Raw genomic sequence first — 72,089 nt, 5'->3', positions numbered from 1 at the left:
TTCCCTTATTAATTACTACTAGGGTTTTAGGTTTAATCTGCTGCTATAAGGCTCAATAATAAGCTCTTAAGCGCCTTTACTAAACTTTGTCGTTTCTATAATACTAAGAAGGAGGCTGCTAACGCTTAGCAATATACTTTTAATTCTTGTCTTACTACATCTGCTTAGTTAATCCGTCTTAAGAAAGTTCGTAAAAAGATCTGTTTTAAGGAGTAGAAGCTTATAGAATAAGGTTTATAGAAACTTGGCAATAAAAGAATAGATTCTTTTCTAATAGAAAAGGAAATAACTTTAAGTAATTCGGCAATCGTTCTTCCTATATCCCCCTTAGGTGGTTCGTTTTTTAGTAATTCTTCTTTATTAATACTGCCTAACCTCTTTTCTTCCGATACTCTTATACCTTTCCTATAGCATTCTTTAAATTTTCTAGTAGCTCCTAGGTAGTCTTATTATAGCCTATCTACTTTACTTTATACTATATTTTATTATTAATATCCTTATAACTAATGATCTTTAAAACTTACTATTTATCCTCTTCTTGTCCTCTATACGTGTCTGCTTTATAAACTAATGGCTTAATATTCCCGTATACTAGCTCTAGTATTGCAATATACTATATAGGGTAGATCTTTATTTTAGCTAGTAGGTTTAACTTAAATATAACTAATAAAATTTTCTTTTTAATTTTAAAAGGTCCTAGTCTAATATAATCTAACTTCTTACTTAGTTATTAACTCTTAAAATTTTTATATAATAGCTATACTTTATCTCCCTCCTTAGGATCTGGTCCCTTAGATCTCTTAACATTATAGTACTTTTTTATTCTCTATTATACTACCTTTACTATTTCTATAAGGTTTATATAAAGATTTATTAGTGTCTCTATTCTTTACTTAGCTATACTACTTATTTTCTTCGCTTATTGTAGTAATAGTAATATTCTTAGCTTATATCCATAATTCGCCTTAAATAGTAATATTTCCATTCCTTCTTAGGGTGTTATATTATATGCGAACTATATAACTAGTAACAATAATACCTAATTATTTTGTGTATAATTAATATAGTGTCTTAAATACTGCTTTAGTGTCTAATTTAGTCTTTTTATTTAACTGTTTGTCTGCGGGTAATATATAGTAGAAGTTACTACTTAAACTCCTTATTCTACTAAAAATACCTCCTAAAATACTACTATAAATCTTAGATCTCTATCCAATATAATTTTACTTAGTGCTCCATATCTTATAAATACTTCTTTAATATAAATTCTAGTAATATCTTCTGCTAAGATTTCTTCTATGCATACTATAAAGTATCCCTACTTTATTAGCTTATCTACTATTATTAAGATTATATTATAATCTTATCCGGTAATAGGATCTCTTAACTTTAGCAACTTTATAATAAAGTCCTATAATATAACCTCCTATAGTCTCTCTAGTATTTTAATAGGTTGTAGCCCTCTATATGGCTTATATCTTATTAGTTTATTTCTTTAGCAATCTAGATATTTCTTTATAACTTATCTTGCTAGTCCCTAGATTTTATTAATAATATACTCTTTTTAGAGTCTTAATACTAAGCCTATAGCTCTATTATGTTCTTAAGTTAGTCCCTTATAAAATAACTTAATAAACTATCTCGTAATACTCCTAGGTATATATATTGCTTCTTAGTTTTTATACTACTCTAAGTTTAAATCCTCTGCCTATACTTCTTAGATCTTTTATAACTAGTTACTCTCTAGTAATTTATAAGTCTAACTAATTTCTCTTATTGCTATGATTTTTGGATAATTATATCTAATTAATCTGTTTATGTCCTTTCGCAGTAAAGCCCCTAATAGCTTTTTATTATTTTATAGTTTAGCCTTTTTACTTAGAGTATCTGCTTATACGTTGTTTGTACCTTTAGTATACTAAATCTTAAAATAGTATTCTGTAAATATTTCTGCCTATTTAACTTATCTTTAGTTAAGTTCTTTTATTATTAGGAACCTTATTAAGTTCTTATAATCCGTCTTAACTATAAATAGCTTCTCTATACCTTATAAGAATACTTTCTATTTTTAAAATACTATAACTATACCTAATAACTCCTTATTATAGATATTATAGTTTAGTTCTAGTAGTGTTATCTTTTAACTATAGTATGCTACTAGGTGCTATCCGTCTTTATATTTCTATAGGAAGTATGCCCCTAGTGTAAAGTCTAATATATTTATTTTAACCACTATTTCTAGTTTTAGTTAGTAGATTTTAAGGATTAGGTCTTAGGTAAACAACTCCTTAACCTCTATAAATAGTTTCCTTTACTCTTCTTCCTATACCTAAGGTTTTTCTTTCTTTATTAACCTTATAAATAGCTTAATATCCTTTAACTATTACGCTATAAACCTTTTGCAATAATTATAAAACCCTAGAAATAACCTTAACTATATAACGTTCTTTAGTTCTTACTAATTTACTATAGCCTTAATCTTCTTTAGATCTATACTTAGTTAGCCTAGTTTAATAATAAATCCTATAAATTTTGTTTTCTTAGTAAAGAATTTATATTTCTTAATTACTACTAGTATCTATTCTTCCTATAGTCTCTTTAAGACCTATTTAATATATTTTTTATACTCTTCCTTACTTATTAAGTAGATAATAATATTATTAAGGTATACTATAACGAATTTATCTAAGTATTCTCTTAATACATTGTTAATACGTTTCTAAAATGGTACTAATGTATTTATAAGCCTAAACTGTATTACTAATAGTTTATATAGTCCTTCCTTTGACCTAAAGGCTGCCTTTTATTTATCGCCTTCCTTAATCCTAATTTAATAGTACGCCTATCTTAGATCTATCTTTGTAAAGATTTGCGCATTACTAATCCTATCTTAGATTTTGCTAATTAAGGGTAAAGAATATCTATCCTTTCTAGTAATACTATTTAACTATTTATAGTTAATGCATAGTCTAAGTTTCCCGTTTTTCTTTAGTATAAATAGTACTAGATAACCTATTAATAACTATAATAGTTTAATATATCCCTTTTATAAGTTCTCCTAGATAAACTCCTTTAATACTCTCCCTTCTTTTTTGGTAAGCTTATAGATTAGAAAAAATCTTAAATTTATTTCTAGTTTTAATTCTATTTTATAGTCCTATGCTATATACTCTAACAGCTTCTTATTTTTTAGTAACTATAGTTTCTTGCCGTATTTATAGTATCTCTTTAGTATATAGCTTAGTCCTTTATTTATTTCTTTATAGGTTACTCTTACTTAGTACTATACTATCTTAGCTTATTATTATACTTTACGGTATTAAGTATTTTTAATATTAACCTAACCTATAACCCAATCAATCTTTAGATTATATTTTTATAACTAAGGTATTTTTAACACTACCTTATTATTCCCTAATGGTAATATATTAAAGGATATCTTAATTTATCTTCCCTTAATGGTTATTTAAATAGGTCCTGTTTTAAGATTAATAATACCTCCTCTATAGGCTATTAGATCTCCTAAAATTGTAACTAGTAGATATAGGTGCTCTTTCTGTCTATATAGTAGCCCTATTCTTTTAACTACTACTAATGAAATATGGTTCCTTATTGCTCCACTATCTACTAATACTTTAAACTACTGGTCTTGCTATTTAACTTATAAATTTAGGTATTATCTTTAAATTCCTTTAAGGGTTTAAGGCTCTACTACTAGCTCCCTCTAGTCCTATAGGCCTCTACTTTTCCTAACTATTAGCTACTAGATCTTTATATACTTAGCTTACTCTTTAGCTAATACTTTATTCGTTTCTTATCCTTAATATACTATAGATACATATTTTCTAGATATTTCTACTACTGTTATCCGTTTAAGTATTTTTCCGTAAGGAATCTTCCTAGTTAAAATATTAAGTCTCCTAACTTCTAGACTTCCGCTAGATGCTAGCTATATATATACTTAGCATTTCTATACTATTGCTTATCTAGCGCCCAATATATCCTTATAGGGTATTTCCAGTTCTTTTCTTTTGGATTTTTATGCATCTTGTATATGTCGTCTATATATATAATCTATAATAGCGTATAGTATGCTAGGTGCTTTAGGTTAACTCTTAACTTATTTTTATCCTTAAGTTTAAACCTCTATCGTGTTAATTTAAATGTTATAACTTTGTTTGCAGGTACTAAAATACGCCTTTTACTTCTTTAGTCCTCTAATTATTCCTTTAAATCCTTTAATATTATAATTAAGGCTCCCTTAATATGATTTATTGCTTTTTCTATAATTAGATAATCTTAGATAACTTTCTTATCTAACTATATATAGAAATCTTCCTATTTATTATTATACCTTTGTCTATACTACCTTTAGTATAGCTGTTAAAGTATATACGGTCTATCTATAAGGAAGTATCTTTTTATTACTATATTATAACAGCCTTTAGTATACTATTCCTTAAACCTAGTTAAAATCCCTAGATCCTTTTTATTTTTCAGTTTAATAAGCCACTTAGCTTTTAGCGTACCTACTCTTAGCCTATTAGTGATTCTTTATACTAGTGCTCTATCTCGTGTATGACTTATAATGCTAGATTTTATATTTAGTTTCTGTTCTTACTATATAAGGATTTTTGCCCTAAACTTGTCTATAGTTTCTTATTATTTATGTCTTATAATTAGATCCTTAAAGTTCTCTTACTTTTTAATCTTTAGGCTAAACGCTATATTCCCCTAGTAAGTCTTCTAGGTTTATATATCTGTCTCCTAATCTAACAACTATTTATATTACAGATTCTCTAATTTGTAGTAAAGCCTCTTACCTTTTACTTGCGGGTGTTTTTATTTATACTCTAAATTCTTAGTCCCTTAAATTCTTTAATCCTAAGCTTACTTCTTTCTTAAGCTATACTCTAGCCTTAGTTTAATTAGGCTTTGCTAGTATTCTTATCTTATCTTAAAAGTCTTAAATCTCACTTATCTTGTCTTAAGAGTCTTATGCCTTTAGGAAACTTTATCCTAAGCTTATTTATATATTACTAAACTAAGCTGCTGCTCTACTCTATTGGTTATTATCCGTTATAGGTCCTTAAGCGTGCCTTATCTCGTCTTAAGAATCTTAGTTATCTCTTATCTTATCTTAAGAATCTTAAGCCTTTAGCCTTTTACCTTTATTAAGTAGTAAGCTAGCACTAGCAGTCGTCTACTTGCTTAATCGTCTATAAATATTACTCCTTCCATCTTATAAAGCGATGGATGCTATATTTAATAGTATTATAATACCTGTTACTAAACCTTGCTTTATAGCGGTTTTAGTCTCTACTTCTATTACGTTATTAAGGTTTAGATACTCCTAGTTAGTTCCTTTTTTTCCCTTATTACTATTAATTAATAAATACTCTAACTCTATTATTATTATTACTAATCTTTATCCGTATATTGCTGTAATATCTTAATTTAGCTTATAGAGTTAATCTTATTCTTTATTTAACTTTATAGTTCCCTTAAGTCCTTTTAACTCTAGCTCCTATAGCTAATAGCTTACGCCATACTTAGTATCTTTATAAATTTGGTATATATTATTGTAATAAAACGCAAAACTTTAGATTAAACATTTCTTTATTCCTCGTAGTACACTATTATCCCTCTTTACGTATATATTATATACTGTTAGTCTAGTTCCTTTTACTATATAGTAACTCTAACTACTTTTATAATCTCTGGTGAAATAACCCTATTTTTTATAATTTATATAAGCTTTATCTTTAAACCATTATTTCTGCTATAAAGTTTGCTTAAATATCTTCTACTATTAAGATTCTTGGTTTAGCCTATACTCCTTAGTCCTATAATTACTTAATCCTTAACTTCTAGGTTTTTGTAGTTATTTTCCCTATCTCTTATAGGTTTCTTTAGTACTACTAAGGTCTATTAGCTTTACGCCATACTATAGTTTCTAATTTAGCTTTAGTTATTCCGTACTCTATATCTTATATAACTATAGAACTCTATGCTAGCCTATCTTAGCCTATTCCCTTTAGAAGATCCTATTATTAATTTTAATCGCTTAATTTATTAATTCTTTAAGGGTGTCCGCATCTTCTATTAGAATAATTATATTCTAGACTTTAGCCTTAAGTCCCTATTTATACTGTGCTATAAGCGCCCTATTATTCCACTTAACTTATATAGCTAGCGTTTAGAATTGCGTTATATACTTAATTACTAAGGTTCGTTATACTAGGTCCTAAAGCTTTCTTTTCGCTATTATTATTGCTTCCGGATCTCTAAACATTTATATAAGTTATTCTGCAAATCCTTTTTAGCTTAAGAACATAAACCGTACTTCTTAGTTTATAGTTGTTATTTTATTTACTTGTATCTCTATAAGGTAAAACTTAAACTATTTAAATACTCTTCCTAATAAGAACAATCCTGCGTACGCTACTTAATTTATAGGTGTTAGTAGCTTCGCTCCTTCTTATAAAACCTTAAAGTATATTTGCGTAAAGAATTCTTTAAACTTTAATCTCTTTCCTAAGAATTATTTAATTAATAGTAGCTTAATCTTCGCTGCTCCTATCCCGTTAATCCTATTTTTAAGTATCCTATTATTTTCCGTTAACCGGTTAACTATTTTTTATAACTACCCTACTATTATGGATTGCTGTAAGTTAGTGTCTGCTATACTAGTGTTGTTACCTAATCTTAAAGTAGTTGCCGCCGTTAATGGCGTTGTGGTGGCTGCTTTTAGTGGCATATTGTTTAACTTATTAGACTATAACTAGGTAGTAATTATATAACGGAACCTTATAGTAAGAACTACGGTAGGTCCTGTTAATAGGCTAGGTGTATAGAAATAGATAAGTTAACAACGTAATAATAACTGGTAGAGTAGTTGCCTAATAGATTAACTCTAATTATATTCTGAGAATTACTATAAGGAAGAAACTATCTAGGTAGGGACTAAGGGTCCTTAAATATATAACCGTACTCCTAAGAAAGTTGTTACTCTATCTGCTCTGTTTGCTCTGTTTGCTCTATTTGCTCTATAGTAGATTTTATAGATTATGCAGATTACATAGATTACATTACGTAACTCTGCTTACTATTCCTCGTTATATGGTTCTACGGGTTCTATCCTAGACCGTGCTTATATTAACCAACTAGCTTCTTCCAACTCCTCTTTAAGTAGTCGTAACATCGTATTTAAAGCGTCCGTAACACTTAAAGGTGCCATTAGACGTCCCCAGTGGTTTAACTAAAGAGGTAGAGTATTTTAGCTTCTTTGGAAAGGAAATAGTTATTGTTAATACGGAGCTTTCCTTATACTTAAATCCTCTAATTCTTAAAAGTAGGGTCTATCCCGTCGGACAATAGTAGGGGGTTAGGGAGCTTAATGGACTTTAATTGCTTTGTTATTATATCCGTACTCCCTAGTATATTATATTTAGTGGAGTAAACAGGTCGGCTAGGGCTTTAAGAAGGGGAAGCTGGGCTATTTTATAGGGCCGTAAGGCTTTTTAGGATCTCTTATAGGGTCTCTTATATATTTCTTGCTTTAAGACGATCGGCTTCTTAGTTAGCTGCGAGGGCGCGAATCTGCTCGCGTACGTCTATAACGTTATTATTGTCTTCGATTTCTAATCCTAATTGGATCTTAGGTTCCTTTTAGGTAAAGGTAGCTCTCTTAGATAAGCTTGCTTTAGGTGCTATTATTAGCTTCCTAAGGTTCATTGGTATTATACGCTTTAGTTTTAATTCTAGGGGTATAGGTCTAGTCCTGTCTGGCTTATAAGGTGGGATATTATCTAGGCCTTTTCAGGCAATGTAGAGTTGTTTTAGTGTCTAAGTATAGCGCATTAATGCGTTATTGCAGACGAAGTTTCTTTAGGGTAGGATATTATTAAGGCCTTCCTAGGCAAGGTAGGGTGAGCTTAGTATAATATTACGGCTTATATAAATGCCTCTAAACCGAAGCTTGTAGAATACTATATTACAAAGATACTAAGCTAAAGAGAAGGAAAAGGGGTTGCTAGGACCGATGTAAACAAATATATAGGGTAAGCCGCTAAGGCGCTAGCTTTGGGCGGGCCAATTACAGGTTAGCAGAATATGGCAGAATTTGGTAGGTAACGTGCAATAGCGCCGTTACACTAATTAAAGCTCCCTAATACGGTTAAAATCCACTCTATATTCTATATATCAGTCCTCTGCCCTACTACCCCTATATTAAACGCCCTACCTAAATAGATATAGGACCCTCCCTTACTAGTTAAAGTGGATAGTAAGAATAAGTACTTTATTAAAAGAATTAATAATATTAAGTATAATAAACAAAAACGCTAATATATATACCTTATAAAATAGAGAGGCTTTATTAAGCCCTTATAGGAACCCGTTAACTCTATAGGATTTATATAAGCTGCAAAAAACTTTTATAAACTTTACTTAGAACTACCATAGCCCTATTTTATAAAAGCTCGAGTTTAAAGGGGGCTTACTATTATAGGATAACCCCGTAACACCTTATATACGTCTACTTATTTCCACTAACTATAAGATAGCAATCTAATAGCAATCTACCGCAATTTAACGGCAATCTACCGCATTCTACTATATTCTACTAAGTTTTACTAAATTCTGCTAAATTTTACTAGGTGTTAGTGACTTAGTTAATTAAGGCATGAGCATAATAAGAGGGACGCGTAAGCCTATATAATTGGATTGTTTATAAACGAGGGTCTAAAGCTAGGGAAAGGAAAGGAGAAGAAGAATAGCGCCGCTTAATGTTTTATAAGATCTTTATGTTACATAACCACAATATGCAGCAATTTGTAGCAACTTGCTAGTACGGAGGACTGCGAAGTTCTGCTAAGTTCTGCTAGTGCTGTAATACTAGGACTACTATCTAAATCCTATTCTACTCTGTGTATATATTAACTAAGTAACTAAGTCTATAATATATACCCTTTCTTCCTGTTTTCCTACCTTCTTTTCTTATATAACGTTTTAACCCTATTATATAGTTTATATACATAGCTTAATAATATCTACTTCGCTATATATTATCGTCGCTTATGCTTAACCGCCTAGAGGTATTTTTATAAAAGGAAGCCGATAAGCTACCGGAATACCAACTATACGATTATAAGATTATACTTAAAGAAGAAAAGCAGCCTAGATTTAGACCCCTATATAGAATATTTTAAAATAAACTTTAAGTATTATAGAAGTATTTAGACAAGAACCTAAGCAAAGGATTTATTAGAGCAAGCTCTTTACTTATAGCCGTATTAGTAATCTTTCTTAAAAAACTAAGCGGCGGACTACGCTTTTACGTAGACTACTAATAAATAAGCTTTTAACGCTGTTACCGTTAAGAACTAATATCCGATCCCGCTAATATAAAAGACGCTAAACTAATTAAGCAAGGCTCGCTTCTATATAAAGCTTAATATTATCTCCGCATTTAACCACCTCTATATTATAAAAGGAGATAAATAGCTTACTATATTTTATACCCAATATAGACTATTTAAGTACTTAGTAATACCCTTTAGCCTTATAAATACTCCGAGCTCGTTTTAACATTATATAAATAACACCCTACGTCCTTACCTAGATATCTTCTATACTACTTATATTAACAATATTCTAATATATAGTAATAACCTAACTAAATACCGGAAATACGTTAATCTTATTCTATAAGCCCTATATAGAGCTAGTCTATAATTAGATATAAATAAATACAAGTTTTATAAGATAGAAGTCCTATACCTTAGGCTTCTTATTTCTATAGATAGTATATAAATAGACCTAAGAAAGTTAAAGTAATTGTAAACTAGTAAGAACCTAAGAGCGTTAAGGATATAAGAGCCTTTATAGGATTTGCTAATTTCTACAATAGTTTATTAACTTCTCCGCCCTAGTTTTATCCCTTATAGCTCTAACCTAAAAGGATAAAGCCTTTATCTTTAATAAGGAATGTAAAAAGGCCTTTACTTATTTAAAGGTTATATTTACTACTGCGCCTATACTCTAACACTTCAACTTAAACTACATAAGTATTGTAGAAGCTAACTTATCTAACTATATTACTAAAGGTATTCTGTCTTAATATAATAAAGATGGAGTATTATACCCTATAGCATACTGCCTAAAACGACTAAGCTTAGCTAAATATAACTATAAGATCTATAATAAGGAGTTACTAGCTATTATTGGATGTTCTAAACAATAGTGATCCAAACTAGAAGGCGCTGGATTTCTAATTAAGGTCCTTAGCAACTATAAGAATCTATAATACTTTATAACTATAAAATAGCTTTATTATTATTAGACCCACTATTTAGAATATCTATCCCGTTTTTAATTCTTAATTATATACCGCCTAGGCGTTTAAGGTTAGAAGCTTAATACTCTAACCTAATACTTATAAGACGCGCTAGCACTAGAAAAAGCGTGCTCTTACTAAAACTAAACCCTACTTTATCCTAAACTATTTAACCCTTTTATTAAAGACCTTATAGTATACATCCTTAAAATAACTAATTAATTAATTAAATAGATTATAATTAATAAATACCTAAAGGACAAGTTTATCTAAGAGACGCTTAAGCTAATCCATAATAGTATTAGACGCTCTAAGAAGATCTCTCTAAGTATATATAAAGCTTATAGAAACCGCTTATATTACTAAAACTATCTAGTTATCCCTAATTACAATAAGCTTAAGCTTAAGCTCCTTAAACACATATATAACTTACTAGTAGCCGGCTACCTAGGCTAGGGAAAAACCCTAGAGCTACTCTAACGGGAGTATTACTAGCTAAATATATATAACTTAACACTATAATACGCCTTTAGCTATTATATCTGCTAATAAGCTAAAGCTTTATATAAGATATATAATGGTTTACTAAAGCCACTACCTGTTCTAGACTAAAGATAAAAGAATATCTTAATTAACTTTGTTGTTAACCTCCTCGTAAGTAAAGACTATATAAACATTATAGTAGTTATAGACCAACTATCTAAGATAAGGCACTTAATTGCCTGCCCTAATATATTAACGCCTACTGTTACCTAACTATTTCTAGATTATATATAAAAACTCCATAGACTGTAACGAAGCCTTATAGCAAGAACTACGGTGGACTTATTAATGGGCTAGGTGTGTAGGTAATGCAGGAAGTTAATAACGTAAATAATAACTAGTGAAGTGGTTGCCTAATAGATTAACTCTAATTATATTCTAAGAATTACTACAAGGAAGGAACTATCTAGGTAGTAACTGTAAGGGCGCGAAGAGACTTTGGGGAAGATTTGAAGGAACGATATAAATTCTATCTAAATCTAAGGGTATATAGCTCTCGCTAAGAACAAGACGTTGCGTAAAGAAGAGAAGGGAATAATAGAAGAATCATATAATTAAATAGTTAGGGGCTTAGTGGTTAATACGTGCGCATATACGCACGCGGTCTTTAATGGACTTTAGTAGAATTTAATTAATCTAGTAGAATTTGGCAGAAGTTAATTAAGCTGGCAGAATTCGGCAGAATTTAGTCAAAGCGTTAGAATTTATCTGTTAAGTGTTTTACTAAGACATTCCTACTATAACTGGGCTAGTCCCGTTATAGTACCCCCCCTTTTAGCTAAAGGTCCAAATAATTTAAATAATTTAATTTTAGTTAAGACTTATAACTTATCGCGTGTTATATTTTTCGCGTTAGGTAATAGTATAGGGTTTTACTAGTTCTAATCGTTAAGTCGGCCAATTAGGATTTTCTAGTAGGTCTTAGTAAGGTAAATTTAACTAATTAGATAACTTTGACCGCTGGTTAAAGTTCCTTAATATCTTGCGTGTTACGTAATTGTATTATAAACGTTATAACGTATTTTAAGTTCTTTTTAATTTCGAGCTTTCTGCTATTATATTTTATATATTTGTGTTAAGTAGTAGTTATTTGCCTTTATATCGTGTCCATTTAGCTAGAGTAGGCCGCAAAGGATAGTCTTTATGGAATTCTTTTACTAGGGAAGGCGCGTTAGTCTTAATCTGGTTATAGGTTTCCTAAGTTTATATTTTATATCCTTCCTATTTAATAAGAAGTTCGAATCGTTTAGATTGTGTTTTTTATTGTATATTATTAATTAAGTTAATAAAGTAAGAACCGTTACCGTTATTAATAATTATAGGAGGTGGCGGTAGTACTTCGCGAGTTATAGGTTTACTTTTTAAGGGTTGTAGCAAGTTTACGTAAAACGTTAAGTATATTTTTATCTTAGTTAGCAGTTTAAGCTTATAAGCGTACGGGCTTAATTTTTTTTAATTTGGTATAGGCCCGTAAACTTCTAGTCTAGTTTCTTTAAGGGTCGTTAAGTCTTTAGGTTTTGTATATTTAGGTAAACTATATTACCTTTTTTAAAGTCCCACATGGGAGCTTATCCTTTATTTGTATACCATTCTTATACTATTTAAGCATACGCTAATTTACTTTGTAATAGTTCCGTTAACTACTTTATTTAATTAGCGAAGTTATATACATTAATTAGTTAAATCCTCTTAATCGTAGGTCCTATTATGTTAATTTTGGGTTATAGTTTAAATCTAAGTTAAGGGTTTTATCCGTAGGTTGCGTAGAACGGTATTACGCCTATTAATTTGTTTTTTGTATTATTTGTAGTAAACTTAGCTAAAGGTAGCCACTTTTCCCAGTTGTCTTGTAGGTAGGAGTAGTATATTTATAGGTATTATTCTATAATCGCGTTCGCAATTTTAGTTTAACCGTCTGTCTCCGGATAAAATGTAGTTAAGAGTTATATTTATATACTTAATTGTTTATATAGGGCTTGCCAGAAGTCTAAAACGAACTAGCTTCCGCGGTTGGATATTATTAAATTAGGAAGTCTGTATAGCTTAAAGACGTGCTTAATAAAACATTCGGCTACTAATATTATATTAATTAAGTCTATAGGAATTATGTATCGCATTTTTATAAGACGGTTAATAACTACTATAATATTTGTAAACCTATTACTGTTAGGTAGGTTAACTATAAAGTTAATTAAGATATCTTGCTATCTTTATATTGGAATTGGCAACGGTTAAAGTACTTCTTACTTCTTTATATAAAAGGTCTTCCCACGTACGCACATTCTGTATGCTTAAACGTATTTTTATATATAGTTGTGTATTATAGGCCAGTAATATGCTTATTGGATAATTTTATAGGTCTTTATACGGCTAGGGTGCCCTACTATAGGGGAATTGTGTATAAATTTGAGTATTTTAAATTGTAAGGGTTTGGAATTCGGGTTTACTATCTTCTGTTAATAGTATAACCGATTATTATAGATTTCGTATTTAGCGAGTGTAATATCCTTATATTACCATTTCCCTGTTTAAATTGCTTTTATTATATCTACTATCTAGGGGTCGTTCTTATATTTGTGCTCTATTAATTTATTAATTTTTATATCCCACTTATTAATTTCTAATTTATTTCTATTAAGCTCCGCGTTTAGAAATATAGGGTGTAGTTTCTTAAAGCGTTTATGGGGTAGTAGAGTTTGTAATTAATTTATAATTCGTTTGTTAGAGGCGTTTATAGGTAAGTCCTATAATTATTATGTTAATAAGTTAGGCTTTTAATTAAGTTTACTAGGTTAGTACGTGATCTTAAAGTTAAATTATAAGAGGTATTCGGCCTAATAAATTTGGCGCTATGTTAATTGCTTTATAGTTATAAAGTACTGTAGGTTTTTATAGTCCGTTAATACGCGTATTAGAAATAATAATCCTTTAAGTTCTAGATGCCATTATTTAAAGTATCTAATAATTATAAGCAGTTCCTTATTATATATCTTATAGTTTAATTTAGTAGGGGTAAGTTTCTAAAAGAGAAAGGCTACTAGGCGCAGCTCGCCGTTCTTATTATATTGCGATAATACTTCTCCTAGTGTATAATTAGACGAGTCTGTTTTAATAATATATTTAAGGTTCGGATTAAAGTAGGCGAGAATTAAAGCAGTTGTAAAATAATATTTTAGGTCGTTAAAAGCTTGTTCGTATTTAGTAGTTTATTTAAATCTTATATTCTTTCTTATTAAGTTTACTAATAGCTAAACAATTTTTAAGAAGTAATTAATAAATTAATGGTAGAAATTTATAAATTCTAGAAATCCTTGGATGTTTTATATACTACTAGAACTTTCCTAGTTTATAATTATAGTGATTTTCTTAGGGTCCATTTTAATTCCGTTGCGGGATATAATTAGGCCTAAGTATATAACTTTGGACGTATGGAACTTGCATTTCTTAATGTTGTATTATAACCCCGCGTCTTATAGGCGTTTAAGGATTATTTAGACGTGCTTCTAATGCTTAAAAAGCGAAAATAAATAGATTAAGATATTATTAATATACGTGGTAATAAATATATTAAGGAATTTGTAAAGCGTATTGTTAACGTATTACTAAAACATACTAAGACCATTCTTTATACTAAATGGCATTACTAGGTATTTAAAAAGTCCCTATTATATATGGAAAGCTATATACTTTTTATCTCCTTTATAAATACGGATTTAATTAAAGGTAGTAACTACGTTAAGCTTTATAAAGTATTGTGCTTTTACCAAGCGGTTAAGCGTTTCTTAAAGCAGAGGAATTGGATATTGGTTTTAAATTGTAATTGTATTTAGGGCTTAATAATTAATATAAAACTTTAAGCCTCCTTTAGGTTTCTTAATAAATAGTAATTAACTAGGGCGAATAAATCCTTTCTCTAGGTGCTCTTTAAGGTATTATTGCATTACTAATAGCTCTTCTTGTGACATACCGTATAACGGGCCGAACTTTAGTGTTATACTAGGTTTAAGTTCTATCTTAAAATCGTACTTATCTTAATATAGGGGTAGTTAATCTGCGAATTGTTTCTTAAACATATTAATTAGATTGTAATATTCTTTAGGTATAAGAGGTTGGGGGTTAGTATATTGCTTTAGTTTTAACGCTTTCTTAATATCTTCTAGTGTTATAGTAAAGATCTTATAGTCTTGTTTTCTTACTAATAAATAAAAGGGTGCGGCTTGTATTATACGAATTTTAAAGGGTTTTGATATATCATCTTCACATTCTTTACCGCGATTAGTAGCTGTAACTTTATTATGCTAGTTTGGGGTTTATAGCAAGGGTAATTTATATTATGTTAAATTTAAATAGTTATGTGTATATTTGTAGGGCAAGTGGTGTTTTAAATAATAACTTCGGCAGTAGGTTATATGGAATTTTAGTATTTCTTTAACCCAGCTAATTAAAGGGTTGTGTTATTTCAGCTATTTGTGTCTAAGTATTACCTTATAATACTTTAAGGGTATTATAAATAGGGAAACGTATTTAAGGTGTTCGCCTATTTATATTTTTATAAGAGCGTAGTGCGTTAGTTTACTATATATTAAAGGCTTGCTATTAAAGCCTTATAGGCCTTAGAGCTTATCAAGTTTCTTTAAATTTAAACGTTAAGTTTTTGCGTAGTTTGTATTAATAAAGCCTATACTAGTAGCTCTGCTATCTATAAGGATTTATACTTCTTTCTATTTTTTAAGTATTTAAATTTCGCCGAGTATATTAAGGGAGTTGTGTTGTGTATTAGCGCTAAAAGAGCCTAGATACTTATGCTCTTCTACTTTTTATCCTAAGGCGTAACTTGGCCCTAGGACGACTTATTTTCTAAGTTAACTAAAGGTAAGATACTTTATAGCGACTAAGTATAATTTATGGAATAAGTATAATTTGTAAAATAAGTGTAACTTAAGGACCGAGAGAAGCTATAGCGGACCTTTTTAAAAGGGTAAGTTTGGTAATCCCTTTAAATATATCCTTTTTTTCTATATCTAAAATATTCTTTATTTATAGCTTATGTTCTTTATTTGTTAGTTCCTAAGGGTATATAGGATTAAGTGGCGTTAAGGTCTATAGGGTTGTATATAGGGCTTTTAGGTCTTGGAGACGGATCGCGCTTTAGGGTATATACTAGTTTTGTAAAGTTTTAAACGCGAGATATAGTTGGCTTTAGAGAATAAGTCTATTTATTATATTAAAGGTCCTTATTAATTCGTTAACACATTATAGTAAATTTAGGTAAGTCCTTTAGCAGTTCTTTGCCTACTAACTATGCTCTAATTTTATCTAAAATAGCTTAACGGAGAGCAGTAACTTTAGCGGCTTTATTCTAATCTAGTTTACTAATAAGGCCTAAAAATTCTGAAAAGAAGCTGGTAAAGTCTTAGTTCCGTTATTATAGGTTTTTAAGTTTAGTAATAGCTATATATTCGCGGCTGGTGTTATTATATATTTATTTTAGTAGAGAGATAAAGATTTTAAAATTAATAAAGGTGCCGTTGCGGAAGAATGGGTCTATAGTTTATATAGCGTTTTTACTTAAACGAGACATTCCATAGCTAATCTTGCTAGCTTTGGTAGGGTATTAGTTATAGTTTATTAAAAGTTTAAGACGGAGCTTAGTTATAAAGGGATGTAGGTTATTTTAATTTCTATTAAATATTAAAGGGTTAGGGAGCTTTTTAGATTTTATAGTAGGTACTAGGTTTGTTATAGGTACGGGTTAAGCTGCCGTTATTAGTTTAGGGTTTGTATTTAACGGGTTAGGTTTATATATAGTTATTTTAATTTTATTTACAGGTATTGCTATTGGGGTCTCTAATATAAGTGCTTTAAGGTTATAGAGTTCTTTGTAGATTGCTCCCATTAATTATTAGTACTAAGCTTCTAATATCGCTCGCTATTAGGCCAAAGTATTTATAAAGGACTATTATATTATAGTTAACTATTCCCTAACTAGGGCTATAATGCTTATAGTTAACGCGGAAGGTTTAAGTTCATTTACTATTTTAATAGTAGTTGTTTTAACGTAACGTAATATAAGGGCGCGAAGAGACTTTAGGGAAGATTTAAAGGAACGATATAAATTCTATCTAAATCTAAGAGTATATAGCTCTTGCTAAGAACAAAACGTTGCGTAAAGAAGAGAAGGGAATAACAGGAGAATTATATAATTAAATAGTTAGGGGCTTGGTGGTCGATGCGTGCGTATATACGCACGCGGTCTTTAACAGACTTTAGTAGAATTTAATTAATCTAGCAGAATTTGGCAGAAGTTAATTAAGCTGGCAGAATTCGGCAGAATTTAGTTAAAGCGTCGGAATTTATCTATTAAGTATTTTACTAAGACATTCCTGCTGTAACTGGGCTAGTCCCATTATAGTAACTAAGGGTCCTTAAATATATAACCGTACTCCTATAAAATCCTTCTTATATATAAGGTACGTAAGGTACATAAGGTATATAAGGCGTTCCTTATAAATCTTATAAAGCTTATAGAGCTTATTATATAACCTCGGTTACTATTTCTTATTATATAGTTCTACCAGCTCTATCCTAAACTGTGCTTATATTAACTAACTAGCTTCTTCTAACTCCTCTCCTAGTAGTCGTAATATTGTACTTAAAGCGTCCGTAACACTATTTCCCTTCTCTTTATCTTCGTCCTTAAAGATACCTAGTATCTCCAGGTTGTTTACTAGAGGTATAATATCTATCTAATTAATTTAGTTAATATTGTTACTTATTATACCTAAGGCTCCTTTTTCTTCCTTAGCTAAGCGTTAGTCTCGTACTATAGCCGTTATACTATTGCTAGATGAGATTATACCTTCCTATTCCCATTACGCAAAAGAGGGATTAGTATATATTATAATTACGTTACCCGTTAACCAACAACCGTCCTTCTATGCTAAATATACGCGAGCAAATATGCGGTCCTCCTATAATATTTATTCCATTTCTAATGCTAAGTATATATATCCTATTACTCCTAATAGTCTCTAAGTTCCCTAAGTAATTTATCTTAGGGTCTTATATTTAATCTGCTACTATAAAGCTTAATAATAAACTATTAGAGGCGCTAGCCAAGATTTACTAACTCTAGTATAATAATAAGCTTTATTTAGCTCGCATCTGTAATAAGAAGCGTTATACCCTTAAGGCTTATTAAAACGCTTATACTCGTCTTCTTTGTCTTAAAAAAGTTCGTAAGAAGGTCTATTTTAAGGAGTAGAAACTTATAAAATAAGGCTTATAGGAACTTAGCGATAAAAGAATGGATTTCTCTCTATTAGGGAAGGAAATAATTCTAAGTAGTTTAGCAATTGTTCCTCCTAGGTCCCCTTTAGGTAGTTTATTTTTTAGTAATCCTTCTTTATTAATACTACCTAACCTTTTCTCTTCTAATACTCCTATACCTTTCCTATAGCGTTCTTTAAATTTTCTAGTGGTTCCTAGGTAGTCTTATTATAGCCTATCCACTTAACCTCGTACTATGTTTTATTATTAACGTCCTTATAACTAATAATCTTTAAAACTTACTATTTATCCTCCTCTTATCCTCTATACGTGTCTGCTTTATAAACTAATAGCTTAATATTCCCGTATACTGGCTCTAGTATCGCAATATACTATATAGGGTAGATCTTTATTTTGGCTAATAGGTTTAACTTAAATATAACCAGTAAAATCTTCTTTATAATTTTAAAAGGTCCTAGTCTAACGTAGTTTAACTTTTTACTTAGTTATTAACTCTTAAAATTTTTATATAGTAGCTATACTTTATCTCCCTCCTTAAAATCTAGTCCCTTAGATCTCTTAGCGTTATAGTACTTTTTTATTCTTTACTATACTACTTTTACTATTTCCATAAGGTTTATATAAAGATTTATTAGTATCTCTATTCTTTATTTAGCTATACTATTTATTTTCTTTGCTTAATATAGCAATAATAATATTCTTAGCTTATACCCGTAATTCGCCTTAAATAGTAATATTCCCATTTCTTCTTAAGGTGTTATATTATATGCAAACTATATAACTAGTAATAATAATACCTAATTATTCTGTATATAATTAATATGGTATTTTTAATACCGCTCTAGTGTTTAATTTAGTCTTTCCGTTTAACCATCTGTCTGCGGATAATATACGGTAAAAGTTACTGCTTAAACTCCTTATTCCGCTAAGAATACCTCTTAAAATACTACTATAAATCTTAAATCTCTGTCTAATATAATCTTACTTAGTGCTCTATATCTTGTAAATACTTCCTTAATATAGATTCTAGCGACATCTTCTGCTAAGATTTCTTCTATATATACTATAAAGTATCCCCACTTCGTTAGCTTATCTACTATTACTAAAATTATATCGTAATCTTACCCGGTAATAGGATCTCTTAATTTTAGCAACTTTATAATAAAGTTCTATAATATAACCTCCTATAGTCTCTCTAGTATTTTAATAGGTTATAGCCCTCTATATGGCTTATATCTTGCTAGTTTATTTCTTTAACAATCTAGATATTTCTTTATAACTTATCTTACTAGTCCCTAAATTCTATTAATAATATACTCCTCTTAAAGTCTTAACACTAAGCCTATAGCTCTATTATGTCCTTAAGTTAATCCCTTATAAAATAACTTAATAAACTCTCTTACAATGTTTCTTAGTACGTACGTTACTTCTTAGTTCTTATACTACTCTAAGTTTAGATCCTCTACCTATATATCTTAAATCTTCTCTAACTAATTACTTTTTAGTAATTTGTAGGTCTAACTAATTTCTTTTATTGCTGTAATTTTCGGGTAATTATATCTAATTAATCCGTCTATATTTTTTTATAGTAAAGCCCCTAATAGCTTTTCGTTGTTTTATAGTTTAGGCTTTTTACTTAGAGCGTCTGCTTATATATTATCTGTACAATTAGTATACTAAATCTTAAAATAGTATTTTATAAGTATCTTTACCTATCTAACCTATCTCTAATTAAGTTCTTTTATTATTAAAAACCCTATTAGGTTCTTATAATCCGTCTTAACTATAAATAGTTTTTCTATACCTTATAAGAACGCTCTCTATTCCTAAAGTACTATAACTATACCTAACAATTCTTTCTTATAGATGTCATAGTTTAGTTCCGGTAGTGTTATCTTTTAACTATAGTATGCTATTAGGTGCTATCTATCTTTATATTTCTATAAGAAGTATACCCCTAGTATAAAGTCTAATACGTCTATTTTAACTACTATCTCTAACTTTAGTTAGTAGATTTTAAGGATTAGGTTTTAAGTAAACAACTCCTTAACCTCCTTAAATAGTTTCCTTTACTCTTCTCCCTATACCTAAGGTTCTTCTTTTTTTATTAACCTTATAAATGGCTTAATATCCTTTAACTATTAAGCTATAAACCTTCTATAGTAATTGTAAAACCCTAGGAACAATCTTAACTGCGTAATATTCTCTAGTTCTTACTAATTTACTATAGCCTTAATCTTCTTTAGATCTATACTAAGTTGGCCTAGTTTAATAATAAATCTAACGAAATCCGTCTTCCTAGTAAAGAACTTATATTTCTTAATTACTACTAGCATCTATTCTTCCTATACTCTTTAAAACCTATTTAATGTATTTTCCGTGCTCTTCCTTACTTATTAAGTAGATAATAATATTATTAAGGTATACTATAACAAATTTATCTAAGTGTTCCCTTAATATATTATTAATATGTTTCTAAAACGTTGGTAGTGCGTTTATAAGCCTAAACTATATAACTAATAGTTTATATAGTCCTTCCTTTAACCTAAAGGCTGCCTTTTATTTATTGCCTTCCTTAATTCTAATTTAATAGTACGCCTACCTTAGATCTATCTTTATAAAGATTTACATATTACCNATCCTATCTTAAATNTTACTAATTAAGGGTAAAGGATACCTATCCTTCCTAGTAATACTGTTTAACTGTTTATAGTTAATGTATAGTCTAAGTTTCCTGTTTTTCTTTAATACGAATAGTACTAGATATCCTGCTAATAACTATAATAGTCTAATATATCCCTTTTGTAAATTCTCCTAGATAAACTCTTTTAATACTCTACCTTCTTCTTTAGTAAGCTTATAGATTAGAAAGAACCTTAGACTTATTCCTAGTTCTAATTCTATCTTATAGTCCTATACTATATACTCTAACAGGTTTTTATTTTCTAGTAACTATAGTTTCTTACCATACTTATAGTATCTCTTTAATATATAACTTAGTCCTTTATCTGTTTCCTTATAGGTTGCCCCTACTTAATACTATACTATCTTAGTTTATTATTATATCTTGCGTTATTATATATCTCTAATATTAACCTAACCTATAATCTAATTAATCCTTAGATTATATTCCTGTAACTAAGGCATTCTTAATACTGCCTTATTATTTCCTAATAATAATATATTAAAAGACATCTTAATTTATCTCCCTTTAATGGTTACCTAAATAGGTCCTATTTTAAGATTAATAATACCTCCTCTGTAGGCTATTAGATCTCCTAAAATTATAACTAATAAATAAGGGTGCTTCTTTTACCTATATGGTAGCCCTATCCGTTTTACTACTATTAGTAAGATATAGTTTCTTATTACTCTACTATCTACTAATACTTTAAACTGTTAATCTTACTATTTAACTTATAAATTTAGGTATTATTTTTAAATTCCTTTAAGGGTCTAAGGCTCTACTACTAGCTCCCTCTAATTTTATAGGCCTCTACCTTTTCTAACTATTAGCTACTAAATCCTATTGCACTTAGCTTACTCTTTAGCCAATGTCTAATTTACTTTTTATTCTCTATATACTATAGACGCGTATTCTCTAGGCATTCCCACTACTATTATTTATCTAAGCATTTTTCTATAAGGAATTATTCTAGTTAAAGTATTAAGTCTCCTAACTCCTAAACTTCTACTAGATACTAGCCGTGTATATACTTAGCATTTCTATACTATTACTTATCTAACACCCAATATATCCTTATAAGGTATTTCCGGTTCTTTTCTTTTAAATTTTTATATATTTTGTATATATTATCTATATATATAATCTATACTAATATATAATACGCTAGGTGCTTTAGGTTAACTCTTAACTTATCTTTATCCTTAAGTTTAAACCTCTATTATATTAATCTAAATATTATAACTTTATTTGCGGGTACTAAGATTCGCCTTTTACTTCTTTAGTCCTCTAATCGTTCCTTTAAATCCTTTAATATTATAATTAAGGCTCCCTTAATATAATTTATTGCTTTTTCCGTAATTAGGTAGTCCTAAATAACTCTCTCGTCTAACTATATATAGAAATCTTCCCACTTATTATTATGCCTTTGCCTATACTACCTTTAGTATAGCTACTAGAGTGTATATAGTTTATCTATAAGGAAGTATCTTCTTATTACTGCGTTATAACAGCCTTTTATATGCCGTTCCTTAAACCTAGTTAGAATCCCTAAATCCTCTTTGTTTTCTAATTTAGTAAGCTATTTAGCTTTTAATATACCCGCTTTCAGCCTATTAGTAATTCTTTATACTAGCGCTCTATCTTATATATAACCTAGTATACTAGATTTTATATCTAGTTTCTATTCTTACTATATAAGAATTCTTACTTTAAACTTATCCATAGTTTCTTATTATTTGCGTCTTATAATTAGATCCTTAAAGTTCTCTTACTTCTTAATTATAATATTAACTTTTTAATCTTTAGGCTAAATACTACGTTCCCCTAGTAAGTCTCCTAAGTTTATATATCTATCTCCTAATCTAACTGCTATTTATACTATAGATTCCCTAATTTATAGCGAAGCTTCTTGCCTCTTACTTATAGGTGTCCTTATTTATACTCCGAATTTTTAATCCCTTAGATTTTTAAATCCTAAGCTCGCTTCTTTCTTAAGCTATACTCCAGCCTTAGTCCTATTAGGCTTTACTAGTATTTTTATCTCGTTTTAAGAGTCTTAAATCTTACTTATTTTACTTTAAGAATCTTATACCTTTAGGAAACTTCGTCCTAAGCTTATTTATATATTACTAAACTAAGCCGTTGCTCTGCTCTATCGGTTATTGTTTATTATAGGTCCTTAAGTATACCTTATTTTATCTTAAGAATCTTAGTTATCTCTTATCTTATCTTAAGAATCTTAAGCCTTTAGCCTTTTGCCTTTATTAAGTGGTAAGCTAGTACTAGTAGTTATCTACTTACTTAATTACCTTTAGATATTACTCCTTCCGTCTTATAAAGTAATGGATACTATATCTAATAGTATTATAATACCCGTTACTAAACCTCGCTTTATAGCGGTTTTAGTCTCTACTTCTATTACGTTATTAAGGTTTAGATACCCCTAGTTAGTTCCATTTTCTACCTTATCGCTATTAATTAATAAGTACTCTAACTTTATTATTATTATTACTAATCTTTATCCGTATATTACTGTAATATCTTAATCTAGCTTATAGAGTTAATCTTATTCTTTATTTAACTCTTTAGTTCTATTAAGTCCTTTTAACTCTAGCTCTTATAACTAATAGCTTACGCTATACTTAGCATCTTTATAAATTTAGTATATGTTATTATAACAAAATATAAAACTTCTAATTAAATATTCTTTTATTTCTTGCGGTATACTATTATCCCTTTATACGTATATATCGCGTACTATTAGTCTAGTTCCCTTTACTATATAGTAACTCTAACTACTTCTATAGTCTCTAGCAAAATAATCCTATTTCCTGTAATTTATATAAGCTCTATCTTTAAACTATTACTTTTACTATAGAGTCCGCTTAAACATCTTCTACTATTAAAATCCTTAGTTTAGCCTATACTTCTTAGTCCTATAATTACTTAATCCTTAACTTTTAGGTTTTTATAGTTATTTTCTCTATCTCTTATAGTTTTTTTTAGTACCGCTTAGGTCTATTAGCTCTACGCCATACTATAGTTTCTAATTTAGCTTTAGTTATTATATACTCTACGCCTTATATAACTATAAAACTCTATCCTAGCTTCTCTTAGCCTATTCCCTTTAGAAGATCCTATTATTAATCTTAATTACTTAATCTATTAATTCCCTAAGGGTATCCGCATCTTCTATTAGAATAATTACGTCCTAAACCTTAGCCTTAAATCCCTATTTATACTGTGCTATAAGCGCCTTACCGTTCTATTTAACTTGCGTAGCTAATATCTAAAACTGCGTTATATACTTAATTACTAAGGTTTACTATATTAGGTCCTAAAGCTTTCTTTTTACTATAGTTATTGCTTCTAGGTCCCTAAATATTTATATTAATTATTCCGCGAATCTAGTCTAGCTTATAAACATATATCGTACTTCCTAATTAGTGGTTATTATACTATTATCCTATATTTCCGTAAGGTAGGGTTTAAACCATTTAAGCGCCCTTCCCGTTAGGAATAATCCTGCGTACACTACTTAATCTATAAGTGTCGCTAACTTTACTCCTTCCTATGTGACTTTAAAGTGCATTTACGTAAGAAATTCTTTAAGCTTTAATCTCTTTTCTAAGAATCGTTTAATTAAAGGTAATTTAACCTTAGCTGCTCCTATTCTGTTAACCCTATTTTTAAATACCGTGTTATTATCTGTTAACTAATTAACTATTACCTATAACTATCCAACTATAACTAGTTGCGAGTTAGTATCTATTATACTAGTGTCGTTACCTAACCCTAAGGTTGTTACTGCCGTTAATAGCGTCGTTATGGCTGCTTTTAGTGGTATATTATTTAACTTCTAAGACCGTAACTAGGTAGTAATTATGTAATAAAGCCTTGTAGTAAGAACTACGGTGGACTTGTTAATGGGCTAGGTGTATAAGTAATATAGGAAGTTAACAACGTAAGTAATAACTGGTGGAGTGGTTGCCTAATAGATTAACTCTAATTATATTCTAAGAATCACTATAAGAAAGGAACTATCTAGGTAGGGACTAAGGGTCCTTAAATATATAACCGTACTCCTATGAAATCCTTCTTATATATAAGGTACGTAAGGTATATAAGGTACGTAAAACGTTCCTTATAAATCTTATAGAGCTTATAGAGCTTATTATATAACCTTGGTTACCATTCCTCGTTACATAGTTCTACCGGCTCTATCCTAGACCGTGCTTATATTAACTAACTAGCTTCTTCTAACTCCTCTCCTAGTAGTCGTAATATTGTACTTAAAGCGTCCGTAACACAGACTCCCTAAAACGATTATCTTTAATAAAGGCAGCTAGTTTGTTTCTATATTTTAAAAGGAACTAACTACCTAACTTTATATTAAAGTACTACTATTTACTATATATTACCTAGAAACGGACGGTTAAATAAAATATATAAATGCTATAATAGAATAGTATATCCGAATATACACGTTGTATTTATAAGATAACTAGATTAACTAGCTTATATTTACTAAGTTTACTATAAATAATTCCGTTTTAGAAACTATAAAGGTCTCCTTATTCTTAGCTAACTATAGATAGCATCTATAAATAGGTTTTAAACCCTTTAGTAATATTCATTACCCTACTTATTACGCCTTATAAGTTATAGAAGTAAATAAATTTATAAAGAAGATGGAGGAACTATAACAGTTTCTTACTAACAAAATAATATGGGCTTAATCTGTCTATAAAGCCGCAGCGAATAAGAAATAAACCCTAGCACTAGCCTACTAAATTAGTAACTTTGTCTAGCTAAATTATAGAGGATTAGGCGGAAGTTAAGTAGCTTATTAAGATCTTTAAGCCCTTTATATTAGCCACTAAATATATAAAAGGTAACGCTAATAACCTTAGGCTTAAGGGCTTATATAAAGCTCTATAGGAATTAATTATAAATATTAAACTTTTTAACAGAGCCTTAAGAATAAAAATAATTCCTTTTTTAAATCTAGTGTTAATATAGCTCTATAGAAGCTTAATAAGTATTTTAATAAGATAAGGCTTAAGAACCCATACTACTTTATTACAGTTATCCTCTATTTCTCTTTTAAACGCGCCTACTTTTATAATAAGTAAAAATAATAGCTATAGTAGTAAAAGCACGCCAAGCGGTATATAGAAACAGTATTTAATAACTATATTAATAAGTAAGTTAATAAGGAAAATAAGAAGGTTGTTAAGTTATAATATAAGAAGGTTCCTTATATACCTAGTAACGATTTAGGCGATAAATATTTATAGTCTCTATTAGTTAATAAGAACCTTACTTCCTTACGTTTATAAAAGCGAATTAAGCTTACTACTAAGCGTAATCGCTACTATAACGCAGGCCTTAAACTTATTAAGATCTGTAACAAAAACGGCAATAAGGTAAATAACGTTCTTCTAAATCCTCTTAATTGGTGGCTTATAACCAATTAAGTACTCTATCTAATCCTTACTAAAATCGCCCTAGATTTATTTTCTATACTAATAATAAGCTCTACTTATAAATAAGCTTTTAGTTAAGCTAAGAAGGATATTACTAATAAATATAATAAGCTTATAGCCGATATAATTAAAGTAGATAAATATTAGAAGTAGTAGCTTCTTAAAGGCCTACTAAGTAGCTTAATTAACTATATCGGCTCTAACAGCGCCTTAGCTATACCTTAGCTAATAAATATAAATACTAACCTAACTAGCTATAAGTTAAATATAGTGGTAGAAACACTATCTAAAATAGGTAGGTTTACTAAAGCTTATTCCTTAATAGAGCCCGCTTAACTACCTAACCTAAATCCTTACCTTTAACGTTACTACTAATGCAAATACCTACTTTAAAGCCTATGCGGCGTACTAGTCAAATCCAACGATATTTGGATACTATTTAAGGTTAATTTGGGTAGATCTAAGATTGGATAATGTCAATATTTATATATATAGAAGTGCTGCCCAACTTTTACCACATATGCAACCTTACCAAAAGGTAGCGCCACACTCTAAAACTTACGCATACCCATCTTACCATCAAAAACAATCGATTTCCTAACTTTTAAGACCTAATTCCTACTGCCTAGCGAGCTAGAGGTGGATTTATTTGTTGTTTTACCCCCTTTTCCCAATAGAAAAATTTCTTTAAGGGTGGCCCTAGCTTATAAGCGAGGCACGGACAGAAACACCAAAACTACTACTACTACTACTTATACCAAAACTATAAAATAGGGGCTAGTTTCTCTACTACCTCTTAGCCTAATCTCCCCAGAAATCTTCTAGTAGGATTAGTAAGGAGAAAAGGGTATAAGGATAGTAAAAACTAGGAAAACCCCCCTATAAGATATAAAATGCCAAGGCCCGGTAGGCCTAAAAAGAAACCTCCTATAGAAATAAGTGATAATAAGTCTATATCTACATTTACTTTTTCTAGCCCTTCTCCTTCTCCTGGCCTATTTAGGACAGGAGAAAAAAGAGGACATCCTCAGTCTTCTACTAAAAAAGAAAACTAAAAACCTACAAAAAAGACAACTAAACTAATAACTTTTACGGCTGGTATACCTAGTATATCTTTCTCTCCCCCTTCTCCAAAACAACACCTATAAAAGGCTCTAGATAGCCTAACCCAGGCCTATAAAGGGCTAGAAGAAGAAGAAGAAGAAGAAGATAAAAAGGAATAAGTTAAACAGCTAGAGGACTATATACGTAGTATCCTAGTAGGAGAAAACCCCTTTATAAAAGGAAAAGAAAAAAAAAAGATAAAAGATGTCCTAAAAGGACTAGCTGAAGAAGTAAGAGCTCTCCGTAAGGAGGTAGCCCCTACTAAAGAAACCTACGCAGAGAGGCTAAAGAAGGACCTCCCTACTTCGTCCTCTCTACCCTCCTCGTTACTACTATTTCCTACTCCTTCTACTTCTATTAGAAGTAAGAAAAAGCAGCTATAAAAAAGAAAGCTAGTCCTAATTATAGACTAAAAGGACCAACCTTTAGATACCTTCTCTATACGAAACAAAGTTAATTAACTATTTGCATTAAAACTGCAAGTAGAAAAACCTGTTTTAGCATCCATAGCTAGAACTAAAGGAAAACAAAATATTCTCCTTACGACTATGGAAGAGTATAATGCGGATTTCCTAATTAAATATAAGGAAATCTGGCATAACTGCTTTACCTTTNAAAGAGAACAAAAACTAGAACNATNGGTTNAAATTATAGCCCATGGGGTTCCTACCCTACCTTTCCTAGGAGAAGGAGGCTCTAAGCTTCTAAAAGAAGAAATTAAGACCTTTAATCCTATAAGGATACAAGAACTACCTAAATAGATCTTATCTAGTGTAAAAAGACACAATCCGTAGACCAGATTTGGCTCTATAGTTTTTACTATAAAGAACAAAGAAAAAAGACAAGAAATCCTTAAGCAAAAAGAGATATTAATTGCAGGTACAGCTATTAAGGTAGTAAAATACCTCGAAGTCTCTCCTACTACGTAGTGTACGAGCTGCCAAAAATTTGGCTATATAGGAGATAGGTGCTCTACTAGGGCCTGTAGATACTATACAGCTGTACATTTATCTAAAGACCATTCCTGTTCTACCTATATAATAATAGGCAAGCCTTACTAGCATACCACCCCTCTTTGTATTAATTATAAAGAAAAACACTTTACTAATAGTAAAGACTGCGAGACTCTTAAAGCTGCTAAACTAGTACGTGAAGAAGATTCTATGGAAGAATAAAACAAATAGGATTTTAGAAGGAGGCAACTCCTACTAGGCTCTTAAAAAGATATTAGAGAGCAAAAGGATAGAAATAAATTGCAAAAGGACAGGGATAGGGGTTAGGATTTCTTATAGTTTTTCTTACCATTTTCTCATTCTCTAGTAGTTGTAGTATCTTAGTATTTTACTAGAAAACTATAAACTACTAGGACATAGCTATTAGTATATATTAAGCTGCCTAGAAAGGATTTATGTATATAGAACTATAGCGCCATAGCCCAAGGCTGCATGCGTAGTATTGTACGTAGTATAATACAATGGATAAAAAAAAAAAAAAAAGAAGTGCTGCCAAAAATCTAAAATTTAACTTTGACTCTATTAGATCTATATAAATTACCTGATTGGGATAAGCGCGCTGTTAGCTCTGCAGTTAGCGTATACACCTTTCCAGCGAGCGTCCAGCGAGCGACTTGATTGGCCACTGTCAGTCGGCGGAAGGCGTCATCGCTCGCTGAACGCTGCCTGTTGGCCACACTGCTCACAAATCGTGTAAAAGTTATGAAGAGTCATTACCTAGCGCCTTTAATAGTCCTTCCGCAGCATGCTTCCCTAACGCATCAAGAGTGCCCATACCCATCAACTCGAGCACGGTTATATCGAAACTGAACGCCTGCCGCCACCAACTGCGCATTTCAACACCGACGAGCGAGTCCATACCTAGCTGGGAAAGCGGAACAGAGGTGTTCAGGTCCTCGTCCAATTTGAGTAGGAAGCTGAAAAGCTTTTTGCCTATTTCTCTAGCAAGAAGGGCAGCCGTGTCGTCAGTTTTGAGCATACTCGCGTCGCTTCTGGCCCTGGCGAGGAGGGACTTGAGACTGTCACGGTTGGAGTCGGGGCCATCCAAAGTGGCCTTGGAGGAGTTATGGTATACGGCCATTCTCCTGTCTTTTTTCCAGAACGCCCGACTTTCAGGGCTGCTCAAGGGTATGGCCGTTCCAAGACCGAGCACGAGGGTGTTTCTATCGACAAACTCTGTTCCAAGGGTGTCAGGATTTGTCTTGTCCGTCGGGGAGAATGACATTGCTGCCGTGATTGCTTCTAGAAACTCGGGTTCCGTAATTCCGTGCGCGCTCGCCAACGTCATCCGCTTCAGTAGGGTAACATCTTGCGAAACGTATCCGACGTCCTGGACAGCTCCAATGTCAATGGAAGCCGCGGCAAGGCCCAGATTCGTTCTATACTGAACGAAGGCATCTAGAAAGGTGTTTGCACCAGCATAGTTGGCCTGACCAGCTTGGCCAGTGACTCCTGACATGGAAGAGAAGAGCACGAAGAAGTCGAGTTGGATGCTGGCTGCCAGTGTGGCATTGTGCAGGTTCCACGTCCCTTGGACCTTCGGTGCAGCAGCTGTGCTCCATTCACTCAGGCTCATGCGGGGGAAGGCTTGATCCCGAAGGACCATTGAACATTGCATGATGCCTTTCAGGTTTGGGGCTTGCTGGATTGCTCGGGACACATCGTCCTTGCTGGTCACACTGCCTCTGACGAGTCGAATATCGCAGCCCATGCTTTCAAGCTCTTGGATAAAGTCGTGGTCTTCTGGGCCCGTTCCAGAGTTTCGGGATAGGTATACCAGGCGGCGAGCGTTGTGTTCAACTAGGTGTCGCGACACCGCGCGTCCTAGACCACCGAGCCCTCCGACTAGCAAATAGGACGCCGAACTGTCCAGTTCTGGATTCTTTGCTGTCTTGACAAGGGCCGTGTCGATTTTGACGCTGCCATCTATGCCTCGCATTGAGATAACAATCTTGCCGATATGTTTACCTTGTTGCATGTGTCGAAACGCATCCTGAATCGACGAGGCATCAAAAACCTTTGTGGGCCTGATTGGCGTAATATGGCCCATCTCAAAGTTCCTCATCACCCATCGGAGTAGCCTAGAGCATGTAATGTAAGCTCAACATTGTATAGTCACGAAGCTATCCACTCACTCTTTATATGCAGATGGCCGCTTGGCCATGAGATTGTCCAAGCAAAAGCAAGAATAGCTCCGGCTTTCCAGGAAGACGTCCATGTCGAGCTTACCAGCGCCTAGGATATCACGCTTTCCGATTTCAACCATCTTGCCGAACTCGGCTACGCAATGCCAGGTCGCGTGCAAAAGCTCTCCGGACAGAGAATTCAGGGCTAAATCTACGCCTTTGCCATGGGTTTCGCGCCTCAGTCCTTCCACAAAGCTCGTGTCTCTGGAGTTAAATATCCGATTTCTGGGCAGGCCAAATGTGTCGGTCAAGTATCTCACCTTCTCCTCGCTGCTAACAGTCGCATATATTTCTGCTCCCACCATCCTCGCAAGTTGGATAGCAGCAAGGCCAACACCGCCACATGCACTGTGGATAAGTACCGACTAAAGGCGCTTGGTCAGACAGGTTAACATGGATGACTTGGTGTTCGTCGACTCACCTGTCCTCTCTGTAAACCACCAATATTGAACAGTGAGGCTACTGCGGTTGTAAAAACGGCAGGCATCGTTGCCCCCTCTTCGAATGTTAGGCTGGCGGGAATCTTTTCGCAGAAGCTCTCGGGGATAACGATGTGGGTTGAGAAGGAACCATCACCCATAAGCACGACGCGATCGCCCAGACAGAGGTCTTTGACCTGGGGACCGACTCGGCAAACGACACCGCTTGTTTCGGAGCCTAAGCCACCCTTTGGAAATGGAACCAACGCCAAGGCACCCAAGACATCCTGTTCAAACTCATCAGTAGCTTAGGCGTGAGGCAAGGTGAGACATCTTACTTTGAAGTTCAAGCCGGCGGCGTAGATCTGAACCTCTACTTCGTCGCCGTTCAACGGTCTTACTCCACGAGGAACCCATCGCAAAGACGCCAGGCGACCAGGCTTTGCCATGTCAAGAGCCACCCGGTCCTCTGGACTTGTCTCCGCCAAGAGCTCGTCTTTCAACGAGAAAGGGTAGAACCTCCCCACATTTACTGCACTGTTGACAATAGCATACTCGTAGTCGGGCTTAAGCGATTCATCTTCCTCTCTTGCCTGAAACTTAGCGAACACATCGACTATGCTATCAAGCGATGAGCCGATGTCATCCACTTCGCACGTAGCAAAGTCCAACAGCATCTCAGTGCGGATTGTACGTGCGGCACCGATGATCTGGGCGTACCTTGGGTCGTGGCATTGTACTTGGCATGGATGCGTAATCCATAGTATGCCTGACCTACCGAGGTTGTCCAGAAGATGTTGGAATGCTTTGTAGCGAGACTCGCTGATGTCTTCGAAGAAGGGGCGACTGCAATCGAGGAGAGAAACCACGTCTTGGGATCCTGGTAGCTCTTCACCAAGCCGGCATGGATGGACTACGTAACCTCTACTCTGTAGCAGTCGAGAAAGAGAGTCCGCGTGGCTCTCGCCGTTGTCGCATAGAAGAGTGACTGTCTTCTTGTTCGCCTGCGTACTGTCGGCCTGCGGCTTTGCAACCATGATGGAGTTCAACTGGTACGGCTCCTGACTATCGAGAACAACTGCGTCTAAACTGGCAAAGCCCGCGCGTGTCAACTCCGACTCCCACCGGGCCGGTTCTACGCATGGCTCATCAGGTCGCCCGTCTAGCTCACCGTACCACCAGCCCGGTAGAGTGCCAAAGATGAAGTTGGGCCACTTGGAAGTCGGGTAGAGCTCATGAAGAAGTAATCTTCCGTTGGAGTCGAGGAGCTTGTGCACATTCTTCAGGCTGTCGCCGAGACACTTTGTGGCATGGATAACATTGGTGGCAATGATAAGATCGTATTTCTCGCCATTAAAACCCTGCTCCATTGGGTCTTTACTGATATCCAGTGTGCGATACTCGATGTTGTGATGGCGTTTGAAATGGTCCTTGGCAGAGACGAAGAAGGCGGAGGAGATGTCGGTGAATGTGTACTTGGAGTATAGGGGTTGTCTAATCGGCCCGGGCAAGGCTAAGTGTTTCAGCATGCTAGCCGTGGATGCGCCTGTGCCTGCGCCAATCTCCAGGATACGAAGGTTGGGCTTGCTATGGGCCAGGTGTCGGATGAACTGCGATCTGTCNCATGCGTCCGTTGCGATGTATAATTTGGTAAGGGTGTCGTCGGCTAGTAGTATGTCCAGCGCATCTGTCTGACCCGAAAACAATGCTGAAATGTTGGTGACTACTTTCTGGATGGCGGCAGCGCAAGCGGCGACTGGCGTATCAGACATCTGATGAACTAGGCTGCCAACTTTGCCCATTACAACAACGTCGTCAAGAACTGTGATAGATGAATTCTCGCCAATACCAATAGCTTGCACTTGACGGTCGATCCAAGCCTGATACTTTCGCATATGAGGCAACGCGGTCTGAGCCCCCTTTATGCGTCGATGGGAATAGACCAGACTCAGTCGAGCCAGCTCATCCAAAGATGGAGCGTACAAGTGGCGAGGAATCGAGGGTCTGATGAGATTAGCTGCATCCAAGAAGTCGATATGTGGTCCCCATGTAAGACGCGCTGTAGTGTGAAGGCTGTCTGTTTCTGTTGCCTCGGCCTCCTCGAGAAGCGAAAGATTTAAGCCTTCCATGTGCAAGACAATGTTGCCATTAGCAATACACTGTTGTACTCTACCGACAATGTCACCACTGCCCTTAATGAGTGTTGCTGACCCCAACACCCTCATTTCGATATTGGAAGCGCAGCGATGTATAGTCACCCTCTTAATCTTGGTTGGAACTGTTCTGTAGTGCTTCGCTTCCACAAGGCCCTTGACGGCGGCACAGGGGGCCAATTGGATACATGCGTCTATAGTCGTGGGGTGCAGGTGATAGTGTTCTTCATCTCCACTCGTGTCGCTGGAAACTTTGGCCGTTGCTAAGTGCTGCACGGTACTGGTCCGGATGTCTGCAAAACGCTGAAAATGAGGACCAAATCGCAAGCCCGCTCGATTCAAGATATCGTAGTACTTTCGCCGTTTCAATTTTCGTGGCAGCGAAGTTGCATCTTGAGTCTGCGGCGGTTCACCTGCTTCAGATGTGACCTGGCCGGTACAGTGCTTTGTCCACAGATGGCCATTGTGCGAGGCGATAGTGAAATCCCACCACAGACTATCAAGTGAGTCGGTGAGACGATGTGGACGGAAGGTTGTAACTAGCTCGGTGGGGGTTCCCTCGGCTAGGACCAGGGCTAAACTGAGGACCACGTGACGTAGAGTAAAGGTATTTTGCGAGCCACTGATCTGTCTAACCCCTTCGCCGACCATGGATATATAGGCTGCACATGGGAAAACTATATTGTCCTCGATCTTGTGGTCTCGAAGCCAGCTGACTTTGTCTACGTAGAGCATGTTTCGCCAGCTAGGCTCAAGGCTGGTGCTCTCGAGCTGGCGTATACCCAGAAGTGGATGACTTGGGTACTCGCGACATCGCCACTCATGTGAGATTCTCGATTCGCGCCAGTAGTCAGCCTCGTGGTCCCAGGGGTACCGTGGCAGGTCTGGGAGACAGAATCCAGTCGGCATGAGTGCGTTGAAGTCGACCGGGATATTGAGCTCGAAAAGCTTTCCGATAGCAGTCAGAAATGACTCAACGCAATCCTCGCCACGCGCCATAGCCGATACGTAGGGCGCTGAGCTTGGCGCCTGGGCCAAGATCTGTCTCACGGGTCCCACGAGAGCTGGGTGTGGTCCAATCTCCAAAAAGGCGACATTTTTAACCTGGCCAAGTATGCCAGAGACAGCCGCCATGAAAAGCACGGGGGATTCAAGATTGCTCTGCCAGTATGCCGCATCAAGAAGGCCCTCTTCCTGCTCTCCAGTCACACTAGAGAAGAACGGTTTCAGCGGTGGCTTCCCCACCAAATCCTGCCGTAACACTGAACAGTACTCATCTCCAATCTCGCGCATATGATAAGAGTGATAGGCCTTGTCTACCTTTAGCAGCCTTGCCGTCACCTCGGGATGCGACTGCTTAATGCGTGAGAGAGCCGCTTGGACTTCACTAGCATCGCCGGATAGAGTGACGCTTTTGGGAGAGTTCTCGCATGCGACAACAACGTTGGGAGTTAGGAAGCTGTTAACTTCGTCCCAACCTAGCTCTACAGCGGCCATGGCACCAGATCTCGTTTGCTTTTTGGCAGCTCGCCCGCGCTGCCAGGCCGCAATGATGGCTTCTCTTGCTGTAAGGGCTCCAGCAGCGTAAGCCGCGGCAATCTCGCCGCTACTGTGGCCCACAACTGCAGATGGTTCTACACCAACGGCCGCGAAAAGGTCGACCAAAGCAATTTGGACGGCAGTACACAACGGTTGTGAGAGCTCTGCCGCGTGGACACCTGACGTCTTGGCTGGCTTGAGGAGCTCCTCTTCCAACATCCACTCTGGGGCTCCAGGCGCATCTCGCAGGTATTTATCAAGGGACCTGATGCTACTTTGGAAACACAGGTCGGAGCGTAGTAGTAGCTCCCGGCCCATGCGAGGCCACTGGGCGCCTTGCCCGGTGAAGACCATGACAAGATTGGGTGATGGGTTTGCAGCCCTTCTGCCTTGGGATGCAACGCCAGGCCGATCTCTGCGAGCAATCATGAAAGCCCGATGTGGAAGATGTTCCCTTCTGTTTGCAAGCGTGTATGCAAGATATTCGAGCTTGTCTGGCTCATTGATGACCCAATCCTGAAAACTGTGCGTCATCTTCTGCAAAGATGTAGCTGAATTGGCTGAGAACAGCAACAACTGTGGACTGACTACGAGTTGGCTTACTGGGGTAGAGACATTGAAACTGCGAGCTGAGTCGAGAATGACGTGCGCGTTAGACCCTCCAATGCCAAATGAGTTGACACTAACTCGCTCACATCGAGACTCGGGCCAAGGCGTTGGCTCAAGAGGAACAATCAACTTGCTGTCTCGGAAAGGGATTTCGGGATTCGGACTCGAAAACTTGATGTTTGGTGGAATAATACGGTGCTCGAGAGTAAGGACTGCCTTTATCAGAGATGTGATACCTGAAGCACCTTCTGAGTGGCCCAAGTTAGGCTTGACCGATCCAATGAATACCCCGGAATCTCCAAAAACTCGAGCAACTGCGTTGGCCTCTATAGGATCCCCGACCGCGGTGCCGGTTCCGTGGCATTCCACGAATGCTGTTTTGGAGAAGTCCGTGATACCGGCCACACGGTACGCTTTCCTAATCATGGCCTCCTGGCTTTCAGTACTGGGATGCGAAATGCCTGGCGTCTTCCCATCGTTGTTTGACATGGTGGATCTGATAACAGCGCGGATGGGGTTCCCGTCTCGAACGGCAGCGTCCAGTGGCTTGATGTACACGGCTGTGATGGCTTCGCCCCTAGCGTACCCATCCGCATCGGCTGAAAAAGTTTTGCACGAACCTTCAGGAGAAAGTACGCCCTTTTCAGTCATTGCAGCCGTCGCGCCAGGTGCGAGAATCAGGTTGGCACCACCCACGATTGCCGCCTTGCAATCGCCCCGTTCAATGGCCAGACAAGCTTTACGAAGACCTACGAGTGCGGATGAGCAGGCGGTGCGGATAGTCATACTGGCCGAGTTAGTCCATGGAATTCAAAGAGCTCCTGATATACATACCTCGGTCCGCATAGGCCCATCTCGTAAGAGATCCGGTTGGACAGCATGAAGTCGCCATACCCATCGATCTTATTACTTCCAGATTTCTGGGGGTCCCTATTCTGCATCTCCAGCCAGTCCTCACCGTAGCTGCCCATGTAGCACCCGATAACCCCCCCCTTAAAACCGACTTCCCCAGCATCGTCGAAGCACTCTCTGACCACTTCCAGCATCCGTCGCTGCTGGGGGTCGGCAAACTCAAGTTCAGCGCGACTGAGAGAGAAGCGGGATGCATCTAAAGCGCCCAGTTTAACACTATCGTCAAGGAAATAACCGTGCTCCGTCCCAATCGTACCCGGCCGTCCGGATGTAGAGTAGTACGCCGATATGTTGTACCGTGACTCTGGCACTCGGCCCCTCGCGTCACCCTTGGCCAGCAGGAAATCCCATAGTTGCTGAGGACTTCCTAAGCCACCGGGGAGACGAAGGGCCATGCCACAAATTGCTATGGGAAAATCCGCTCCGGATGTAGCTGCGTCGGCCCTTGGGCACATGCCGTTGACCTGAGGCCTTTGCTCAGACAAGTCACCCAGAGCTCCGTTTTCCTGTGCGGGCATTTTCGTGTTTGACGCGGGGAATAGCGAGTATAGAATGAAGTTTTATTGTACGAAATGGAGAAACCACGTCTTCCACCCTAATGAACTAGCTGCTAACAGAAGAAATAGTTAGCAGTGATATACTTGGACTGGAGTGAAGTGGATTTGGGGGTCTCCAAAGCTCCAGGAGGTTCACGAAAGCTAAACCTAAATAGGACTAACGGTTACTTACAAAGGTTAGTAATCCAGCTCCAGTCCAGTCCAGCCCAAATCGGCTCCAATCCAAGTAGATCACTGGTAGTTAGGTCGATAGATTAGTTAGAGCCTGACGAACGCCTAGACGAGGATAACCTCCTTACGCGTTTGCTCTTTATAAGCTTCGACCCATACATGTACAAGTACTGCCCCGGATCTGTATCTAGTTCGACGGATAACCAGACGCCTCGGATAGCGAGCTTGCACACCTCTCCCGGAACTGCATATCTGGATATAGAGTGGTGTGTCCCTGACAAATCCCTCACAGCATTAACGGGTAATACCTTCGGCGGATTGCAGTTATTAATTAATTGCGTAGTGGCTAGCTAGGGATAGGATATCCGCATTTGTCGATCGGAAGACCAAAAGATAGAAAGAATGATGACTCTGTCTCATTGCAAGAGGCTCTAGAGCCTCACTATATACACTAGATAGGTGGCAAAGACTGACGTCGACACTGACGTCGATTTGAAACTGTTACCTCATTGCCAATTGATCGGCATTGCTAATAGGTAATGGAAGGGTAATAGAAATAGTATGAAGTCATAAGGTGTAGGCAACTAGAACAGGAACAGGGTGATCACCAAAATCCGACCTGCATTGCCGTAGTTCCGTAATCTGACTAGCCAAATCGATATAAAATCTCCCTACGATCCCGAAACGCCAATTGCGGATAAATGTAGTAGCTAGATTAGAGTAGGATCTCGCCATAGTTTTGGAATACTAACTGCAAATAAACATAGTCGTCGGGTGAGGATGGGATTCGTGCCATCTTTAGGCGGATGTAGGAAGGGCGGCCGATAGGTCAGCCCTCGCCGTTCAATCACAAGCCTCTATATGTCGTTTAATTCCCGCATTAACTAGCATAGAACTACTCCCCCCCCCCCCCCTCCTACTTTAAAGGGTTTTTTTTTACCCTAGTTACCGCGAAAAATCCAACCTTTAAACCAGAGAGGAGAGAGTAGGGAAGTTTTTTTTGTAATTTACCAGTTATAACACCTGCCTAAATAAGCGGGGTACTTAATTTACCCTAACTACTCCCTACCTACCCCTTATATAAGGCTTATATAACTTTTACTAAGTAGGTAAATAGTAGATAATATCTACTACTAATATACTTACTGTATAAGGTATAGTTAGTTAAATAGTCGTGATAATATAATTATAAAAGGCGCGTCTTCCTTTTTTATTACTATTTTATATTTTAATAGCCTTTTATTAAGTCTCTAATTGGCTAAATACTAATTATAATAGTTAATTTAAGTTAGTAAGAGCCTTAAGGTTATATAGAAAGTAATTAGCTAAGTCCTTATAGAGATTAACTACCGCTACTATATATAATAATTTTAAATTAATTATAACCGCACTTTAGAATTCTAGTATTGGCTTTATATATAAGAATATATATAATATTAAGCTAATGTTATTGCTCTTAGAAAGCTCGTAAGGGGGGGGTATATTACTTTCTTAATATAAGCTCTTATTGTTATTAGTATACTTAGCTTTCTCCTCCTCTTCATATATACCTCTATTAAGAATCTAATTATTACCTTTATACCTTAAAGCTTATTATATAGCTTAGCAAATTTTTTTATAAAAGATGCCCTTATAGAATAGTATTTTAACTCTCTTATAGCTACTAATGGGCGTTTTAATTCTATCGGCTAAATAATTAATAATAATCCATAGGAAGGTGCTTAATCTAAATCTTATAGAGCCTATAGATTAAAAAATTTTTAAATTTTTTAAAAGATTGGTAGATAGGTAGATAGGTATTTAAGAAGGTTCTTATTAAGTAAAGTAAAGGCCTAAAACTTAATATTATAAAAATAAACACTATAAACACTATTACAAAGAGAGCATATTTAAGTTTTTTTTAATAATGCCTTTTATAAATATATTAAGAAGGACCTTAAGTAGGAGCTAAACTTTAAGCCAAGTAACTTATATAAAATAGTTTTCAGTAATAAGAATAGCATTAGCTTAAATAGTAAGTAAAGAGTGTTTTTTACTAGTTATAATAAGGGAGTAAAAAGAGAGTAATCTAATAATATTATTAGTATAGTAAAGAAGAAGAGGTATAAAAAGAGAAAAGAAGTTAAAATAAAAGTATAATAGTACTGGAGTATATTACCTGTTATACTATTATATACTACTGCATACTATCGCATACTATTGCGTACTATTATATTTTATTATCTACCGTTAGCTTGCCTGCTATAAGCGCCTTAGCGGCTAGTTTTATTAATTCACTTATACTAGCCTATGTAATCCCCCTTTCCTTTCCCTTAGCTTAGTACTTTTATAAAATAGTAGTCTACAAGTTTTACCTTAGAGGTATTTATACGAGCTATTATATTATATTAAGCTCTCCCTACTATACCTAAGAAGGTTTTAAAAATATCTTACTCTAAAAGAAGACTTTTATTTAAAACGGCGTGTTAATATATTATATTTAAAAAAAATTAAAGCTCTCTTACCTATTTTATTATATCTAAAGATCTTACTGCTATTAGCTACTTTCTAATAGCTATTTCTGTCTTTTCTAGAAATGGGCTAAGTTTCTTTTTTCCATCTTTTATATAAAATAATTTCTTTAAAGAGAGAGAGGAGCCTAGTTACCTTTATATTTCCTTTCTCTCTTCCCTATATAGGCTGTAGTCTAGTAGTAAGTGCTTAGGGGTTATATTGCGTTATATTCCTTAAATCGTCTACCTTCTTTATCCTTCCCTATAGTTTTAGAGAAGGATTTAAAATAATCCTTTCCCAGCTTTAGCTAGAAGAAGGCTAATTACAGCTTTTTAAGAGATCTATCCTTAGGAGCTTTAAGAGAAAAGGAATGGCTTCCCTAATAAATCCTGGTATAGTATTTTCCTTTATCCTTATTCTACTGCCAATTGTTTTTCTATTATTTTAATATCTTTTCTTTTACTAGTCTCTCTATATAGGATAAAGAGGAATAAAAAGACCGTGTTTTTCTCCTAGTGGGCCCTTTTTAGCTAGTTTATCTACTATTTTATTTTTATAGATTTCTAGGTAGCTAGGAACTTAGTAAAAGTTAATAAAGATATTTTTACTAACTAAATAGGGATAGCTTTGCGGAATTTTAAGGACTAGTTCTTACTCTCCTATAAGAGAATTAAGTTACAATCTTTTAATAGCTACTTGGCTATCTATAAAGATATAGACTTGTTTCTTTTTTAGTCTTTATTACTTTAGGTATTTTAGGGCCCTATAGACTATATAAAGCTCTACGTTTATAATTTCTATATAGGGTTCTAGATTCCAGTTTATTGTATAAGTTATTCTATTTAATTTGCTATCTTTAGAGCTATTTATATAGTATATATCTACTAGATCCTACTCTAGGGATTCTTATAGATTTTTTACTAGTTTTAGATATTATTATATAGCTTCTTCCTTACTACCTTTAGAGATAGAAAAAGTAGCAGAAATAGAAAGAGACTACGGTTTTTACCAATCTAGAAAGATTCTCTCTATTTTCCAGTTTTAAATTAGCTGTTAGACTTTAGAGGTTAGAGGTAGTAGCTATATTTTTAGCTATAAGAGGTGCTTTCTAGTAAAGTTTTTAGGATTAGAATTAGAGCTAAAGCTAAAGCTAAGCGCTAGCCCGTCCCTATCTTTATTAACTTCTTCTATATAAGCCTTCTTAATTATATAGTTTTTCTTAAATTTTAGGATTTTTAATATATGGCTAGTATAAAGCTTGTTAAACCTAATTTTAATTCTAAGAGGCGGAATTAAGGCCTCAATCTTTATAGCTTAGGTAGGAGATCCTCTAAACGCTCCTAAAACTAGTTTAGGGCCTTATTTTATAGAGACTAATACTTAACTAGTAGGTAGTCTACTATAGGAGGGACGTAAGCTATATAGAGCTGTTTTAAGGCTTATAGAGATAAACCTCCTTATATATTACCTAGTCTTCTAATTATATAGAGGGCTGCTTTTGCTTTAGAGATTTTTATTTATACTTATTATTTAAAAGTAAGCTTAGAGTTTAGAAATACTCCCAACTACCTAATATAGGGTTTATAAGATATTTCTACGTCTCCTAGCTTTAGCCCTTCTTCTATAATAGTACGTTTACTATAAAAGTATATAAGCCCTACTTTACTAATAGCAAAATTAAAAGCAGTACCTTTAGTCTTAGATATTAGGCCTAGCGCTATCCCCTCTAGCTTTTTATAGTTAGATTTAGTAAAATTTAAAGTAACTATAATTATAAAGTTGTTAATATAGCTAAGGGAATAGGCTCCTTCTATCTCTAGCCTATATATATTGCGTAGATATAGTAAAAATAAAATAGGGGATACTGGCGAACCCTATAATATCCCTATTTCTATTTCTACTTTTTTTTATATTTGCCTATTAAAGGGAAGCTATAGCTTCCTACTACTAAGGAAGGTAGCTGTAAGGGATATTATTACGGACACCTTAGGTTGCCCTTAGGACAACCCTTAGACGCCCCTTAAATGGTCACTAGTTACGTACTAGAGGCATATACCTATAGTATATAATCTCCACAATCCTAGAGGCCTTACCTCCTTAAGGATTCGTCTCTCTTACTAATCTATCCTATTCTATAATTGTGTCCTTATAGCCCCCTATCTATAAAGTCCCCTTATATTTAAATCCTTCCTACTTCTTTTTAGAAGGGTAGTCGGCTTTAAAGACCAGATTATTTATTTATATCTTTTGTTTATAACTACTATTCTTCCTTAAAATCTTATAATAACCTAAATAGAATCTCTAGGTAAGACTGCCGAATAAGCCCTAATACCTAGATGCTCTAAAAGCTTAAAGACTCTTATATACCTATAATTACCGCTAAGGAAAATATAAACACCCTCTATAACGGTTATAACGCTATTAAAAAGTAACTAGAACCCCTTTAGCCCCACCTAGGCTAATTAAAAGATTAAGCGCTAGAGGTAACTTTAAGATCTTCCCCTAAGCTAGAAATGCTAGAGAAATATACTAATATATCCTCCTAGGGAACTAACTGGAACCCTCCCAGAAGACCACTAGCCTATAATTAGTATAGTAATAGTATATAGACTACTTATAAGCTAAGCGGGCCTACCCCTTTAGGTAATTTAAACTAACTACTAGCTTAAGACTTAAGCCTTATAGGGAAATCTATACTAGCTACTAGTATTAATACTACCTCTATAGCTAGAGCCTCCTTAAGGCTAAGGTTAGAAAGTTAAGAGCCCTAAACTAATATTCTCTAAAATAGATATTAGGAAGCTGCTATAAGGCTCTTAGAAGCTATATAGGAAGGAGCTACTAATAAATATATTAAAAACCTTTAAGGGTAGGTCTAGATCTAGTAGAGCTTAATTTAGGCTAAATAAAATCTTTTATAACCTAGCTAAGGCTAAGGGCTTTCTAGGAGCTACCTAGTACCTACCTAAGGAGGTATAAAAGACTTAAAGAGTTATCTATACTATAAATAGAAAAAGGACATAGACTAACTAGCTAAGGCCTTAAGTAATTTAGAACTCCATTACAGACCTAACGCCTAGCAGTTAGATAATTAGGTTTATAAGGTAGACAACTTCTTTAAAATACTAATAATATAAGATAATACCAAAGAGCGTATATACTGGATTATTAGTAAGATTAAAGACCGATTACTAAACTAGATTGCACTTAATTAGCTTAATAAAGAGTAAATTACTATATAGCTATAGCTATAAACCTTCCTAAAGAAATAGACTTAAAATCCGTATATTATATAATATAATAATATAGAGCTATTCTAGAATAGGACATAGCTTAACCGCTATAACTTTTACTAATTTATAAACTTTATAAAAACTTATACTTAATAGATAGATTTAGAGCTCTTTAAAAATAAGGACGGTAGCATTTATAAGAAGGAGAAGATTGGGTTTATTTAGGCTAGAATTAAGCTAGTAATTTATAATAAAATAAAGCGCGTAGGAGCCTTATCGCGGATTACTATATATATGGATTTTAAATAAGTAGTTTTAAACGCTAAAAAGATATAGTAAGAAACTAGACCTCTTTTAATAGAAAGCTAAGGGGTTACTAAAAGCGTAAGCACTTTAATAGTAATATAGGGTAGGCCTAACCTTTAAAGAAGCCGTTCTTAAAATGAACTTTAAAAGGGTTAAAGTTAGGAACCTTAAATAACGGGAAAGACTCTTAGGGCTAACCTAATACCTATTTAGCACCTTTATAGGAACACTTTAAGAAGTTAAGAGAAAACTCTAAAGGTAAATTTTATTAGAAAAATAAGCAGGGTAATAACCGTACTGATAATCTAAAAAAAGAAAAGCCTTAGTTATAGACCTTTTTTAGTTATAACTAGGGCAAGATATAAAAGAAAAGACTCTTTATATTACTATTAAGCTAGAAATAACACTCCCTATAAGTAAGGTGTATTAGTTTTAAGCACTATATAATAGCGGCGCTAAAATTAATCTTATATAATATAATTTAGTAAAAGAGTATAAACTTATCCTATTGTAAAGGTGGCAGAAACCTATTATAGGCTTCCTAGATAAGCATTAGATTAAACTATATAGTGCCTATAAGCTTATAGCGTTAGTAGCCGACATATATAACTGTACTAAGGTAGTTAGCCTATAACCCTTTTAGGCGGCTAACTTTATAGGTTATAACTTTATCCTTAAATACCCTTAGCTTATAAAAGTAGATTCTAAAATACGCTTTAAGATAAGAGCCTTTAAATAGTAGAAAAATAAAAATTTAAAAGGGCGTATATTACTAATAAGCCTAAAGGACATCCTAGAGAATATAGCCCTAGGTAAAACAGTATACGCTTTATACCTAAAGGAGTATTAAATCTAACCCCTATTTAATAGTAAAATAGGTATAGAGCCTAGTATAGGTAATAACCCCTTTATAATAAAGACCCTATAGGGAACTATTAGATAGGTTGCGGAGATATTATAAGAAGGCGGCGATTTTAAGGATTTTATAAGATACTTTAACCATTATAGGTTACTCTAGCTTAAGTAATATACAGAAAGTATACTACGGCATTTTAAGCGCTATGTTAAGGATTTTCATACCCTTTACTAGCTATTATATAAAATAGTGTAATATATAGTGGCAACTATATATAAGCAACTATTATAGCGTATAACGCTGCCTATAAGTATTCTAAGGGAGCTTTAGAACCTACCTAATAATAATATAGATAATAAACGCGACCCTAATTTATTAAATATTCTAGTAGGCCTAAGGGACTTACTAAGGGTATTTTTAGGTAGGAGAGCTAAAGTCCTACTATAGAACTTGGAGAATGATTATATAATTAATCTAAAAGAAGGTAAATAACCGCTAAAACTTTCTATTTATAACCTCTCGTATAAAGAGCTTAAGATTTTATAGAAGTACCTTAATAGGTTATTAAAAAGGGGGTAGATCTAGCCTAGTAAGTCGCTAGTAGGCGCGCTAATTCTCTTTATTCTAAAACTAGATAGAACTATAAGGCTATACGTAGACCATCGCGGCCTTAATAAGATTACAATTAAAAACCGTTACCTACTACTACTAGTTAGTAAAATACTAAATCGACTATTTAGGGCGAAGATCTTTATAAGCTAGATTTATAAGATGCCTATTATAGGCTCTATATTAAAGAAGGGGATAAGTAAAAGACCGCTTTTAAGACCTAATATAGCTATTTTAAGTATCTAGTAATGCCTTTTAAACTAGCTAATACGTCTATAATATTTTAATTATATATTTATAAAGCCTTATAGGGACTAGCTAACCGCATATACGTTATTTATTTAGATAATATCTTAATCTACTTAGAGGATAAGAATTAATATAAGTACCACGTCCGCGAAGTGCTAGAATGTTTAGATAATTAGGGCCTCTATACTAAGGCGTTAAAGTATATCTTTAATACTAAGCAGGTTGAGTTTTTAGGTTATATTATAACGCCTATAGGTATAGTTATGGACCTAGTACGGATGTAGATAATTTAGGAGTAGCTAGAGCTAGAGAGCTACTAGAATGTTTAAGTATTTTTAGGCTTTGCCAATTTCTATAGGCGCTTTATTTATAACTACTTAAACATTGTTTAATACCTATTTAACTATATTATAGAAGCTTCCTAAGACCTAACCTAAGAAGTAAAAAGCTTAAAGGTAGTAAGGAAGAAAATTAAAAAGGGATTAACTAAATAGTATAAGTTATAGTTATAGCCCGGAAAGGTTTAGGAGGCCTTTTAAAAACTTTACGCAAAGTTTAGAGAAGCTTTATTGCTATGGCATTTTAACCTAGATTAGCTATTAATAATAATTACTAATATATTAAATTTTGCCCTTATTAGTATCCTACTATAACCTAATAGGCATTTAGACGCTACCCAGCTTTACTAAAGACTAGTAGTATTCTATAGCAAAATTTTTTAAGGGCCTAAAGTTAGATATTATACCACGATAAGAAACTACTAGCTATAGTTAACTGCTTTAAATAGTGGTAATATTACCTTAAGTACGTAAGCTATACCACTTATATACTCTTAGATTATTATAATCTATACTACTTTATAACTATAAAGGAGCTTATACTATGGTGGTGGACGCGGTCCCTCTTAGATAGGAAGTCACAATGCTGTCTATCTGTCTGTCGGTTAGTTGGTTAGTCGGTTATTAGTTATTATTAATTAGTAGGAAAGCAGTTAGTAAGAAGAAAGGAAAGAATGTATTCTGGTAGGTCGTGATATATATATATATAATAGAGGGAAGAAGAAAGGAAGCCGAAGGCTCTATAAATATAGAAAAATGCTAAGATAGTAGGCGACGTCTAATCTATACCACTATATACCTCCCCTACTAAGAACGTTGTCCCCTAACGTTTTATAATATAAAAGAATAGCAAAATAAGAGTATAGTAAAAGTAGAATAGATAAAGGAAAGTATATCCCTAAATAAATGCGGGTAACTATATCCTTAACCTTCCTATAGAACTATTCTATAGTGTCCCTTTATTACCCATAGCTAAGATCCGATCTTCCTACTAGTAGTAACTAGGATAGTAGTAAACTAGAAATAATAACGGTAGTAGTAACGGTAGTAATGGTAGTAGCAATAATAATAAAAGTAGATAGTTAGCGCGGTAAAATAAAATAGAATAGTCGGTGGTAGAATAGTTGGCAGAAGAACTCGCTAACAGTTAGTAAGTAGTAGGACATCTAGCAGCAGAACTTTTGGTAGTAGAAATCTTAATAACGGCAAACGGTCGATAGCAGAACGGTTAGTAGCAGTTGGTTAATACAGTAGTAGCAGTAGCAATAGTGATAGAACGGTTAATAACAGAACGGTTAATAACAGAACGGTCGGTAGCAGTTGGTTAATACAGTAGTAGCAGTAGTAGTAGTGACAGAACGGTTAATAATAGAACGGTTAGTAGTAGTTAGTTGGAGGTAGCTAGTTGGGCGGCGGCAGGGCGATTGAAACGGTAGGGTCTGGCGGTTAGGAGAGTAATAGTAGAACAGCTAAAATAGCATTAGGCCTAGAACAGGTTGGTCGGAATAGTTAAACAATATAGTAGATCCGGTAGATCTAGCAGTAAAATATATCTAGTAACGGTATAGATCTAGAACAGTAGAGATAGAGCAGTTAATTAAAATAGTAGAGGCCTTAGCTTGATTTAATTGTTTAGTTAATTATTTAATATCAAAATTCTACATCTAGCTCTATATCGGTCTGTATTGTAAGCAGCTTCTCAGTGAAGGCTCTGCCTGTGGCTTTATATTAGGCCCTGCATCTAGCTATGCGTCTAGCTGTATATTTAGCTATATATTAGTAGCTCTGCATTGCATATTCTGCGTCTACGTCTGCGTGTGTATCTATATATGTACCTGTATGCCTGCTTGTCTGCTATTATAGGATCTTTAACTGCTAATTGAAGACGTCTAATAGCGGCGGGTAACTAATTTAATTTAACTATGACTATATAATTAACTAACGTTTAAATAGGGTATTAGGTCGGCCCGACCAAAGGCTCTAATTTAACAACTTAACTTATATAGGCGGCGTTTAACTAATTAGGATCTAACTAAGGCTCTAGCTTAACTTAAGGTGTTTTCTACTACACGTACGACCTAGGCTCTGCATCCATAGTCAATTAAGGCTCTTAGTGTCTACTAGGCGTCTAATCTAGAGACCTATCTTAAGACGTCCTTCCCTGTAAGCATAAACGGCAGCTTTTAGTAGACCACTATTGCGGGCCCAGTGCTTTTCTAGGGCGTCTCTTATAGCCGTTTTCCTCCCCTTCTAGGCCGTCCTTGCCTTTAGCTTCTTTGGTACATCCTTAGGCTTTTACGGCTGCTTCTTTATCCCTACTACTAGTAGTACGCTCACGTATCCTTGATCTTCTTCCAGCTTAAGAGCCTTCTTGGGGTTGTCTTCTACTCTTAGTCTCTTGGTCGTTATCCTACTAGTCCTGCGCTTCGCCTAAGTCATTCTTAGTATTATCTGGTGCCAGCTTCTCGGTTATTATAACTACCTCCGTTGCATATCCCTTGTCCTTATGTCTATAATACAGCCCTTTTATTAAGACGATCTCTAAGAAGTGCTGGCTCCTACATATCTAATTCCTGTCCCACTTGTAATCCTTAATAAAGTCCTTTACTAGCTTAGCCAGATACGGCTTTATCCTGTCTTTAGTTGTATGAGGATAGCTTAGGCTTAACGTGGTTAGCTATACCCTGTATACAATCTCTTACAGTGCCTTTTTATATACTACTCTACCGTTTCCGTAGTGCTTTATCACTAATATTATGCTATTGCCTTTATATAGGTCCCTTTTTTACTACAGTATCTGTTCTTATCGTGCGGCTAGCGCAGTACTAAATTCAAATAGCAGTAATAGTTGTGCTATAATTATTCGTCGTTTAAATAAGGAATAAGGTCGGCCCGGTTAAAGGCTCTAATTTAACAACATTAAACTAATTTGATGGCGACGTGCTAACATTAAGGCTCTGGCTTAATTCGATTCTTTAACTAGTTACGGCTCCTATACAGTTATTCGATTAATTAAGGTTTCTATATAGTCGTTTAATTAAGGCTCTACATGCAGCTCTATATGCAGCTCTGCGTCTAGCTCTACATTGTATAATCGGCTCTATATCCGTGCAATCTATTAAGGCTCTTAGTGCCGTTCTTGTTGTACAGCTAGCGCATTATTGAATTCTAAGGGCGGTGTAGAGTTCTGCCGATTCTACTGCTAAATGGACCAATTAGGATTTTCTGTACCGGGTATAGAAAATCGCTATTAGCTCGGCAATAGGCGGTAAGCTGAGCTAATATCTCTGCAGTAGGTCATCGCGACTAATATATCTTAACGCGTTATAATTAAGAAAGTAAATAAGAAAAGGAGCTTTAGGAAATACTATAACTAAGCAGATAAATAGAAATCTTTTATATAGCTGTCACCTACGTCCCCTCCCCTACCTTAAAACTTGACTATCCCCTAGTTAAATATCTTATACCTATGGCGGAGCCTACTATAGAGCCTACTGTGGGGCCTATAGGTTAATAGCTAACCTAGTTAAGCGTCTGTTTTTAAAACCGTCTCTAAGGATTAAACGATTTATTCTTTTTCCTAGCTTTAGCTATCTTATCTATAGGCTGTGACCTAATCTAGATATAATCTCCTAGTTATATATTCTTCTCCTACGGCTTAACGGCTGTCCTGGCTATACGGCTGTCTCTAAGGGTCTATAGACGTTACTAGCTAGGTGTTACTACTAAGTCTATAGGTTGCACTTAATAGTAGTCCTCCTAGTTTGTACGCATTCCGTTACTATTTTTTAGCACTACTCCGTTATAGAAAGTAGTAAAATCTGTTTATACTATAGGGGCCCGTTACTACGTCTGTTCTTCCTTTAGCCTGCCTAGGTCTGTTCCTTAGTATATATAGAGCCAGTTCTTAATATTTTTTAACTGTCCTTTATTGCTAAGCCAAGGTAGTTTAGGTCTAGGTCGTTTACGCGTCCCAGCTATTAGTCTTTCTTAATTAAATAGATGTATAAGTCCTTACTAAATAAGATCCTTAAGCTCTTAGTATTTATACTTAGTAAAATGGTAACTTCCTTCGCATCTAAAATAGGTCTACTAGTCTTGTCCTTACGTACCTTACTAACCCTATACGTCCTATTGCGGCCGTCTAAAGGTAGTAGAATCTTACAGATATTAAGAGCTTTACGGATATCAAAAGCCTTATAGGGGTCGAGAGTTCTATAGAGGTCAAAAGTCTTACAGAGATTGGGTGCTGTTCTACTAGTCTTTATATCCTAGTGCTAGGCTATATCCTTATACTAGGCTTTAAACTATAGCCTAATCCGTAGCGGGTGACTGCTGTTATATTAGGGCTCCTCTGTATACACCTAGCCTAGCTAGGTTAAGAAGTCTTCCTTCTCTTCTACAACTAATCTTATTCCTTTACTACCGTAGCTCTTATATAAGCTAGATATTTAGAGCGTTTTCTTCTAAAAGGACATCTATTCGCTTGGCGCCCTCTACAGCCACTATCCTTAACTTTACGGCCTCCTTTAGTCTTTTAAATATAAAGGTGCTAGGCTCGTCTACTACGGCTCCTATCCTTTCTATTGCGTGCCTACGGTAGTTAGTTAGAAGCCCCTATACAAACTATTACCCTCTCTCTAAATCTAACAGATTGCCCGCCGCTATAGCTTTGGCTAAGATGGTAGTAAAGTCCCATATGTAGTGACGCAAGTCGCCCGGTTGTTCTGTAGATATTTAAACATAAGCTTTTATAAAGTCTCTTATCTCTATACGTCGGTAGTAGTCTTTAGCTTAATATTTGGTTCTAAGCCTTCTTATAAGCTCTGTCTAGTTACCAATTACAAACTTAGGCAGGCTTTAGATCTATATCCCTATCTAGTAATTGTAGTACTCCGGAAGGCCCTGGTGCTTCTCCTTACTTGTGATGTAATATCGGGCGCATAGTCGTTTGTACTGCTTAATAAACTATAACATGTCCTGTCCTATAAAGTACGGAGTTCTAATAGTTCCTAGGGCTGGCATAGGCTAAACCATAACGTAGATCTTATCTCAAGCCGTTAACTATTAGTTACGTGCATCTAGAGCCTCCTTAAGAGCCTATAGGTAATCCTTACGGTTCCTATTCTTTGTCTACTAAGGGTTATTAGTCCTAGGTGTTACGAGTAAACGCTATGGTAGGTCTACTTACATTGCTACCTAAGGTAATGGTGTCCTAAATAGCTGTCCTGGTGTTAGTTTATACTTAGCAAAAAAAGTATAGGCTTTAGTTCCTTTTGGCTGCTTCTTAACGCCTAGAGGCTGGTCTTCCTAGGAGAGTATAGAATTACCATCTTCTACTACTGCCGGGTCTCGATACGTCCGTCTATTTTAGCCTACCGTTACTCTGTATAGTAGGGTACTGCTAGGCCTTAGGCTTCTACTTATATCTATATCTTTATGGAACGCCTCTATAGCCACCGCTAACACAATCTGGATAACTTAAAAGAAGATAAAGCTAAGCCAGAATAGGAAGCTTTTAAGGGCAAATCTAATCTCGTGTACTTGCGACCTTGCTTAGTATTCTCTCTTCTGTTCCTAAAGGGCAACGCTAACTTCCTCTACCGCTAGATGCCTTAGATCTCGTTTCTATCTAATTAATTGGCTTTTAGCTTATTGTCTTTACATCTTTAATAAAGCTCTAGCCATGCTCGTGCGCAGGTAGTAGAAATATCGGGTATCTCTGACCGCCGGTTAAAGCTATCTAATTAGCTCGCTGGTTCGCTTAATGTCCTTATACGTAACTTTCCGAGACCTTTACCACTCCTTTTTGCCACTCTTTAGCCCGTGCGTTAAGTCTGGCTATTTTATCTTTTCTAGGACTGCCTAGTTCCCCTTACTGTCCGATACTACTTAGTTCTTTACTTCTACTATCTTGTCTATCTAGCTGGCGGTTCTTTTATAGCTAGTCGCTCTTCTATAGCTAGTGGTTTTTTATAGTCGTAGCGTATTTCTACGTGTATGTAGCACTAGACTTCTAATTTAAAGAGCTTGCCGTCGTCCCTATGTGGAATGCCATATGTGGTGGTGGACGCGGTCCCTCTTAGATAGGAAGTCATAATGCTATCTGTCTGTCTGTTAGTCGGTTAGTTAGTTGGTCGTTAGTCGTCATTAATTAGTAGAAAAGCAGTTAGTAAGAAGAAAGGAAAGAATGTATTCTGGTAGGTTGTAATATATATGTATATAATAGAGGGAAGAAGGAAGGAAGCCGAAGGCTTTATAAATATAGGAAAATGCTAAGACAGTAGGCAACGTCCAATCTACACCACTATAATACCTTAATAAGCTAAATAGGCAGAGAAGCTTATATAATTTAATTTTAAGATTAAATATAAGCTAGGGGAAAACAACCCTACTAATAAACTGTTATAACGGCCAGACTATACTAAAGGCTTTAAAATAGAAGAAGGAAAATAGATAATAAATATCTTACTCCCTATACTATAGAATAAGCTCTAGGTATAGAATGCTTAATTACCTATAGCACTATATACTAAGTCTTAGGCGGTATAAGCCCTATTAGTTTCTACTAATATTTTAGCTAGTACCCAGTCCGTTACTAATAAGGGTCTAAATATACCTAGATAGGACGTCCTTAATACATTCTTAGAACCTAGTAATATACTATCTCTAATTACTAAGCTATCCCCTTAAACTAATAGTAAAGCTATAGAGTAATTAGAACTTAGAGCCCTATAATAACTAAAGGACTTTAACTTTATAGCGGCCTTTCTAATATACGCGTATTAAAGAGTTATAAGATCTATAGTACTATCTAGTCTTATACTTAAAGTAATATAGAATAAAATAGCTTTTACCTAAAAACTATCTAAAAGGTTAATAAATCTTATCCATAAGATGTAACGGAGGGACGCTTTCTATACTATCCTTAATGCAAAAGTAGACCGGAAATGTAATAGAAAGGAAGCTACTAGGCGCTACTATTAGGAACTAAACCTAATAGGCCTACTATATAGAGGTAGTAAGGTTTAGGTGCTATAAGAAGCAAATCTATAACAGAAGATTCTTATAAAGAATTACAATAATCCTTTAGGCGGCCACTATGGTTAAGTAAAAATAGTGGAATTACTTTAGCGTAAATACTATTAGCTAAAGCTTAATTAGGAAGTAAAGGAGTATATTAGCTATTATAAGAAGTATTAAGTATATAAGATCAGTAGGTATAAGCTATAGGGTCTACTTAAATTAGTTCCCCCCGCTAGTAAGCTATAATAATATTACGCTATAGATTTTATTACAGATCTCCTACTATCTAAAGATAGCCAAGGATGAATATATAATTTGGTCCTCGTACTTATTAATAGGTTTTTAAAGTACGTCTAATACCTTTCTATTAATAAAACAATTAATATATAAGCGCTCGCCAGCCTAATTAAGGAGAAATACTTCCTTAAAGTAGATTAACCGTACTCTATTATTACTAATAGGGGCAGCGTCTTTATAAGCTAGTACTAGTCAGATTTATACTTTTATTTAAAAATAGACTACTATTATAGTATAGCTTTTTATTTATAAATGGACGGGTAAATAGAACGTTAGAACTAGGAACTAGAGTCTTACCTATAAATATATTTAAACTACTAGCAAGACAACTAGTATAAGCTACTTCTATATATAGAGTACGCTTATAATTTAAAGCAATACGTATTATATAAGTATGCACTAATCTAGATTACCTATAGTATCTAATTATTTAGGTTTAATAGTATACCTAATAATTACTAGCTAAGGCTATATAGTTAGTTATAGGACCCTACTAGGGGGTCTAAGGATATCTACTAGAGAGTATAAGGATACCTCTAGGAATAGGAGGAGTAATAAAAGTATGCGAAGCAGAGCCTATAAAATGCCTAAGAGTAGTAGAGACTTTAGTATAACCGTAAGTACTAAGATAAGTATTTCGGAGTAGGCGATAAGGTTCTATTACGTTTAATAAATATTAAGGCCCGTTAACTATTAAAGAAGCTCGATATAAGATACCTAGGTCCCTTTTAAGTTAAAAAACAAATTAGTAAGTTAGCCTACTGTCTCTAGTTACCCCTATTTATAGCCTATATATATCTAGCGTTTTATATAAACCTACTAGAGCTATAGTATAGACTACTGCTAGAAAAGAACTTCCGTCTAGGCCTAATTAAATACCTTAAGGTAGTAGGTGAGTGGTACGAGGTTAAAGCTATACTATATTATAAGTCTGTTAAGAATAAGCTTTAATATAAAGTTAAATGGCTAGGCTAGCCCACTAAGGATTTTATATAGGAACTAGAGGATTACCTTAATTATTATAAAGATATTTTAAAAGAATATTAGGACTAAGGTCTATAATCTACAAATTATAGAAAGCGCTTTAATACTATGGTATTATCGCGACCTATAAAGAAAGCTCGCGAAAAGAGTAAATAGGTTAAATCGGATATAAAATAAACAAGCTCTAAAAACTATAAGGATTAGAGCTATAGCCTAAGGTAGGACTAGTCCTTAGCCTTTTTATATATATAGCATAGAATTAATAGGGCATTTTGCTAGAATTATATACCTATTAATTAATCTATACTAGGAATATTATTTCTAGGGCTCCTAAGCCCTTTTAAAAGCCTTATAAGGCCTTTCCAAGCACCTAATTAAGGTCTTTAATTACTACTATATATAAGAATAAATCCCAAATACTTAGTCTAAAAAGCTACTATGCCTTATCCTTAGGAGCAGGATTAGTATCTATTAGGCTATTAAGTAATGGCTAACAAGAATGGGATCAAGACCCCTTAGTGGGGGTATAAGTAGGTATAAAAATAGGGGTAGGATAATAAGGTGTAGCTAGGGCAGAGATTCTTAAACGCTTAATATTAATATTAGGTCTAAACTAATACTAATAAAGCTCTTGCGGCGTAAGCTTATAGTTAATAAAGATACGCTTAAGCCTAGAATAAATAAAGACGTTAGCTGGCTAGCATAGTCTAGAACCACTAAGACCTTATTATGGCAACTATTAGTTACCTATCCGCTAGGTACCTAAAGAGTAACCTACCTAATACCGTATTATATTATGCTCTTTTAAAACTTAACACGTATACGCAAATTCCTTCTTATAGTAGACGGCAACCTTCTTCTTATTACCCCTATTTCGTACCCTATCCTTAGTATACTAACCTTACTCTTATATTAGGCGTTACTAGCTAGCTTATTAAAAATTGTAAGCTGTATAAATAGCTATAGTATAGCCTTAAATCTAACTAAGATATTTAGTATTAGCGCTAGAATAAGACAAAGCCCGGGCAATATAATAGTTAAGGATATTAAAGGATTGTCGCCACTTAGGCCTAGGCTATTAAAGCTTAAAGTTAGTAATGGAAATCTATTAAGGATAGAAAAGTTTATCTTAACGTAACTGCCGCTCTTAGTACGCATGTATTAATTATAAGGACTAAAGGTATTAAATTTAANATANTGNGTCTTANTATAAGCCTNTAGAATCCTATTATTAGATTTCTAATCTTTTAAAGACGTATAAGTAAAATTATTTAGGTAGGACTAGTACTAGTTATAGGTTAGTAGGGGTTAGGGTTTTATATATAAAGGTAGGGCTAGAATACGCTATAGAATTTACTTAAAAGAGTAGTTAGCAGGAGAACAAAAAGGCATATTAAATTAATAATGAAAAAGAAGAAAATCTTAATAATATATTAAAGATACGTCCAAATTAGATAAAGGTTAATAATAGGAAGTAAAGTATTAAGGGAAAGGATTAAGCTTAATAAGTAAAGTATCTTTATACTTTACTATCTAATACCCTTTTAGTAAATAGCCGCAACCTTACTAATATAACTCCGTTATAATAGCGCTATTTAAAAAAAAAAAGGAAACGCGCGTATAAATTATTTAACTATTACTTCCTTATAAAAACTGACTACGCGGCTAGGGAAAGGTAATTAAGACGTTAAATTAAAGACGTATATAGGTTAAATTAGACCTATAACAATACTATAGTATTAAAGATTAACGTTATAGACGTTCTTAATAATTGTATAATAGCTATAGTTGCTATTATAAAGTGTCCCTATTTGCTAGGTAGTAGAGCTATACTAAATATACGGAATAGGACTACTAGATTTAAAACTATATATACTAAATCTTAAGAGATAAGTCTCTTTAACTAACTAATTAATACCTTAACTATATCTAATAGCCTAAGGGCAAATATGGGAATAATGCGTTAGTAACGTAGGGGATTATAAGAAAAGAATTATAAGAAAGGATTATAAGAAAGGATTATAGACTATATTTTAGCAGTTAAAGATAACAGTAAGCTAAGGCTCTATATATTAAATCCTATACTAAAAGGTTCTACGGAACTATACTAGAATACTAAATTACCTATAATACTTATAATTAATTACAGACTAGTATAAAGGCTTAGAAGTAGAGTTATATAAAAATCCCTATATTAGCCTAAGTAGTTACTAATATGCTTCTAGTAAGCTTCTAATAGGTCTTCTAATAATCCTTACGTCTTTTCTCTAGTCATATTTTTTTCTTATTAAGGTTTTTTAGGAGTTTAAAGTAGGGGTTAAATAGATAGATAATATATAGCGGTATACTAACGTCTTTCTAATATCTCTTTAAACCCCTTCTGGGACGAGCCCTTATAATCTCCCTACTATAAGGTAATAGCGATTAGGGGCTAACTGTAAGAAGGGGGGGGGTAATATAAGGGATATTATTGCGGATACCTTAGGTTGCCCCTAGGACAACCCCTAAACGCCCCTTAGATAGTTACCGGTTACGTGCTAAAGGTACGTGCCTATAGTATATAGTCTCCACAATCCTAGAGGCCTTACCTCCTTAAGGATTCGTCTTTCTTACTAATTTATTCTGTTCCACAATTGTGTCCTTATAGCCCCCTATCTATAAAGTCCCCTTATAGTAGCTACCTATTATATAAACGCTATAGGTAGTTCTAGTTTTTAATAAATAGATAAAAGCTAGTTTATAAAGATATAGTTAATAACTCCTTTCACATCTAGGAATAATATAGTAGCTATCCTTTATCTAGCTTTTTTCCTATTATTTTTAAATTAGATATTATTTAGAAGTAGTAAAACTGCGTTAATTATAGACTATTATCTTTTTTCTCCTATTTATAAGTCTTAGAGTAAGTTAGTAGTACTAGCTATTATAGGATATCTCTATAACACCTTATATATATCTATCTATTTCCACCGATTTAATAATTAAAGACTAACTATAAGATAACAATCTAATGGCAATCTACGGCACTCTGCTATATTCCGTTAAGTTTTACTAAATTCTTCTAAGTTCTGCTAGGACTACTACCTAAATCTTATTCTACGCTATATACGTATTAACTAAATAACTAAGTTAATAATATATACTCTTACTTTCCGTTTTCTTACCCTCTTTCCTTATATAATGTCTTAACTTTATTATATAGTTTATATACATAGCTTAATAATATCTACTTTGCTATATATTATTGTCGCTTATACTTACTCCTAATACTATATTACGTTAACTTTATATACTGCCCTTTAAAATACAGAATAACCTAAAACCCCTAATAATAGCCGCTGGTATTATATCCGTACTCTAAAAATAATTAGTAGAGATATAGAAGTTTTTTTATAGATGCGCTTATATAGAACTAAACTACTTTAAATTAATAATAAGCCAAATAAGAAGTATAATACTAGCAATTAATTAAGGACCTCTAAGAAGAAGTCCGCACCCTTAAGATACCTACGCTAGGACCTTAAGACTAAACGCGATCTCTAGGGATAAATACGTAGAACTTAAGCCTTAAACCTATAGTAATTACTTACCCTTAGCTAACTACTATACCGTAATAATCCGAATAACTACTAAACCCCCTAGTATTTATTAGCAAATAATAGGAACTCTAATTATTTCTAGGCTAGCGTAAAAATAAGCTAACTAGTAACGCTAACTATTATCTAATTAAGGTTAATCGACTCTATTACGCCTTAAGTTAACTAGAAGATGAGGTAGTTAACCTTATTAAACCTTTTTAGCCAAACTTAGTATAAAACCTACTTATATTTCTTAAAGCTATATATAGTAACCTAAACTGCTAAGCTACTATTTATAGGAAGATAAACTATATAACTTAAGGAACGAAAAGTTTCCTAGTATATTTCTCTAAATTTAACCGTTATATAAGGGAAATAGGCTAGAACGACTCCGTATTAATTAACAGCCTTATTAAATCTATAAGCCCTAAACTAAAAACCTCCCTAATAGGCGTAACCCTACTAAAGGCCCTTAATACCTATGCTAACGTTATTAATAAATGGTATAATAATATACTACGCCTAATACCGAAGCCCACTCTTTAATATAATATAACAGCCCTTACTTCGCCCCTTTTTAAAAGGATCTATAAATAGTTAACGCTGGCAGTCGTTTACTACCCTAATCCTTTAGCTATTACCTCTAATTCTTTCTATTCCCCTTTAGTTCTTTATTTAATAAAAGTTGCCAATAAGGATAAAGCCCTAACCGGCACTATATAAAAACCCTGCTCTAGTTACCTCTAAAAGGAAGGTTTTAGAGCTAGGTCGCTCTTTAAGACGACCCTACTATAGGATCTTATTAAACGCATTGGATATTATAAGCTCCAACTCTTAGGATTATAGTTTAACTATTAACCACCGTCTTTAGAAGAAGGGTTAATAGGCTAAGGCTTAAGTCCTAATTAATATAAGAGCTAGCGGTATAGGATTTATTAATAAAATCTTTGTGTAAGATAATGGTTTACCCTAATACCCCTTAGCTAGTATGTTAACGTATTTAGATTTAATAGTAAACGTACTATCTCGAGCTATATTACTAGTTAGATTAGCTACTAGATTATCTACTTATTATAACCTTGCGCTACTTATACGGCGGTATAGGCTGGAGAGCTTATAAGGCATTCCAACCGGCAGCCCGTCCAGTCGCGAGATACTACTGCTATCTTTTTAGTTTGCATGGTCGAGTGGGTTGGGCTTAGGTGTAACACTACTAGTATATATAATTTTTTATCTCTAGATCTATAAGAATCTAAAGAGGCTAAGGGACCCTTTTCTCCTATATTTATATAGGGGGTTTCTTCTACTAGTTTCTCTAGTACTAAAACTTTTACTTCTAGTCCTAGTCCCTAAACTAGAGTGGTTTTTCCCCCTACTATTAGAAGTAAAAGGAACTACAAAAAAAAGACTTATTAAGCTTTTACTAGTAGAAAAGCTCTAAAAGACAATATTTTTCTTACTAAGGAAAATCCATCTAAAGGAGATATAGAAAAGTACTTATACCCCTATATCTTATTAGGCTTTTGCTTTTTTTTTTTTTAAAGAAACCCTTAAGGAATGTCTATATTTTATAGTTTTAGTATTCCTAATTATGCCTTACTTATAAGCTAAGGCTCCTTTTATTAAGTCTTCTATTATAAAGAAAGGGGGATAAATCTACCTCTGGCTTGCTAAGTAGGCGGAATTTGGTCTTAGGAATTAAAAAAACAATAGTTTTTAACAGAAAGATAAGTATATATAAGTTTTAAAGTGCAGCGCTACCTTTTAGTAAAGTTATAGATATGGTTAAAGCTAGTACTTATATTAAAGCTAAATTAGATAACTTCTTGCTAATAAACCTTATTATCGATTTTATCTAAATCCTATTAGAAATAGAATTCTTAAAAGAATATATAAGTATTAGGGGTATAAATACTATACTAAGACTTCTCTATTAATATAGCCTAGCGTTAACTTACTATCTAAAGAAGAATAAAGCTATTGCCCTTATCGTCGTAAAGCGGCTTATTAATTTAGACAGTATATATGACGGATGCTTTAATATATAACCACTTAACGCGTTAGATTTAAGCGGTGCAACAAGATCGCGACAAGAGGCTTTAATATTAGATAAATTAGGTATAGTACGATAGCAAGGCTCCACTATATAATCTTAATTGACGGCGTCCTTTTACTAAGCTGTATACTAACTCTATACGGCAGGTATTTCGCGGATCCTTATTTTCCAGAAAAACCGCTCTAATATTAGGCATTTGCAAAAGTGGAGCGCTCTGTGTCAGAGCTTAGGGCTGTCCACACCCCTTGTATTGACTATTCAATAGGAGCTTTTCCCTCCCCAAATTTTATGTGTCAACAGTTTTTGCATCCAATTCTTCTTACTTCTGTCACAAGGACCCTTACAATGTCTGCTTCTTTCGTCGTAGAATGGGCCAAGGCGCAGCAGCCGAAAGGGACTAGCATAAAGAGCGCCTCTGTATTCTATCGTAACCTTGAAGAGGAGCTCGATCTTCGCAGGGCGCAACATATCTGTCTAACGCCGCATACGAGAGATAACGCTATCGACTTCTCATCGACTGACGTCCTCGGTCTTAGCTCCTCAGGCTCCTTGAGAGTGGCTTTCCTCGACGAGTTTGCACAACACCCCAGCTTTCAACTGAGTAGCCACGGATCGCGGCTCACAGATGGCAACTCGAAATACTTGGAAACGCAAGAGCGAGAGCTTGCCGAATTTCATGGTGCCGAGTCAGCATTAATCGTCAGCGCGGGAAGTGTGGCCAATGGTGCTATCTTCTCAGTCATACCGCGGCCTGGGGATGCCATTGTGTACGACGAGTTTATCCACGCAAGCGTCCACGATGGCATGAAAGACAGCCTGGCGCTATTCAAAAGGCCATTCCGCCATAACGACGTGGACTCCTTCTTAGATACCTTGGTTGCTGTTCGGGATTCCCAGCCACAGATACGCAAAGGAACACGTTGTGTCATTATAGCTGTGGAGTCGATCTACAGCATGGACGGGGACGTCTGCCCACTCCAAGACCTTATTAAGGCGGCCAAAGAAATATTTCCGAACGGCAATGCACAATTCGTCATCGACGAAGCCCATAGCACCGGCGTCATCGGTCCGAAAGGTGCAGGACTTGTTTGTGCCCTAGGTCTTGAAAAGGATGTTGCAATCCGACTGCATACCTTTGGAAAGGCCTTGGCTGCATCTGGCGGTAAGGCTTCCGGCAATAAAGTGTTGTAGTTAGACTGACGCTTTCCTTAGCCGTGATACTGTCCAACAACACTGTCCGCACGATGCTGCTAAACTACGCAAGAGGCATCATGTTTACAGTTGCCCCCTCCTTTCCAATGCTGGCTTCGATTCGGGCTGTATATACGCTCCTGAAGACTGGTAAGACGCAGCAGGTAATCTTACCCTTCCTTGTTTAAAGTGGTCAAGTTCTAAAGTGCTAATGTATGTTAGGCCCAAGACAGAATACAACATGTAGTGAAACTATTTTTGGAGAAAATTACTTCTAGTCCGATTTTGGATCGAGCCAATAACGCGGGAATTCTCCGCATTCCTCTTCACGAAGATTGGGAATCGCGACCCTTCGTGACCCAAATAGTTCCCATCTGGACACGGCCAAGGCAGAACTTTTTCCTCGCGTTCCATCTGCAACTCGCGGGATTCTCCGCTTTCCCGATCTACTTCCCCGTGGTTCCCAAGGGCGCAGAGAGAGTGAGACTGGTTTTCCATACGTCAAATACGGATGCTGAGGTGGAGGCATTGGTCGCATGCATCTGCGCCTGGGCCGAAGAGATGCTCGAGATTGAGGAACGTAGCGACGGAGTCAGACTACCGGCTGCCGCTCGTCGGGTTTACGCTTTGATGGCGAAGGAAGGCCTGAATCCATCTAAATAGAATATCACAGATGCTACTTTTGTATTAAAAAGACAAGGACTTTTGTCTCTGGCACTACATATCCCCGCTAAATATTAATTTCATAACCACATTTCGGCGCCCTAAAACAGTAAGAGGGGTCTCGGTGTAGTGAAAATCCCTCTATAGCGAACTATTTTCGCGTTTTGTATAAGAGGTACACCTAAAAAATTTAATTCGAGTCGCGCTTTTTAAGAGCGCGTTGCTCACGCTTATAATATTTAATTTTCATTATAAAAGGCGTTGTGAAAAGGGAAATACCCGATATTATATTTATAAATTTTAGAAGTTTTAAACCGACCGTTTTAAAGTTATAAGTATAAAGGTAAAAAATAAGTGAAATAGCCCCTAAAAAGAGCTACTTCAATTAATTTTACTTAGCTTAACTTTAAATTAAAAGTATTAAGTTATATAGTAATTAATAATATAGGGCTCCATGAAATCGCCTCTGCACCTCCACGCGGTGGAGCTCGGGAACCTGGCTGTACTATTGGCGTTCCATCAGGATCATGCCATCAGACTACCAGAGCAAACGCAGATATGTGTGTACAGCAGCTGCGCGCGTCGGCGCTGCGACGTGGTGGTGGTGTGGAGAATTTTTTCGCTGGGAGGGAGCCCCAACGAAAGGAGCAAGGGCAGGATAATATCAATTTTATAGTATTTTTAATTTAAATAGAAGCATGGTATAAGCAGTAGATAGGGCAAAATAGGTAATTAGGACACTCCTATATAGGAGTCTTAGAGTAGCAACCTAATGGTATTTTTCCTCCCGTTAATATAGCACGGGCGTACTACCTAAAGGGGCATATACTGTATTACCTCCTAAGTTCGCCCTTAGAGGTTTTTTGTACCTAACTTAGCGGAATTTATCTATATAGATCTTAATTACCGCATTGCATATTAATTAAGATCAAATAATAATTAATAATATATTAATAGCCTAATAATATAAATGTTTTTTAAAGGTCTCGAAAACTATATATAGACTAATTTTGTATATAAAATTGATTTTTTAATATAAGGTATAATAGCTTGTATAAATGCCTTTAAGGTAAAACTTATAGATTGCTATAATATAAAGATACTATTACAGAGTAGGTATAAGCGACGATAATATATAGCAAAGTAGATATTATTAAGCTATATATATAAACCGTGTAATAAAGTTAAAACGTTGCGTAAGGAAAGAAAATAAGAAATAGGAGAATATGGTAAATATTATTTTAAGGTTATTAGGTTAACGGAAACTATACTATATATAGGACAGATTTAAGTAGCGGTATAGGTTTTACTAGCTCTATTTATTAAGCCGACTAATTAGGATTTTCTATCCCTAAGATAGAAAATCGCTATTAGCTTAGTTAAGGTGGTAAGTAAAACTAATATCTGTATAGTAGAAATAGGTAGATATAATATGGTATTATAGGGCAGTCCTGTAATAGTACCCTCCCTTTAAACTTAAGCTTCTGTAAAATAGGGTTATAGTAGTTCTAGATAAAGCTTATAAAAGTCTTTTATACCTTATATAAGTTATATAGAGTTAATAGGTTTCTATAAGGGCTTAATATAGCCTTTCTATTTTATAAGATATATATATATTAATGTTTCTGTTTATTATACTTAATATTATTAATTCTTTTAATAAAGTACTCATCCTTACTATCTACTTTAACTGGTAGAGGAAGGTCCTAAATCTATTTAGGTAGGGCGTCTAATATAGGGGTAGTAAGGTATAGAACCGACATAGGATATAGGGTAGATTTTAACCATATTAGATAGCTTTAGTTAATAGGTATAAGGAGAGATAACCTTTTTAGCCTTATAAGGGCCAGCGTTTTTTTATTATTAAGCTTTTTAGTAGATTAGTTATATTTAAATTCCTTATATCTAGCTAGATAAAGTTACTAACTTAGTATACGGATGCTAGTGTTTAGTTTTTATTTACTACGGCCTTATAGATAGATTAGGCCTATATTATTTTATTAGTAAGGAACTATTATAGTTCTTCTATCTTTTATATAAATTAATTTACTTCTATAACTTATAAGGTATAATAAACGAGGCGAGGAATATTCCTATAGGGTTTAAAACTTATTTATAGATACTAGCCGTAGTTAGCTAGGAACAGGGAGGCCTTTATAGTTTCTAAGATGGAATTATTTATAGTAAACTTAGTAAATATAAGCTAGTTAATCTAGTCGTCCTATAAATATAATATATATATCTAAATATACCATTCTATTATAGCATTTACACATTTTATTTAACTATCCGTTTCCGGGCAATATATAGTAGATAATAGTACTTTATTACAAAGTTAGGTAGTTAGTTCTTTCTAAAATATAGAGATAAACTAGCGGCCTTTATTAGGGGTAATTATTTTAGGGGGTCTGTGTTAGCAACTTAGTCAATTAAGGCACGAGCACGGTAAGAGGGACGCGCAAGCCTATATAATTGGATTGTTTATAAACAAGGATCTAAAGCTAGAAAAAGGAAAGGAGAAGAAGAGTGGCGCCGCTCGATATTTTATAAGATCTTCGCGTCACGTAACCGCAATATACGGCAATCTGTGGCAACTTGCCAATATAGAGGACTATAAAGTTCTGCGAACTAAGTTCTGCTGGTGCCGTGATATTACCCCCCCACCTTAGTAAAGGCTTTATATATCCGTATTACTTCTATAGGGCGTTTTTATCCTTATATTCTTCTAGCAGCTTATTGTTTTCACTATAATAGTACTCTATTTACTTATCTAGGTACTTTAAGGGTTCTAGTTTATTAGGGTAACGGCTATAGAATTCTTAAAGCTTATAGGGACTGCTAATAAAGTTCTATATAGAGTACTAGGTAGGATTTAGGTTATAGCCTTTCTAACTAACGTGGTATTTTAGCGTTCTCCTTACTAGCTTATAGGCTAGTATTTCTTTTATTTTCTATTTATCGTCGCCATTAACTTAAATTGGTAAGGGGTTTTTATTCTTTTATCTGGGTAATAGGTTGTCCGCGGCTTTTTATAGTTTATTTAATAAGAAAATAGGGTAAACCTTTATTAAATTTAGGAGCTTTACTTTATATAAGTTACCCCTCTTTTTAAGGACCTTATACGGTTCTACTATCTAATAGTTTATCTTATGGCCAGGTTGTTTAATCTTTTAGTTCTTTATTATAACCTAGACTATATTACCTACGGTAAAGTTAGGCTTGCGCCCATGCTTATTTATTTACTATTTTATTAATTTTTAAGTCTTTTCTAGATTTATATAGGCTACTATTTAGGCTTCTTCTAAGCGCTTAGCGTACTACTAAGCTTCCTTATAAGATAGTTTTTTACGTATAGTCTAAGGTCCTTTTAGTCTTTTCTAGTTAAAGCTAGTATAGGGTAAGTAGCCTATTTTTAGTTAAATAAGGGCAAATTTAGTAGAGTTATAGGGTAGGGTTGCCTGGGTATAGTCTATAAGGGGTAGTAGTTTAGCCTAGTTATCTTAAAAGTAGTTAATAAAGGGCCGGAGTCTCTAATCTAGGTATTAGTTTATAATCTCCATCTAACCGTCTATTTAGGGGTAATATACCATAAAAAGCTTTAGCTTAATGCCTAGGATTTAGGTAAACTTATTCTAAAAGGCTAATATAAACTACGGCCCATAATTATAGATAATAGTATTTATTAGGAATAAGGCAAGTTGCCATTAAGTTAGGCAAGTTGCCGTCACGTGGGGCAAATTGCCGTCACGTGACGCCGCGGCACCAGTGTGGTGAGGAACCTTAAGTTCCTTACTCTTCCCCTTAGATATATACAATAACAATTATTATACTACCTACAACCTATAGATACGTGATATTACCTTATAAGACTAACACTGATTAGTGGTTAACTTTACAGTTATACTATAGAACAGCTAGGTACTTTACTAAGAAGAGATAAGCCATTATACCAGTACTACTCGTGCTAGAGGAAGCTGTCTTTTAAGGTCAGAATTAGTCCTAAACCTTAAATAGAACTCTTCCACAAATCTAAGGATTTAAAGGCCAGAACTAGTCCTAAGCCTTCCCCAGATTATAGATTCTTGCGTCCATTACGCAAAATAACACGCTTTATAAGTCTTTGCGATTTAAGGCTAGAACTGGTTCTAAGCTCTATAATCGCAAATATATGTCATAAATGCGTACTAAATAACAAATATACGTCACAAACGCGTACTAAACAACACTTCCCTCCCTCTGAAAACATGGCCATAAACGACTAGAGAGACTCCTTACTACTAGGGGTAGCCACGCACGCAAAACTTATTAATAAAGATTGGGATGAATTTACCTTTAATATAACAACTTATACTATAAAACAAGTTAATAGCTTTCTCCTATACTATATCCTATTTTACTAAGATAAACACTACGCCGATATATAACTGTGGGAATATTTTAGGGAGGATTTTATAGGATGGACCGCCGATATCTAGGCACTTAGAAATATTAATATTGTTTAGAATTTTTAAGACTTCCTCTATAGGAATGGGGTATACGTTACTAAAAACGGTAACCCAATTACTAGTAATATTTAGGCCGTTATTATTAGTATAGAAGAACTAGTATAGACGGAAGCTAAGATTATACGTTAACTACGGAAACCTAGAACTAACCTATATTCTTTAAAGGGCAACTTTAATTCGTATTAAAACCCCTAAAACGCTAATCTCCTACCTAAAGGTGCTTTCCTATCTAGAGTTACTCTTCTGCTACCTTTTCTACCGCCTCTAACTCCTTTATTCTAGCTAACCGGTAAGCCTTTACTATAAGAAGTTATGAATCTAATAAAGGTATATTTAGACGAAGAGAAGAAGTTTAGAGGAGAACTATATAATATACTTAGAGCAAAACTATAGGTCTTTTATAACTATTATAATAAGGTTAGAATTTAACGCTATTAGTTTCATTACACGTTCTCTATTATATTAAAGGGACAGGTAGTAATATTCTATTATGACTATATTATAGGTAGAAACTATAGCTTTAATATAATACTTTAGCTTACTAGAGCCTACTTTAAGACTAATAAAAATCGCTAACTTTATATATCCGAATAGCGGGAGATTATATTCTAAAGAGTTATTACTTTTAACCCAATAAAGACTCGTTTAGAGTGTTTTTAACTACTCTTTAATAAACTCTAGAAAATCTAACGTAGTCTTACTAAAACCTACTAAAATAAGAATAGTCTAAGGGACTAGGTTATCTTAGCCTACTATAGTGTTCCTAAGTATAACTTAGCGCTATATAAACCTATAGATATATTTAAAGGAGTATATACTAAACTATACTCCGCTATAGGTACTATAATGCGAATATAAGAGTCCCAATAATTCTATACCAAAAACCCTATTTAAACTAGGATTCTAGACTAACTAAATATATGGTGGCTAAAGTAGAGGATATATTAGAGGGTATAAATAACGTTAACTATAAAGTAATTGTGGAGGTCCTTATAGAGGTTTATTTCGGAGCAACCGTTAAAAGAAGTGCTACGTTTATAAGAAGCCAAATTGCTAGTTAACTAGGCACTCTCTTAATAAGCAAAAGGAGGTATATAATAAGTTTTAACAGAGTATAAAAAACGTTAGAAATTATAAGATTACTACGGCCTATTTCTAAAGCTTTCTAGTTTAATATAAAGGCGTAAAAGACCTTAAGGATAAGGTTAACGAGGCTAAACAGCTCCTTATAAATATAGAAATTAAGAACTACTCTCCCAACTAATACTTTACTAAGTATAATAAGGTAAACGGTATATAAACTATCGCTATTTTTAATAACTAATCTACGCTTTATTTTATTATAAAGTTAGATATCTTTAATAAGCTAAAGGAAAGTTCCGCGTTTTTCTTTAACAATAAATACTCGGTAAACGTCTTCTATAGTATTATGCTAGATACTAGAGCCGTAGAAGTATCTATAGTAGGAGAACCTTAAGTTTAAGCTCTTTAGCAGCTTAATAGCTCTATTTAGATTAATAAATTAATGGCAGGCTAATATATAATTCGCTTTGGTAAGGGTACTACAATCTTTCTTAGCATAATTAAGGTCTAAACCCCGTTAGGATATATTACTTTCTATATTATTCCCACAAATACCCCATTTCTATTCTACATCTAAGATATAGATAAATTAGGTGTTAAGCTTAATAACCTTAAGAATATACTTGTTTAGGGAGATAATTGGGTGCCCGTTATACGTAAGTAGGGTCACCCTTAGTTGCTCCTTTAATAGCTAGAAAGGAGCGTTGCTTAGAGCTACCTAACTAAGTTAGAGCTACGTTAACTACACCATTATTTTAGCTACCTATCTATCTACTAACTGCTTAGGGTTCTTTAGCGAGTAGGTTATAAGGTTAAGGTTAAGGCGATTAAGCATCTTATAAAGTACTATTATTACTACTAAATAAACCAAAAGTCCCCTAGCCGATTTAAGTTTACCCTTAAAGATAACTATAACTTTAACTTCTATATTATTATCAATATTATATATCTTAGCGGTAAGCTAGTACTCTAAGCTATTAACTTCTTAACCTCCTTTTAAGCCGCACGCTTTCTAAAAGATATATTAGCTAAGAATATATAGGATACTCTTTAATTATACTAAATTAATGTCTACCTAGGACCCCCTAATTAAGTTATCTATAATATAGGAAGGAACTTCTTATCTATAGAGTTTCGGTAATAAGCAAAGGCAATAGTAATTAAGGTTAAGAAAGTCCCTATTAAGGTATATAATAGCGTTAAAAAAGTAGAATAATATTATACGCCATTACGCTAAGTATATAAGATTATTTCTTTAAAACTAAAGGACGCTAGCAAAAAGCTTATCTTATAAATAGCTATTAAGGCTATTAATAATTCCGCTAGTCTAGATAGGCTTATACCCACGTTGCTAGTCTTTGGCGCCTACCCTTAAATAACTAACAATTCTCTACTGTTTCCCTCTATTGTATAACAAGCTAAGGCTATTTGTAAAGTAATAAAGGAGGTGCGATGTCTCTACGCTACGCGCCAGGTTAACAATGTATTAGGAATAAGAAATAGCCTAAATACCTTAACTATACTTAATCTACTACTCTAATCTAAGGTACGCGTATAGCGTAAAAAGGGAGAATAGTTAGGCCCATATAAACTTATTACAATTAATAGTTAAACTTATACTCTTTAGATGCCCTATAGACCTACCTAATTCCGCTTAACCATTATTAAGCCCTACTATAGAAATAACTGCTCTAAGCCTTTATAGAATGCCCCAGAGGATACCCTAGAGGAGAACTACAATTAATGTGCTCTAGAAGGCGACTATAATTCTAAAATAATTATAGTAGATATGCTATAACTATAACGCGGTAGAGGTCGCCTAAAGGAATTACGAAATTGCTAATATCTTATTAATTTTAAAGAGCAATTTGTTACCGCTATTAAGAGTAAAGACGAGTTATTAATGGCCTTTATAACAGCTAAAGAAAAGGCTAACTTTAAGCTTGTAAAATAGCTCCGAAAGGAAGGCCGTATTATAACTTTAGGACCCCCCTTCTAAGCAACTAATAAATAGGAGATTAACGGTCTTATTACTAGAGGAGTCTTTAAATTTAAGAAGTATAACCCTACTAAGTTTAATAGAGTCCGCATCTTTAGGTTAAGAATAGTTAATAAAATTAAGGGCAAAGCTACTAACGCCCTATTTAAGAAATTAAGGCTTGTTATCTAGGGCTATAACAATAATAGCAAGGAGACGATTCTTACGTAATCTCCTATAATTTAACGAGCTAGTTAGCAAGTTATTATTGCACTAGCTCCCTTATTAATAAAGAACGGAATAGTAGTCTATTTATAAGATATTACTTAGGCCTATACCTAATTAGAGACGCACCTTTAGCGCTTAATATTAGTATATCTTCTAGAGTAAATTTACTACTAATATCCCGAGGATACGATTATAGTCGTACTTAAGCCATTATATAGAATTGCAGAGGTAGAAACTTATTAGTGGGCTACCTACAGCAAGCACTATAAGGAGAAGCTTTTAATAACTACTTCTATATTTAATCCCTGCTTCCTTATCACAACTATAGGAACCCTATTTAGAATTGTTAGTATATAAACTAATAATATAATTATCTTAGGAGACGACCAATTCTTAGCCTTTAAAGAAGATGAGCTAGTAAAGCTAAAGGAAAGACTTAATCTAATAACACTATTGCTCTTTAATAAATGCATCCTCTCCCTAAATAAGAACTCCATTGCCTTACGCCAGAAGGGTTAAGGTAAGAAGATTAACGTCGTTAATATTAATTCTCTAAAGTAAAGATATATAGAGCAACGTGCTTATAGGGCTTATATTGCTTTTATCTGTCAACCCAAGGCCTTCTTTAATCTCTTTATTGCCGCTTAACACTAGGAACTAACTAAGGAGGACGTTCTTGCCCTAAATAAGCGCCTTTACTAGCAAATGACCCATCTTAATTAGGGATTACTCTATATACCTATTAATCTTCCTACCACTAAGCTCTTTATATTTATTAACGGGTCGTTTATAAATAATAAAGATTATTATTATAAATAAATCTACTAGAGAGAATAACTTTATAATTTACGGCAATCTTATCTATTAGAGCTTAACTAAGAGTAAGCGCGTTACTTAGAGTGTTCTTGTATTAGAGATATATAAAATAGTTAGGGGAGTAGATATAGTAATTACAATTAGAACTACCTTAAAGATAATTATAGATCGACTTAAACTTCCTACTATTCCTACAATTGTATATACCGATTTATATTCCCTCTATAAGTATTTAGTTAAGCTTAGTACTATAAAGGAGAAGCGTCTTATAATTAATATTATAGCACTTTGGCAATCCTATAAGCGTTAAAAACTCTTTAAAATTTAATAAATTAATGGCTAAGATAACCCAGTAGATATAATAACAAAGGTAAGCCTAAATAAGGTACTAGAGACGTTTATAGACATAAATACTCTATATATACGAGTTAAAGGTTAGGTTAAAAGGGAAACTTAGGAAAGTTAAGATCTTATAGAACTTTAACCGCCGGTTAAAGTTATCTAATTAGTTAGATTCTTGCCAAGAGCGCCGCGCCTAATTAATTCGGGTAGTGGTGTGGAGTTCTGCTAATGCTACTCGTTAAGCTGGCCAATTAGGATTTTCCATGCCCGGCATAGAAAATTGCTATTGGCTTGCTTACTACTAGCGCCTTAGTGGCCACTCGTCTTCGCGTTAAACCCTAACGCCCTTCTTCTTATTCTTCTTTCCCGTAGCTTTGTACCTTTATATAGTAGCAATCTATAAGTGTATATAAATGGCAACCACAAAAGAAGAGTTGCTAATGTTAGGAATAAGGCAAGTTGCCGTTAAGTTAGGCAAGTTGCCGTCACGTGGGGCAAATTGCCGTCACGTGACGCCGCGGCACCAGCGTGGTGAGGAACCTTAAATTCCTTACCCTTCCCCTTAGATATACACAATAACAATCATTATACTACCTACAACCTATAGATACGTGATATCACCTTGTGAGACTAACAGTATTTAATAGTTTATAAATTTGGTAGACGTAGTAAATATATAGTTGGGCCGCCTCTTTAGTATTAATATTCTTATAATAGGGAATTAAGAATAGGCGCTTGCTAGAGCGGTTAACTATATTTATAACTATATTATATCCGTTACGGTTAAAAGGCAGTTTATAAAAATTTATAGAGATATACTACTAAGGGCGTTCTAGTATTAGAAGGGGTTTTAATAGTCCTAGGGTTTTATCTCGTAGAATTATAGACCTATAGTAACTATTATAGTTCTATACGTAACAGTTAATATCTATAACTATTTTAGGCTAATGGTAATAGTTACCAATAATTTTATAGGTCTTATTTTCTCTAGGATGGGCCGTAAAGACCTTGGTATATACATTAGCAATAAGTTAAGTCCGTAAATTCTATTCCTTTGCCACCACTAGCCATGCCTAATACTTAAGTAGTCTATTTTTAAGGGACTATAGGCTAGTAGTGTCCTCTACCTTTTTACGGTACTTCTGTAGAGAAGGGGCCATATAGTTTACCTATAGTAGTTTATTAATAAGATTAAGTTCTATAGAGTTAATAGGGTATATCTTAGCTTCTAAAGATTCTATACTTAGTTCTGCCTATATTTAAGGGCTAAGGTACTTTAGTTATAGTGGCGTCTAGCTCTATAATAAGATCTTTATAGCTACCTATTTATCTAGGTCCTATTTATATCTTGTAAGTATATTTGTATAGTTAGTAGCGCCTAGCCTATATATAATTAGGAAGTTAAATTAGGATAAAATATCTGCCTAGCGCACCTACCGTGCTATAAGGGCCTTTATTATTATAAAATATTTTAAGGCCTTATAATTAGAAACTACCTAAATAGGCTTAGGGGTCTCTTTAACTATACTCGCCAGTGCTAAAAGCTAGAGATAATAGCTAGCATTTCTTTATCGTGAACTAGGTAGTTTAGCTTAGTATTTACTATACTCTTTAAATAGTAAGTAATAGGATGCTATTTTCTGTCCGTCTGCTTCTAGAAATAAACGCCCGCTATAATACTATCTAAGGCGTTGGTTTTTAGCATTAAGAGCCGTTTTAGGTTAAAGTGGGCGAGTAAGGGAGCGGAGACTAGTTGTTTCTTAAGCTCGTTAAAAGCCTGCCTATATATAGTATTAAAGTAAAAGGGCTAGTCTTTTTAGGTAAAGTAATTAAGAGGCCTAGTAATTTTGCTATAGTCTTTAATAAAGCGTTAGTAAAAGTTACAGAAACCTAAAAATAATTATACCCCCCCCTTACGGTCCGTAGGAGTGCTTACTAGGTAATTACAGCCATTTTCTTTAGGTTGGTCTTAATTCTATCCAAACTAATAATAAACTCTAGGTACTTTATATGCTTAACACTAAACTCTAACTTCTTAATATTGGCCTAGAGGCTAGCCTTACAGAGCTATTAAAGGACTTTATAGACGTACTCCTTATATTCTAGCTTATTTTTAAAGTAGATTATAATATTATCTAGGTAGGCCGTATAAAAGTTATTAAGGTAGTTAAAAAGTATATCGTTTATATACTACTAGTATATAGCTAGTCCGTTAGTTAGCCCGAAAGGTAGTACCTTATATTTATAT

At 34.4% G+C, this 72,089-nt stretch overlaps 3 protein-coding genes across 3 annotated transcripts; 2 read left to right on the top strand and 1 right to left on the bottom strand.

Annotated features, from left to right (window-relative positions):
• Positions 1-29,027: 29,027 nt before the first annotated feature.
• On the bottom strand, positions 29,028-36,847 carry pks9 (polyketide synthase). The gene is made up of 5 exons (XM_067653632.1): positions 36,205-36,847; positions 31,408-36,157; positions 31,072-31,356; positions 30,600-31,015; positions 29,028-30,545 (listed from the first exon to the last, which is right to left on the bottom strand). The coding sequence occupies exons 1-5, from the start codon at positions 36,798-36,800 to the stop codon at positions 29,165-29,167; spliced, it is 7,428 nt and encodes a 2,475-aa protein (XP_067503321.1). The 5' UTR covers positions 36,801-36,847; the 3' UTR covers positions 29,028-29,164.
• Positions 36,848-37,139: 292 nt separating this feature from the next.
• Positions 37,140-37,389, top strand: K441DRAFT_661243 (uncharacterized protein; the record flags this gene model as incomplete). Its single annotated transcript, XM_067648853.1, has 1 exon — positions 37,140-37,389. A coding segment is annotated over exon 1 (191 nt), but the record flags the coding sequence as incomplete, so codon positions are not given.
• A 21,964-nt stretch (positions 37,390-59,353) lies between these two features.
• On the top strand, positions 59,354-60,971 carry K441DRAFT_612684 (PLP-dependent transferase). Its single transcript, XM_067645623.1, has 3 exons — positions 59,354-60,197; positions 60,248-60,390; positions 60,449-60,971. The coding sequence occupies exons 1-3, from the start codon at positions 59,381-59,383 to the stop codon at positions 60,887-60,889; spliced, it is 1,401 nt and encodes a 466-aa protein (XP_067503319.1). The 5' UTR covers positions 59,354-59,380; the 3' UTR covers positions 60,890-60,971.
• Positions 60,972-72,089: the final 11,118 nt, after the last annotated feature.

The sequence above is a fragment of the Cenococcum geophilum genome (assembly GCF_001692895.1).
Source record: "Cenococcum geophilum 1.58 unplaced genomic scaffold K441scaffold_25, whole genome shotgun sequence".
In the NCBI taxonomy this organism is placed as follows: Eukaryota; Fungi; Ascomycota; class Dothideomycetes; order Gloniales; family Gloniaceae; genus Cenococcum; species Cenococcum geophilum.
Note: the sequence above shows the minus strand (reverse complement) of the source record. Positions and strands in the feature narration are given on the sequence as shown.

Excerpts from the sequence above, each read along its gene's own strand:
- K441DRAFT_612684 (XM_067645623.1), top strand. The coding sequence starts at position 59,381 with ATGTCTGCTTCTTTCGTCGTAGAATGGGCCAAGGCGCAGCAGCCGAAA. Across the intron at positions 60,198-60,247 it reads GGCCTTGGCTGCATCTGGCG|CCGTGATACTGTCCAACAAC; the intron begins GTAAGGCTTCCG and ends CGCTTTCCTTAG. Across the intron at positions 60,391-60,448 it reads AGACTGGTAAGACGCAGCAG|GCCCAAGACAGAATACAACA; the intron begins GTAATCTTACCC and ends AATGTATGTTAG.